The following is a 70,895-nucleotide window of genomic DNA, read 5'->3' as shown; positions in this document are numbered from 1 at the left end:
GAAGGCTTCCTGGAGGAGACGGAGTGAGCCCAAGGATAGGAGCAGTTATCAGGGAGAAAGAGGTGGAGAGGAGAGGGGTAAGTGTGAGAGCATGCCATCAGAAGGTGTGAGCAGAGGCCTGAAGAAAAGCCCATGAGTGCCGGCAGCATGGGATTCGGATTATCGGAGCATGACGTGTGGGGTCATCTCGGGCTGCTGGATCCAAGCAATGAAGCCCAAGGAAGAAAGGCGGAGAGAGAAGACCTTGGGAACCAGACAGAAGAGGCTCCTCAGCCTCGAGGAGGACAGAGAGAGAGCCAATGAAGGGGGTTAAGCAGGAAGGGGCAGGGCTTGGTTTGCGCATTCAGAAGAGCAGGCTGGCGTCCACACAGAGCAGAGAGAGGAAGGCAGAGGGGAGACAAGGAGATCCAGGAAAGTTCTTTGCTCTCCCAGGTCAGTCTCACACACATTCTCATGGCTTCCACCGCCCCCTCCAAATTGACGAGCCCTGGTGCGGAGTACAGAGTGCATCCTTGGATTCTGGAGGACCGCTATGGAGATCTCCAGCACCTCAGCTCTCTGCTGCCCCCAACTGTCTCTAAGAGGCAAACACACCCTCCCTTTGGACCTTACTGGGTTTCGCTTAACCCCTCACATCCTGGCACAGGAGTAGCAGACTTTTTCTGTATGGCAGAGCAAAATATTTAAGATTTGCAGAACGTATGATCTCTGTCGCAAATACTCACCTCTGCCTCGGTAGCTCGAAGGCAACTCTAGGCAAAATGTGGACAAATGAGTGTAGCTGTGTTCCAATAAAACATACTTACGGACATTAACATCTGAATTGCATACAATTTTCACGAGTCATGAAACATCCTTTTGTTTTCTTTTTCTTTTTTTATCTTAGCGAGAGATTGAGAGAGCCATGTGGGCAGAAGGAGAGGGGCAGAGGGGGAGGGAGGGAGAGAGAGAGAAAGAGAGAGAGAGAGAGAGAGAGAGAGAGAGAGAGAGAGAGAATCTCAAGCAGGTTCCATGTTCAGCATAGAGCTAGATATAGGGCTCGATCCAACGACCCTGGCATCATGACCCGAGCCGAAATCAAGAGTCGGAAGTTCAACTGACTCAGCCACCCAGGTGCCCCTTCTTTTGTCTCCTTTAGCCACTTAACACTGTAACATTCTCGAAACATAAATTAAGGAAAAACGTAAAGTTCTCAACAACAACAACAACAACAACAGAATCCAGTTTCAAAATGGGCAAAGGACTCAAGGCATTCTTTTTAGAAACGAGACGCAGATGGCCAGTGCGCACATGAAAAGATGCTCGACAACTCTAACCATGAAGGAAGTGCAAATCGAAACACGATGAGATGGCAGCTCACATCCGTTAGAATAGGTACCATCCAAAAATAAAAAAAAAACCCAAAAAAGGCAACAAATAACAAGTGTTGATGGGGACGTGCAGAGATTGAAATCCCCCTTCCCTGCTGGTGGGAATACACAATGGTCCAGCCACCATTTCCAAAATGGCGGAAAGCAGTGTGGAGGTTCCTCAAAAGATTGGAACTGGGATTTTGATTGGGTCCAGCAATTCCGTTTCTGGGTATGTACCCCAAAGATTGGCAAGCAGGGTCTCAGAGAGTTCTCTTCACACTCATACTTCAAAGCAGCACTATTCGCAATAGCCAAGAAGTGGGAGCAGTTCAAGGGTCACCGGTAGACGAAGAGCTAAGCAAAATGTGGTCCAGCCACACAACGGAATCGCACTCTGGCCTTAAAGAGAAAGGAAATTCTGACAAACGCAACGCTATGGACTGACCTGAGGACGTCACGCTAAGTGAAATAAGCCAGTCACAAGAAGACAAACACCATGTGATTCCATTTATATATAAAGCGTCTAGAGTAGTCAAACTCAGAGAAACAAAAGGTACAACTGGGGTCTCCCGAGGGTGAGGGGAGGGGAATGGGCACTTCTTTCATGGGTATAGAGTTTCAACATTGCAAGGTACGAAGGTTCTGGAGATAGGCGACCCAACAATGTGAACACGCTTAACACCAGAGAACGCTGCCCTTAAAATGGTTAAGATGATACATTTCATGCATTTTACCACAATTAAAAAAAAAACTGTATAAACCATTCTTGGCTCGAGGGCTGTATGAAAACAGGCCACAGGCTGGACTTGGTCTTGGGGCCATAGTCTGCTGACTCCTGTTCTAACAGAATAGAATCCGCCGAATTCTCGAATGCTTCCTTAAGACCATACAGGACGCCTTCGGAAGTCCTTAGGATGAACAGCATTTCCCAGTTTCCTACAGGGCTGGCGGGGGGACACCTTTCCCAGCTCTTAAGCCGATGTGGCTTGTGAACTCTACAGCAGGATCGAGCGCGCAGAAACAGGTCCGGGTCTGGGCCTCAGGCGGAGTCACAGAGGCCTGAAGTGAACCCTGACGTAGTGTAGCTGAGAGGGTTACAGACGGGACTCCACCAACACCCCCCAAGGATTAAATAAGCTGGTGGATAGAGGGCTCAGAGCGGTTCCTGGCACGCAGTTAGCACTCGGTTCACATTAGCTGCTATGATTATTATCCAGGCTTGTGGCTTTAAATCCAAAACTCCGTTGAGTCTATTCATTCTATCGATTTACTGAATCACGTGTAAGACACCCTATTACACTACGTGCCATTTAGAAAGAACACATGTGAGGCTTCTGCCAGTTAAACTATGCGGTAGTGAGTTTTTTTCTTGCATTTGGAGTTTTTATGGCTGATGCACGAGAGAGCTTTTTAGACTTATTTTGGCGTGGATATTTACCCACATCTCACTCTCATGCACACATTTCGTGAGTATATAAGTCAGACTGGTTAAGACATTCTTAAAATCTTTTTGCATCCAAAGCCCAACGTTTTGGGAAAACCTTTCGGCTCAGAATCGTCTGTGTCCCCTTTGTGTGCGTAGAATCATTCTCTGGTGCTCTGGGGAGATAGAATGTGTGAAGAGTGTCCGCTGTGCTCACTGGGACTTTCTCTCTAGGCCCGGACACCCACACGTAGGCAAGGGCAGCTGTGTCCCAAATGCCACTTGCCTCAAAGTGATTGTGTACAGTGTGGTACTGAAATACGAAAATTGGTGCATTTTTGAGCAGGCAACACAGGAGGCCATCGTATGCCAGATGTACGCCTCCAGCCCCGATGCCTCCACTGAGCCCCCAAAATTGCCCAACTTGGCATCTCCACCGGGATATGCCTAACAGGGTTCTCAGGGAGCATTCAGTTCCTCGCGCCCCTCCACACACACACACACACACACACACACACACACTGCTCCTCCTCCAGGTTACTAAGTGGCATCATCAACTACCTGCTTGGGTAGGTCGAAGATTTAGGACCTGTCTTGAATTGCTTTCTTCTCTCCACTGCACCTGCAAGGTTGACTCCTTAGCAAATGCATTCCAGAACTTCCTCTTTTCCTCCATCGCCACGGCCTCTGTCCCTACCTGAGTCATCGTGCCCAGAGCAGTCCTATTAACACATAGATCAATCCTTACCACTGTCTGTTGTTCAACTCCCTCCCATCATGCTTGAAAAGAAAGCCAAGCCCCTTACCCCACCCTGGGAGGCAATGTGATCTGATCTCACCCGTCTGACTTCATCTCCCCCAACCCACCTGTTTTCTTGTTCCCTTATCCTGTTCCAGGTGCGCCGATCTTTCTGCTGCCTACAAACACCAACACTTATTTCTGCCTCAGTGCCTTTGCACTGTTTCCCTGCCCAGAATTCTCTGCCTCTTACTCTGCCCTTGACTGACTCCTTCTCTTCCTTCCACTCTTACCTAAAATGCCATCTCCTCAGAGAGCATTTCTTGACCACTCCATCTAAGTTTGCCTTTCCACGAACACACACAGATGCACACGTGCACATGGGGCCCGGCCTTATAAACCTTGAGATCATGACCTGAGCTGAAACCAAGAGTCAGACACTTAACCAACCGAGCCACCCAGGTGCCACTGGATTTCCATTCTTGATCAACTCCTTTTGAGTCCTGACACCACTACTTTTCGCTTCACAGTGTTTTGTGATATATTCTAGAACTGTCCTTCTATCAAAATCAAGCTGATTGGGTTATAATTGGAAAAACATACATTTTTCTTTTCTTTTCTGAGAAGCAGTGCCCCACCCCCCCCCCCCATCTTCAGAGATTCCTCTTTTGTCAAACATGTGTCAACAGAGGCAACATTATCTGCATTTTCTTCAGGTCCCAGGAGAATATTCATTCAGGACAAGAAACTCATATTCTTGAACACCTGCCACATGCTCTTTATAATCTCCATCCCCAGCTTCTTTCTAGATGATTCCCAAGGTCCTTTGACATTTTTTTTAATGTTTATTTATTTTTGAGAGAGAGAGCGAGAGAGAGCACATGAGCAGGGAAGGGGCAGAGAGAAAGGGAGAGACAGAATCCGAAACAGGCTCCAGGCTCCGAGCTGGCAGCACAGAGCCCGACGTGGGGCTCGAACCCACAAACTGCGAGATCATGACCTGAGCCAAAGTCTGACGCCCAACAGACTCAATCACCCAGGTGCCCCAGTCCTTTGGCAGTTCTTTCTAGAATTCTACTGGTCTTGATTCAAGTTACTTGGTGTATGATGTGGGAGAATTAGAACATGCTGGGCCTCAATCTGGGTTCCTCACTGGACCAGGTACAAATCAGTCTCCCCGCCCCTCACACACACACACACACACACACACACACTCACACTCACACAGGCACGTGCACACACATGCCCACAAATGCATGCATGCACACATTCTAGGTTATTGTAAAGTCAAACGAGATAACAACGTAAAGAGCTTTATGCAAGATGGGTATAAAGCAGCTACTGTAGATAAGTTATTCTTCTTCTAAGAGATTGCATTTGCTTGCGTGTCATATACCTAGACTTGTCTAGGAAATCATCTATGATTAAAGCCGAGCAGTTTTAAAGAAAACTTTCAACAGAGACAGCTAGAGAGGAAGGGAGCGGAACGTGACACATCCTGAGCATCTAGTCTGTGCCCAGCATTTTACAAGCATCGCTTCACTGACCCCTAACACAAGCGGACCCCCACCACACATACGGGGAAACCGAGGCATGGGCCGCACTGCTGCTCAGAGGCAGAACCAGCGTCTGAGATCAGGTCTGCCTCCTACGCCCAGGGGCTCTTTTTTCTTTATAACGCAAGCATCCGTTTCTACGGTGTGTTGAAACCTTGCCGTGTCCCTGATGTTTACGAATTTGGGCCAAGTGCGGGGTATGGTTACAGAAGCTGTGAGGTGGTGAGGACAGACACGAGGGGGAGGTGGCTGATGGTGCGCTGGCCCTGTGCCAAGGTCGCGGCAACTTGGAAATTCACTTTGAAGCCCTCCCTTCTGGTCCCCCCCTCACCCTCTGCCGGCCTCTGCAGGAGAAGGTCTCTTGACGCAGAACAGGGGCCTGGGGGCCCCACCGCTTCCCATCTTGCCCCCGGCACTTCCTAGCGTGTGACCCGACCAGTCACTGAGGCCAGGATGGCCCGTCCCGTTGTGCTTTCCCGCAGATGTAATGAGATTGTGCGTGGGGGGTACCTGACACAGCAGGTGCCAGAGTGGTGAGAATACAGCATCCCAGGCTCTGATCTGGGCGACAGACTGCAGGTGCACAAGTCAGTCCTCCCGCCCCACCCCTGCATCCCCTCAGACACGCACACATGCACGTACACACGCGTGCACACTCATACATGTATGCACAAACACACATAAGACACATGCTCACACATACACACGCTCATACATATAGACATACACACTCGCACACGCACACTCACACATACACACACTCACGCACATACGCACACACTCTCATGCCACGGCCACTAACTCCCTGTGAAACCCAGACCGGCACCTGCCAATGGACACGGAATGCGAGCCACACGCCCCACATTAGGAAAAGGAAACAGAAACAATATTTTTAAAATATTTATTTAAGATATTTATATTTTAATATATTCAAAAGAGCATTCCAACAGGCCATCAATCACGTCATCACGGCTTGCCTGGGTCCGGACTCCCCGCGTTTCCACTGCTCACCAGCCGCGTGGGCCCCTGGCCGCCCTGCAGCACGTGCGTCCCGTGCCGGGGGACCCACACGGCCTCCTCCTGACCCGACCGGCCGACCCCGGGTCACGGCCACCTCACCACGTTGCCTGCTCCTGACTGATTAGCAGGGAGTCCCCGCTGTGGCCGTTGCTGGGACTTAATGAAGCAGAGCGCACCAGGCTATAAAAATGTCGTTAGGCAGCCCTCCAGCCACGGGGTTAACCATGGAAATATCGAAAGAGAGCATTAGGGAGATAATCGGCTCCTAATTGCCGGAGAAACGAAGGGACGGTCTTGAAAGCGGACAAAAGCACAGGGCAGTCATTCTGGGCTGCCACCGCCCGAAAGAGGAACGCACGACACAGGAATTGTACCTACAAGTCTGATTTGAAAAAGCAGAAGAGGAGACAGCTCACCAACGGCCAGTAAATACCACCCCCCAAAAAGAGTCAATCTCTGGAACAGTCAAAGAAATGCAAATCGAACCCCACGCCTGCCCCTTTTCACATATCAAGTTTGCAAATGCCTTTTAGAATCATACCCAGTGCTGGGGAAGATGGAGTGAAATGAACAGTCTCGTATATTGCCAGGGGATATATAAATGGATACGGGCTTTCTAAAAAGTGATTTGGCCGTATGTACTAAGTAACTTCAATCTCCCCAGATATCAACCATTAGGGAACGATCAGAGACTTTATCAGTTGTCTTGTGCGGTGAAATACGCCATCCCAAAACTTGGTGGCTTAAGAGTTATAGGTAGCACATGAGTCTGTGAGTTGGCCAGGCAGTTTTTCCGATCCTGGCGGCTTAGCTGATCTTTCCCGTGTATCTACGGGCAGCTGGAGGGTGGGCTGATACAGGAGAGACACTTCATGGATCTCCAGCTACAGGAAGCGGAACTCACCAGGAGCCCGGCAGCCGTGCCCTGAGTGCACAGTCGCACTGAGGCCACCTTGCCCGTGTGCTGCATTCTTCAACGCATCCCCACGGCGTGGACACGACGCCAGGCCACCATCACCGGGAACCACGGGGCTGTTCTGACATCCATGCCTGGCTTGGCACAATCTCACGACGGTCTCTGTGATCCCCGGGGCTAACACTTGCATATTTTCCACTGTGTCATCTCCCACATCCAGAATCAGGGTGGAAGAAGCCTACTCCGGGGCACGGAGACTGGCCGGAGAACGATTGTAACACAGACAATATGCCACGGAGGCTTTCCGAGGTGCATTTGCAAGGGCGCTCATCATGTTAGTCATTGATTCATTCAACACGCATCTCCTGGATGCCCACCATAGGCCAGGCACGGTTCAAGGCACTGGGAATTCAGTCGTACACAAATTGGCAGGCTCTGTGTTTTCACGGAAACTGTATTCTGGTGCAGAGGGGCAAAGAAACATATAAGCAAGCAAGAGAAAAGATCCGAGTAATAATCATCATACGGAGGACGCAGAGAATCAAAATGTGGTCATGTGATAGTGAGCCGAGGCAAAGGAGCGTGAGCATTCCAGACAAAAGGAACAGACGAGGCAGAGGCCTGGAGGCGGGAAAGAACACCACAGGAGAGAGGCGGAGAAATAAAAGCAGAAAGGGGCCCCTGGGTGGCTCAGTGGGTTGAGCGTCTGACTTCGGCTCAGGTCATGATCTCACGGTTCGTGAGTTCGAGCCCCGCGTCGGGCTCTGTGCTGACAGCTCGGAGCCTGGAACCTGCTTCGGATTCTGTGTTTCCCTCTCTGTCTGTCCCACACTTGCACTCTGTCTCTCTCTCTCTCTCAATCGCCAAAACAAATAAACATTAAAAATTAAAAAAAGAAAGAAAAGCAGAGAGCTCCAGGGAGGCGGGTGACGAGGCACGTGTGTGTGTGTGTGTGTGTGTGTGTGTGTGTGTGAGATGAGGGCACAGAGGTAAGCCAGTCTCAGACCACGAAGGAATGCAGTTGGAAATTTCCAGAATGTTTTAAATGGGGGTGGGGGAGGCGATGGCGTTGTGACGTGGTCTAGTTTACATTTCTGGGAAGTCTCTCTGGCCACTGGGTGGGTGGGGTTGTACTGGGGACAAGAGTGGAAACAACGGGTCGCAGGCTGCGGTGGTAACCCAGCGAGAGCGCGCACGGGCTTGGAGTACGCACCCAGGGGAGGAAATGGAGGCAGACTGGTTTTGTTAGGGATACATTTTGAAGACAGAGTCTCTAAGACTTTCTCAGCCTTGGATTTGAGGGAAAGAGAAGAGTAAAAGTAACTCTCAGTGTCGCCTTCATCCACCGGGTGGCGGATGGTGGCTGGCTCGGGAAGGACGGACGAGGAGCTGGCCTGGCCACGGGAACCCGAAGTTTTGTTTGAGGCTCGTGGCATTTGAGGTGTTGTGGGACTTCCGTGTGCAGCCGTCACGTGCACGATTGCTGGTGCAGGTGTGAGGTTCGATAGCGAGGTCAAGGGCAGGAGACAGAGCTTGGAGGCTCCTGGCCTACCGGAGGGGGTGTAACACCATGGGCGTGGCTGGGCTGGCCGGGGAGAGTGCGGAAGAGAGCGCGGAGCGAGGGTTGAGTCCCGGGGACCCCGCCACAGGAAGTCAGGCAGGGCAGGGGCGACCCGAGGAGCCGACAGTGAGGACAGGAGACCAGGAAAATGGGGAAGCCGAGAGAAGGCAGAAATTCAAGGAGGGAGAAGGGGCCGTTCACAGTGCCAGATGCTGCTAAGACACAGCACATCCTAAAGACAGAAGTTCTTGTCGGATTTGGCACCCCAGGAGTCATTGCTGCCCTGGTCAAGAGCACATCAGGGGATTCTGGCAACTGGAGACACGTGGGCGTCAGCTGAAGGTATAGAGAAGGGCAGGTGGACACAGCAACCCCAGGCCATTCGTTCGAGAAGCCCTACGGTGAGCGGGAGCAGAGAAGGGAGAGAGTCGCTGGCGGACGACGTGGTGTCAAAGGAGGGTTCGTTTCATTTAAATGATGTCGAGCTGGTCTCCAACCTCCAGGGATCCATCAAGTGAGGAGGCGAAGTTCAGTGTCCGGGGAGATACGGGCGCCTGTAAGAAGCCGGTCCCTGAAGAGGCCGGGGGGGCACGATCCCCAGCAGGCGCCGAGGGTGTGGACTCAGAGCGGGAAGCGCCGTCCACGGGGGTGGGGGCCACGCGCGACGGCCGCTGCTGCATTTGTCAGCACACCCGACGATTCCGTTTCATGTGGCCCTCCCGCTAGACCGTGAATGCACAGCACGGTGAGGGTGTTTCACTGCACCCCCAGAAGCTATCCCAGCGCGGGGCACCTGTCCACAGGGTGTTTGAGGAAGGAGTGATTCTCACATCAGTCTCCAAAGGTGATGTTAAAAAGGCAGGGAAACTCTGCTGTACCTGTAAAGCCAGCAGCACTGGGTGCACAGGTGATTCTGTTTCCTCCAGGACCTTGGCCTTCACCGCCTCCCGTCTCTGCCTTCAAAGTCTCTCCAGGCCCACGGCCAAGGCCACCCTCCTCCAGGAGGCTTTTGACTCTTCCAGCTTCAGGAGCCCGCTCCCTTCCTCCAGCCTGCGCCAGAGCGTTTCTTTGTCTCCTCTGGCAATTCTCCCACTTGACCTGGAATTACACCCACTGTACTTTTCTCTTGACTGCGTCCTAACCTGATGTTAGTGAATGAGCGGACGGTGGGGTCCCTGGGGGTGGGGTCGTGTCCTGGGGCTTCGTTTGCAGGCCCCAACACGTATTCACCGAATCGAGCTGGATGCCTTCGATTCAGCCCCGAGTCCTCCTTCTGCCTCGTACAGCGCTTGAAGTTTCACGCTTGCTCTGCAGAAAGGGAAGGTGACTTCATGATCGGCTTTGTGCAAACGGCAAGGGGACAGCTGCTCTGTTTTCAGTGCGGCTCTAACGGGGAGGTGGGGCTAAACTGGGCCGTGCTCTAAACCCGGCCAACAGAGGTAGGTGTTCTTTCTCGGCGAGCCTCGAGGTGCTTGGGGACCAGGGCCAACCCAAAAGCCTGCTGTCCTTGCATCCCTGGTACCTGGCATAGAGCCTGGCCCAGGCTGGGTCCTCCACAGATGGCCGAGGAATTGAATTTCGGAGCCTGGAGGGCCCCCTGTCTTTCCACCACTGAATTACTTAGACTTTCAGTAATTGATAAGTAGTTTCTGAAAGATACACTTTAAACGGCCATTTAGGGGCGCCTGGGTGGCTCAGTCAGTTGGGCGTCTGACTTCAGCTCAGGTCATGATCTCGCGGTTGACAAGTTCAAGCCCCACGTCCAGCTCTGTGCTGACAGCTCAGAGCCTGGAGCCTGCTTGGGTTTCTGTGTCTCCCCCCCCCGCCTCTCTCTCTGCCCCTCCCCTGCTCGTACTCTGTCTCTCTGTGTCTCAAAAATAAATATAAACATTAAAAAACATTTTAAGGCCATTTTAAAGGTCTGACATGAGCTCAATTCTATTCCGAATTGAACCGGCTAACGCGGCTGATTTGAGGGAGACCCATGGGGACACAGCTTGGATCTGTTCCATGTGGTTCCAGAAGGCAGAGTCGAGACCAAAGGGCAGAGAGAGAACGCACTCCAAGGCAGAGTTTGGCTCTGACCTGGGACGAACTGCTTGGATCGACGCTGTTCCGGATGGGAGCTGACCGCCTCACCAAGGACCATCCTCCCTCCCGGCCCTCCAGCAGAGCCCGCAACAAGTGGTTCCATGGGGGCACCTGGGTGGCTCGGTCGGTCGAGCATCTGACTTCGGCTCAGGTCACGATCTCGCGGTTCGTGAGTTCAAGCCCCACGTGGGGCTCACTGCTGTCAGTCAGTGCAGCGTCCACTTCAGATCCTCTGTCCTCCTCTTTCTGCCCTTCCCCCGCTTGTGCCTTCCCCCAAATAAATAAATACATTGTTTTAAGGTGGTTCCATGAATCGTTTTGCCTTTGGAGAGGAAGAGAGGGCACCTGCAAAGTCGGCAGGTGCTCTGGGGTGGCCGGCAGGCCTCACGCTGAGGGGATCTGAGGCCTCCCCTACCCCCGGTACCCTCGTCAGCACTCTTGTACCGAGGGAGCTCGTACAGAATTGCTTCCCACGCTCTGTGATGTCATCGCACGTCAGGGAACTCTGACAGCCTCACCCTTGAAATGCCAGGCCACAGGTCACGACAACGGGAGAGCAGAGAAAAAAGAGGCAGGGCCCCTGGCCTCTAGGGAGCTCACTGACTAGCATGGGTGAAGAAGGGGGTGGGGAAAGGGCATTTTGAAGGCCGGGGGGCACTAAGTAAGAATGTTCTGCTTTCTCCTCTTGCCTTCAAAACCAACTGTGAAAAGGGAAACAGGAGACAGAGAAGATTGAACTATCAGCTTGATTGACCCAGGTGACCTAGTGCCAGATGTAATCTGCTGTCCAGACCCAACTGACCACCGGCTCGCCATCTGCGGGCCTCTCCTCCTCCCGAGACTCAGGGCTCCTCGTGCCCAGCACACAGCGGAGATCCGAGTGGGGTTCCTCTGCGGAGCAGCGACACTCGCTCTGTCCCTCCTCCCAGCTCACTGACCTGAGCGGCCTCCCTTCCCCTCCTGCAGGAGTGACCGAGAAGCCGGAGAGCCGGGCAGTGTCCCCACCCCCCCCCCAGCTTTCTCTCCTGGGAGTGGGGTCCACGCTCGCTCCCCTCGAGGAAGCACGAGGAGGGAGGGATCAAGGCTCCTGCAACAAACACAAGCAACAAGCCAGGGCAGAGCGTGTCCTGCATGCAGATCACTTAGGGCCGCTCGGGGAGGAGGTGACCACGGGTTGTGCCCATCCAGGAGGACTGTGGGGAGGGTCGGGCAACCCGTGGGTGACCCTGGCACCTGGGCAGCTCACCGAGCAAACGTGCCGTCCCTCTGGTGCTCCCACGCGTCACGGACTGCACCGACTCTGCTCCAGTGGGTCACTCGTCATCCCCGGTCGAGGGAGATGCCCTTTCTCGTGAAGCACCTTTCAACGTGTCACTGCAGGGCTCCCAGGGCTGGGGAGGTGAGAGCAGGGGTCGGGAGGGGCTTCTCACTGCACCTGCTGGAAGTGGCACGTGTCCCGTCAATCACAGGCCATCAGCCAGAGCCGGTCCCCGGCCCCCTGACGGTGAGCAGGCGAGAGCGAGCGTAAGCACCGGCCGGGGTCCACACAGCCAGCGCCACGGACGGCTGCGGTCACCTTGCAGAGAAAGACTGTTCTGTGGCTCTGCAGAGATCACGAGCGCTGGCAACTGGGAGCAGGGCTCCCCGAAACAAGCCCGATTAATGCTTCTGCCTACCAGAGGGACACTGAATGAGCTTCGACGCCAAACTGCTCAGAATCCCGCCTACACTTGGGAAAACGTCTGAGGGGCTACACAGGCTCGGATGCCAGGGTTTGAACCTGGAGTCCTTAGACCCTGCATGGGTCTAAGTTTGCTTATTATCATTATTATTATATAATATTATTATTATATATTATATTATTATATTATATATTATATAATTTATATTATATTATTATATTATAATATATTAATAATTATATTATTATGTTATTAATATATATCATATTATTATAATATATAATATAATATTACATATTATATATTATATATAATATATTATTATATATAATAACATTATATTATATTATATTATATTATATTATATTATTATATAATATTATAATATATTATTATAATATTATGATATTATTATATTATAATATATTATATATATAATTATATATAATTATATAATATTATTTAATATTAATTATTATATTATATTATATATTATATAATATTAATTATTATATAATATTAATATTATACTATTAATTATATATAATTATATATTATAATAAATTATTATATTATATTATATATTAATATTATATATATTAACTAATATATTATTATATATTAGTTTGCTTTTTAAAAGGCTGAGTGGACAGAATTCAGGGTTGCCTGTGAACTTGATGGAGAAACATTACACGTTTATTTTCTCTAATCCCTCATGGAAATTTAGCAATTTTTTTTTATTATTAATACAGGCAGCAAACTGCAACAGTATGATCAAGGACCGAATTTGTCATGAGTGGAAGTCACAGATGTGTTCGTGTCGGGTTACAGTGGTTGCTGGTCTCTCTAAATATCATGCCTGCAAAGCTCGACTTGGAAATTACAATAGTTACGAGATTCGTCGCTAGAGCTAAGAAGCACATATTAGTGACTGTGTCACATACTTTTATACTTTGATAACTTTATCTCGGTATAATGGCTTTCTGTTAGAATTCAACGCTGTTTATATTATGCACGTAAAACTTTGATTCTGAGGAGAGGCTGAAGTTTCAGCCCTGGGGTCCACAGCATAGATCAGGCTAGAACTCCGGGTTTACTCAATCCGAGAGACAGAGATAACCCAGAAAAGCTCTAAAAGATCAGTAATGTGCAAGGATGCAAAAAGGCATTGGATGCTGCTGGGATGCTAATATTTCTTTAAATCTTTCATTGTTTTATTTGTAAGCAGCGATTAGAAGTCATCTTCTTTGATGGGTGGGGGTGGGGAAGGAGGGAGTGGAATCGTAGGAGGGGCAGAGAGAGAGGGAGAGAAAGAATCTCAAGGAGGCTCCACACTCAGCCCAGAGCCTGATGTGGGGCTCGATCCCACAACCATGGGATCGTGACCCAAGCCAAAATCAAGAGTCGGATGCTTAATCGACGGAGCCACCCAGGTGCCCCTAGCAGTCATCTTAAATGTTTCCTTTCTAACATTTGAATAGAAAGCACATCAATGTCTAGGAATATATGCTACCCTCCTTCCTCTCGGCATACCTTTATAAACAGTGGTGTTGATAAATGGCGTGCGGAGGAAGAAAAAACATTGATTTCTTTGTCAATATTTGTGGGGTACACATGCCCAGCACAACCGATTTCAGGCAGGCAACGTGACATCCTGAACACTGAGTTGGGAAGAGAGACACAGGTACCCCCTCTCGTATCGTATTTCTACCCTACGGATACATTCGACGTACGTCACCTCGAGAACCCAGGAAAGAGTAAAGTGAAGTGAAATGATGAGAAAAGCAATGAGTTTTGAATGTATATTAGTTTGCTTTTTAAAATAATCAATTGTGGGGAGCCTGGGTGGCTCAGTCGGTTGAGCGACTGACTGCAGCTCAGGTCACGATCTCACGGTTTGTGAGTTTGAGCCCCGCGTCGGGCTGTGTGCTGACAGCTCAGAGCCTGGAGCCTGCTTCCGATTCTGTGTCTCCCTCTGTCTCTGCCCCTCCCCTACTCATGCTCTGTCTCTCTCTGTCTCAGAAATAAATAAACATTAAAAAAAATTTTAAAAAAATCAATTGTAAGCTTATGTGATTTAATTACTTAAGAATAAAATATGGAATTCATGTTTTAATAATTCAATAATTGAGTGCACAGAAATTCAAGTAATCATTTGAAAAACCAGTTTGCAAAATCCCCCCGAATCCGGCCACGAGCTCCCGTAGGTTGGTCGGGAGGGCTTAGCACACCTCTGTCTGTTCCTGAATCTTCCTTAGAGCAGTTTGGACTTGGAAGGTGGACTCAGCTGAGACAGGTCCGAGCAGACACGTGTGCTCTGCTAATCGGAGGAGAACGGAGCATAAATAATGGGCAGGGACTGGATGCCTCAGCTGTCTTCTGGGGGTCCTGTTGCTGGGATCCTTCCACAGTCCCTCAAGGCCACTAGGGTCTGACTTTGCCTAAATCAAAGTCCTACTGACAGGGGTCGCCCTGGGGCTGGGTCTTCTGAACAGACAGCCCCTTGGGTGGGATGTCAAGGGAGCTCGAAGGGCTGGCCCCCTGCTCCCGTCTCCCTACTGAGTTCACCCCTCACCTGTTTACCTGGTCATTGGCCCTCACGCAGGACTTACTCCTTTTATTGAACGCTTGGCCCTCTGTTAAACTACAAATGCCCAAGAAGGAGGGTCCACTGTATGTCCTTGGTCCATGTCTTGGGATCCTCTTGGCTCTGTCCTGGGATGCTTCCCCCTTGCTTCTCACGCACTCTCCTTGGTGGCCCCATCCAGTGGCCCATTACCCACATCTCCTGGACCCCAGGAGGCCCACCTGCCCGCTGGACAGTGCCACACCTCAAACGTGTCCCAAACCAAGCTCACCGCCTCTCTCCACGTCCTCCTCCCCGCCTGTCTGCTCAGCCCCTGGAGCCCCCAACCTTAGTGAATGACAGAAGACCCGCTGCCGAAACTGATCCAGAAACCCCCACTTGTCCTGCCCCCTCGTTCTGTCCCCTCCCTGCCCACAGTGTCCTTTCCTTCCTCTCCCTGACCTTGGCTGACACTTCTCCCTCACAGACCGCTCAGATCCACCCACCGGTCCCCAGGCGCCAGCACCCCAGCTCTGGGCTGGACCCTACGGGTGCCTTCCTACCTCGCCCGGCCCCCACCCTGCACCGTCTGTGCTCTTCCCTCCTTCGCTCCCCCTTCTCACGCCTCCAGCTCCGTCCCCTCCCCCTCCCTACCCTCACCCACCCGCCTCCACACACAGCACGTTTCACAGAACTAGAACAGGCAATCCTAAAACTTGTATGGCACCACAAACGGCTCCGAATCGCTAAAGCAATCTTGAAAAAGAAAAAAACAAAACCGGAGGCATCACAATTCCAGACTTCAGGTTACATTACAAAGTTGTAGTGGTCAAAACAGCATGATACTGGCACAAAAATAGACACATAACAGATCAATAGAACGGAACAGAAAACCACAATGATGTGATCGGCGAGTCTTCAGCAAAGGAGGAAAGAATACGCAGTGGGAAAAAGGCTCTTCAGCAAATGGTGTTGGGAAAACCGGAGAGCAGCATGCAAAGGAGTGACACTGGACCCCTTTTTTACACCAGACACAAAAATAAACTCAAAATGGGTTAAAGAGCTAAATGTGAGACCCGAAACCATAAAAATCCTAGGAGAGAGCACAGGCAGTAATTTCTCTGACGTCGGCCATAGCAACATTTTTCTAGACATGGCTCCTGAAAAAAATAAATAAATAAAAGCAAACATAAACTCTTGGGACCGCATCAAAATAAAAAGCTTCTGCACAGCAAAGGAAACAATCAGCAAAACTAAAAGGCAACCTACTTAACGGGAGAAGAGATTTGCAAGTGACATATCTGATAAAGGGTTAGTATCCAAAATACTGAAAGAACTGATACAACTCAACACCCAAAAAACAAATAATCCAGTTAACAATGGGCTGAGGTCATGAACATACATTTCTCCAAAGAAGACGTCCAGAGGGCCAACAGACACACGAAAAGGTGCTCAACATCACTCACCCTCAGGGAAAGGCAAATAAAAACTACAATGAGATATCACCTTGCACCTGTCAGAACGGCTAAAATCAGGAACACAAGAAACAACAAATGTTGGCGAGGATGTGGAGAAAAAGGAACCGTCGTGCACTGCTGGTGGGAACGCAAACTGGTGCAGCAGCCACTCTGGAAAACTGTACGGAGGTTCGTCAAAAAGTTAAAAATAGAACTACCCTACGACCCAGCAATTGCACTACTGGGTATTCCCCCCCCCCCGCCCAAAATACAAAAACATTAATTCAAAGGCATACATGCATCTCTATGTTTATTGCAGCATTATTTATAATAGCCGAATTATGGAAGTGGCCCAAGTGTCCACGGAGAGATGAATGGATACAGAAGATGCGGTGTATATACGCAATGGAATATTACTCAGCCATGACAAAGAATGAAACCTTGCCGTTTGCAATGACATGGGTGGAGCTAGACAGTATTACGCTAAGCGAAATAAATCAGTCAGAGAAAGACAAATACCGTGTGATTTCACTCATGCGGAATTTAAGAAACAAAACAAACGAGCAAAGGAGCAAAGAGAGACACACACACACACACACACCAAGAAACAGACTCTTAACTATAGAGAACAAACTGATGGTTAGAACGGAGGTGGGTGGGGGATGGGGGACACAGGGAAGGGGATAAAGAGCCCACTTCCCACCATGATGAGCGCTGAGTCACGTACGGAATTGTTGAATCACTGTCTTATTGTCCACCTGAAACTAATATAACACTGTATGTGAACTATACTGGAATTAAAATTTTAAACTTAGTAACAAGAAAAAGAAAAAAAAAAAAAGAATGAAGCCTTGTTGATAGAAACCCAAGTTTTGGTAACAGTCAAAGGTAGAACTCTCGAAGTTGTGACTACGTCCCGGGTACCTCTCTAGGCACCTGTATAGAACAAGCCACCCACGCTCACTGCAGCCCGCGGGAGAGGCCCTGCTCTTGCCGCGCGTCACAGGAGACTGAGGCACAGAGCAGTTAAGCGACGCACCCCCGGGCTGCGAATCAAAGCATCCGGATCCCAGCCTCCATGCCGGTAACCGCCGTGCTGCCTGGTCTGTGGGGTGGGAAATCAGGAAGGTTGGGGCACTTGTCGGCTAAGGAGACAGAGCTCTGATAAGGAGGCACCGGATCCCACAATCAGAAGGAGGAGCAGGGGGGCGCCTGGGTGGCTCAGTCAGTTAAGCGGCTGACTTCGGCTCAGGTCACGATCTTGTGGTCCGTGAGTTCGAGCCCCGCGTCGGGCTCTGTGCTGACCGCTCAGAGCCTGGAGCCTGTTTCCGATTCTGTGTCTCCCTCTCTCTCTGCCCCTCCCCCGTTCATGCTCTGTCTCTCTCTGTCCCAAAAATAAATAAACGTTAAAAAAAAAAAAAAGTTTAAAAAAAAAAAAAAGAAGGAGGACCAGGGATGAAAACCACTGACAGGTGGAATTTACAGACTTGCAAATTCCTGATAGCAACCTCAGTCTCCCCACAGCTCCAGGGCGTGGACGGAGCACTCCTATTTTCCCTTTCTTTCCCCAGAGGGGTTTGAGGAACAGAGAGGCTGAGTTACCTCCACAAAGTAACACAGCTGCTAAGTTCCAGGGCTGAGCTTCCAATTCCAAGGCTAGTACTCATTCCAGAGTATCAGGAAACCCCCAGATCTACCCTAAGTTTGGGGTGGGGGGCAGCGCAGGCCCGGCCCCACCCGCAGCCTTCTGGGCGTAAGCAAGCAGGAAACTAGATTGCGAGGATGACACTTTAAATTGGACCGAGCTGGAAAATAAAACAAAATGAAAAAATCAACTGGACCCGTCTGGGCTTAATAAACAAAGTCATGGGGTTTGCTGAGAGGTCGTCGGGAGAGAGACGAGGAGATTGGAGCGAGGGTGGCTGAGGGAAGCGCTGGAGGGAAGGAAAGGCCTTGGTCCGGCTCCAAAGGGCCACAGAGAAGTCAGGCCCCCTTGGGCTCGTTCAGCATCCCTCGGTGGCCCCCCAGACCGCACTCAGCCTCGAGGGGGCGCTCCACCCACGTTTGCTCAGGTGGTTCTGGGAACGGATGGATCGGCTATGAAACTCCCTTAGGCTGCCTGCGGGTTTATGCGGCTTGGGGTTCCGTGTCCAGGATGCAATTACAGAACCGTAATTGGTTTCTCAGAGGCGGTTTATTCCTCTAGTTAGCAGGCTAGGGTAGTTGAGGGTTTCAGTTGACCCACATTGAGATTGCCTTGGGAGACGAGCCAGCTCTTTTTTGTAGCCCCAGATTTTAAATGCCTGCGGCCGTGTGGTTCCAGGCGGAAGGCTAGCCGCATGGGCCTCCCATCCCCGACGACATTAGCCCTGGGGTGAGAGCCCCAGACTCGGCGCCCTTCCAGAGAAAGCCCGACGCCCGCTTCATTCCGAGAGGCCGATCCCATCGCTCTCAATCCGGAGCTCGTTCGCTCGACTTTTGAAACCATCATTTGGGCAAAGTGCCCCTGGCCTCTGTGAGTGGCTGGACATCACCACCACCTCCTTGCTCTGGTCGGAGACGTCATTCTCGAAAGCAGGCTTCCCTCGAAAACCACACTGGTGCAGTCCCAGCCGATGACCGTCAGGTCTGAGCCAAAGGCTCCTGGTCCCCTCTGCCTTTGCTTTGTGCCTTTTTTAAGGCACTGGGCTCCCGTGTCTTCTCTAAGACCTGCCAGCTCACTCCCCCACCCCCCCCCACCCCCCCCACCCCCCGCCATGTCAAGCCCTACTCATCTTGTTGTCTTTCCTGCCTCACCCTCTGACTTCCCACCCTGAGCAAGGGCAGGACGTATTTCATTTTATTTACTGATATTTAAAATTTTTTTTTTAACATTTATTTATTTTTGAGACAGAGAGAGACAGAGCATGAACAGGGGAGGGTCAGAGAGAGAGGGAGACACAGAATCGGAAACAGGCTCCAGGCTCTGAGCCATCAGCCCAGAGCCTGACGCGGGGCTCGAACTCACAGACCGCGAGATCGTGACCTGGCTGAAGTCAGACGCTTAACCGACTGCGCCACCCAGGCGCCCCTTACTCTGATATTTTAAATGCATCGTGGAGTTTGTCACCCGGTAGGCTCTGGAGATCTGGGGGAGTGACTGTATATATCCGCACCTTAGACTTCCCCACTTTGTGGCAAGTGACAAAATGAATGGGCTCCTGTGGGCTTAAGTGAGAAAGACACTGTCATCACCACGTCACGTGCTATCCCAGGATAACCAAACCTGTTGGTATTCTCATTTCCGCATCCTTCTGCAAGTTCCAGATACATAGACACCCCCAAAATGCAATGGAGTGTCCAAAGGAAACTCTAGAAGAATTTTTACAGCAGGATATACCATCCTTCTAGAACTTGGAAACAGTGTTTGGAGTGGAGGCTGGGCCTGGGTCCTGGCTCCGGGAGGGAAACGAGGCACCGAGCCTCCTCACTTGCATCTAAGATGAGCTGGCCCCACTGGTCTAGGACGCACCTGAAGGGACAGAGCCCAGCGGCAGCTGCTTCTAACAGAGAGGACGGTTCTGGTTCGTTTCTAGCAGAAATGCTTTCCAACGTACCTGTGCGTGAACTTGGGGTTGCCGAACTACCCATATGTGAGACGTGAGAGGGCACTCCTGGGGCTATGGAGGCAGATCTCATCCTAGAGGTGGGCAGAGGACCTTCCTTGAAGGAAGCAGTATTCCCAGGGAGGGGCTGAGGGGGCTCCGGACTGGGAGGGGAGCAGCCCTAGGATGTAGGATGGAACTGGGCTGTTAGAGATGCCAGGGGCCCGGTGTTGGGGAGAGGGGCTGACCCGGCTGTGAGGAGACATCGAGGGCCGGGATAATAGTCTCTGAGGTCAGATCTGAGCCGTGACTTCCAGGAATAGACTCTCTGGCAGCAACTATAATACCCTGTGTTGAATCTCTGATAATTCCGTGTCTTCCCGTGGGTCCCGTTTGGATCCCTATTTAACATACAGCATAGTACGGGCTTCAGGAGAAGAACCCAGTGATTCATCGGTTACATATAACGCCCAGTGCTCGTCGCCACAAGCGCTCTCCCTAATGCCCAGCTGTTTAAACTGGGATTTGGGGGCGCCTGGGTGGCTCAGTCGGCTGAGCGACTTCAGCTCAGATCATGATCTCTCACGGTTCTTGAGTTCGAGCCCCGCGTCGGGCTCTGTGCTGACAGCTCCGAGCCTGGAGCCTGCTTCGGATTCTGTGTCTCCCTCTCTCTCTCTGCCCCTCCCCTGCTCATTCTCTGTTTCTGTCTCTCAAAAATAAATAAATGTTTAAAAAAAAAAATTTAAACTGGATTTGAACACTGGCCTCTCTGGGGCTACCCTGACTCTTCCCACCTGTCCAGAGATGCACAGAGCCCCTCCCAGGTGAGCACCCCCCACCCCAGCCCAATAAGGAAATTTGATGTCCATTCTTCCCAGGCCACCGCTCTTTGCTGACTCACTTTTAATTGGACTTTTGTCTTTGTCTCTCTCAGTGGGGGACAGACAGACCCCCTACCTCCCGCAAGGGCAGAGGCTGTGTGTCTCATCTCTGCACACTCAACAGACAGGACAATTGTTGGCAACTGGGAGGTGCTCAGACACACTGGTGAAAGTTTAACAAACCCCGGCCTTCGAGATATCCATGGCAGACAGACTCACAGCACCCTCAGTGCATGGCCCGGGCACCATGTTTACATTTTAATATCTCTGAGATCAAGATGCATCTTATAATCACCGTGGCCAGTGGCATTTGCCATCCCTGCTTGTGAAAGTCAGAGCTTGAAGAATGTGGGTGAGCTGCTCAGAAGCAAATCCCTTAGACAACAGCGAAGCCCTCTTAAGAAACTGTGACATACGGGAGGCAGAGTGATGCACTCCCCCCGCAAAGATGTCCACATGTGAGTCTCTGGAACCTGAGAATATGCTACCTTCCATGGCAAAAGGCACTTTGCAGATGGGATTAAGCTGAAGATCTCGAGACGGGAAGGTCGTCTGGCTTGTCTGGGCGAGCGCGACGTAATCACAAGAGTCCTTGTGAAAGGGGGGCAGGAGGGCCAGAATGAGAGAAGTAGCTGTAACCACAGAAACAGAGATCGGGGGGGGATGTGGCCATGAGTCAAGGAATATGGCCAGTCTCTAGAACTGGAAGAAGCAAGGAAATAGACTCCCCCCTGGAGCTGCCAGAAGGAACCCAGCCCTGCTGACACCTTCCTGCTGGCCCAGTGAGACTGTTTTTAGACTTCCGACTTCCAGAACTATAAGATAATACATTCATTTTGTTTGGCCACTGAGTTTGTGGTCGTTTGCCATAGCATCTTAGGAAACCAATATGGCGCGTCTCCCCATTTACCATCCGTTACAGTTACAGCGGATTCAGGGGAGACTCGTCAATGAAGGATAAAACTAAGGGGCGAACAGTTAATGAAAAACAGGATATTTACACAGTCTCCAAGTACCTGCCCACAAGATGTTTATTAATTACAGAGGGGAAAAAATGCCTATTTTTTTAAAGAAATATTTTATATTATATATAGCATTTTTTCCTTTTGTGGTAAAAGCCTTTATTGATAAAATGGGGGCATTTGAATAAGGTCTGTAGGCTAGGTAATAGAATTGTATACCTGGTATAGAGTATTGTATACCTGGTATTTATTTTTGAGAGACAGAAACAGAGAATGAGCAGGGGAGGGGCAGAGAGAGAGAGGGAGACACAGAATCCGAAGCAGGCTCCAGGTGCACGCGCACATGTACTTTAATGATAAATAGAGGGGCACCTGGGTGGCTCAGTCGGTTGAGCGGCCGACTTCGGCTCAGGTCACAATCTCGAGGTCCGTGAGTTCGAGCCCCGCGTCGGGCTCTGGGCTGATGGCTCGGAGCCTGGAGCCTGTTTCCGATTCTGTGTCTCCCTCTCTCTCTGCCCCTCCCCCATTCATGCTCTATCTCTCTCTGCCTCAAAAATAAATAAACATTAAAAAAAAAAAGAAAAAAAAGATACACAGAATGTGAATAAAATAAATAAACCTTCGGGGATCTGAGCGAAACACATAAAGGAACTCTTTGTATTATTCTGGAACCTTTTCTCTAAGTTTGACATTATTCCGAAATACAAAGTTCTGTAGAAAAAGAAAATGTCCCGTCACAACACACTTTGCACAAAGGAGATCCAACACTCTGAGTTGAAAAGTGACTTAAAGAATTGGAGCCTGAGTGTGAAGACATTTCAGGAACGCTTCACCAATTTATTTCACGTACGTTTTCTTTCCTGGGTCTGCAAAACGGTAACAAATGGTCAGTCTGTGTCTAAACAAGTTTAAAAGAGTTCTTATGGTAAGTTTACCAAAAAATTCTAAATGGTACAGGAATCCTGTGCCACGGTTCAATTGCTAGCTGTTTCTCTTTCTTAGCGGTACGTGAAATAAGGGTATGTCTTTGAATTGGAAAAAACTAAGGTAAATGAATGTTTTTAACCCAGACTTTGATGAGAACAGGTGACCTTGGGTAAAGTCACTTGGACTATATTTTCCTCCTCAATAAAACCAAGTGACAACATTTACGTGCAGAGCCGTCGGGAGGATGAAAGCATCATTATACGGATACTGATGATGTCAGTAACAGTGACATTTAAGCCAAAATGTCCACCTGCCAGTCACTACACCAACCAATGAATACTGGTACAGAGACCGGCAAAAAACAGACGCTCAGTAAACGGTAGGGTTGGGTAGGAAAGATCATTTCCCCTCTACGTTTTTAATTTCTTGACTGAAACCTCTTGTAATAAAAAACAGAACAAAACAAAAACCCAGATTAATGAGAGAATAAACAGAAGTTAATTAGCACGTCTACCTTGCGAATCTATGGGAGATGCCCAGGGAAACTAAGTCCAGGGAAACTAAGGGAAACTAAGTCCCCAAGATGGCCCAAGCCGCCACCTTAAACACCATCTGCAGTTAAAGACAAAAGGTAGAGGTGAGGGGGCTGGACTGGGGTGGGGGGCAGTTGCAGGAGGTGAAAAAGCCTGGTAAACAAGGGCGAGGTTGTGGTGGCGTTCAGGTCGGTACCTTCTCCACTGGTAAGTTTCTCAGGATTTAGAGTCCTTCTCCTCTTCCTGGTACAGCGAGGGAGACACCCTGACCGTCGGAAATGTCAGGTTTTCTTTATAGGTACAAATGCCCCTTACAAGAGGGTAATGTCCATCTGGTTTTCAGAGCTGCTTCTAAAATAATCAAAATAAATCCGCTCAAAACTGATCAGCTCAAAAAATTCCTTACGCCAAAGAAGCATATTTGGAGGGTGGGGATCCTGCTACCGAATCAGCATTACAAATTTAACTTGTACTAAGATCAGGCTGTCCAGAGAAAAAAAAACAAAACTGCTTTTACTCACTTAATGTGGAATGAATTGAGTTTTTCTCCCGAGCTCTCCCCACGCCCTGGTGAGCAGGCAACAATATTATCGGGATCTGATCTGGAGTTTTCAGAGTTCTGAGCTTGCAACTAACGTCTCAGTCTTTCCGAAATACCTGTTTTCTCAGCTGGCCTATTTCTGCCTCTGCAGTCTCCCTAAGGTGACATCTGGTGAGTGGGGGAGAGACGCGTACCATCCCTGAGGTGTCGGGGGAGCTGTAGACTGGATGCTCCCGTCCCCTCAAATTTGCATGCCGAAACGTCATCCCCAATGTGATGGGTCTGGGAGGTGGAGTCTTCGTGGGAGTGATTAGGTCATGAGAGTGGATCTCTCAAAAATGGGATCAGTGGGGCGCCTGGGTGGCGCAGTCGGTTAAGCGTCCGACTTCAGCTCAGGTCACGATCTCGCGGTCCGTGAGTTCGAGCCCCGCGTCCGGCTCTGGGCTGATGGCTCAGAGCCTGGAGCCTGTTTCCGATTCTGTGTCTCCCTCTCTCTCTGCCCCTCCCCTGTTCATGCTCTGTCTCTCTCTGTCCCAAAAAAATAAATAAACGTTGAAAAAAAAAAAAATGGGATCGGTGCCCTTATAAAAGGACCCCAGAGGGCGCCTGGGTGGCTCAGTTGCTTGGGCATCTGACTCGGCTCAGGTGATGATCTCGCCGTTCGCGGGTTCGAGCCCCTCGTTGAGCTCTGTGCTGACAGCTCAGAGCCTGGAACCTGCTTCAGGTTCCGTGTCTCCCTCTCTGCTCCTCCCCTGCTCACCCTGTCTCTTTCTCAAAGATAAAGGAACATTAAAAAAAAAAATTTTTTTTTTAATAAAAGGGACCCCAGAGAGATCTCTGGCCACCTCTGCCATGTGAGGACAAGGCAGGAGGACAGTAGACTATGAACCAGGAAGTGAGCTCTCTCTGAACTCCCAATCTGCCGCCCCCTTGATCTCTGAGAAACAAAGTCTCTTGTTTAGAACCCCCCCCCAATACTCTGAGCAGCCTGAGTGGACTGAGATGGGGGTAGAGGCCCTGACCTGTCCTGAGCTCAAGGATGAGCCCCTGGCGTTGGTGGACCTCCTCTGAGCTCTAGCATCAAAGCTGCTGGAGGGCAGGGTTTGTTCAAGGTCCTGGGTTGCTCCGGCATCACCCGTGGCTCCCATCCTCCGGCCAGCCCACTGACTCGAGCGTCACCTCGCCCTGCCCAGGACAAGCTCTCTGGTGGTGCTAAAACTCGGGGTGCCCCTCAACGGAGCCTCTTGGCATCTTTCGGAGGGTGGGCACCAGGGGCTCAGCGGTCAGCCTCCTCTTCGCCTTTCTGACGTCCTCACTGACCCAACACCTGCCAGGGTCCGCCAGCCTCGGGCCCTCCACCCACTGGCTCACACCCCGTTCCTTCACTGCCACAGTCCTCCAGGGCCCGCAGCCTTCTGTGTCCTGCTTCACCCATCCTCCAACCTGCATTCTCCGTGAGGGCCTGACCCCGCCCACACAGACCGCTGGGGCCCTGGACAGTCTCCAGGCTTTGCCCTTGATATGCTAATGAGGGAGATAAAGGAATCCTAGCACATCCTCCCTCCTTGGGAGCTTTCCAAACCGGGTTGCAAAGCCTCTCCTGCCTGGGAGCAATAAACCTTCTGGCTCCCCTGGAGGAAGCAGCTACAGGGCAACTTGCCTGAAAGAGGGACGTGAAAATGCATTGGTTTAACTTTACAAAGAGATTATCCTTGGGACACTCTTATGGCAATTATGGCCCTTGGGAGGCCGAGGTGAGGTCTCCAGAGGTCCACAATGAACTTCAGGCAGAGCATGTGCAAATTCATGGTAAAAACCACTAGGACAGCAAGATGTGAAGGAAAGCAGGCAGAATTCTGCAGCTGGGGGCCTGCCTTGAACTCTCCAGAGCTCACGCACCTCCTCTGATTTTGAAATTCAGGCTTTGGAAGAGGTCATTTCCAGGGGCTTTAAACTCAGGGGTTCTCTGACCAAAGGTTCTAATTCCACGCGTTTCACATTTCTGATCGAAGCTGCCAAGACACAATAAAAATTCAAGCGATTGAAAAATTTCAGGGTGTGAGAAATAAGCCCACCGACCCAATCAGAGGAGGGATGTGGAGACTTGGAGCACAGTGAAGGGAGGATTTAATCAACATTCTTGCAAGACAGGCACACTCAGGGCAGGTTACAGCAGACAATTTATCTCCTAGCGTGAAGCCCCTCCCCTGACTCCTCATTGGCTGCGCACTACAGAGGTAAGCCCTCCCCTGGTTCCTCATTGGCTGAGTACTACAGAGGTCACAGCCTTACCCGGAAGTCTCCTATGCCCATGTAAGGCAAAAAGTAGTCTGATTGGAACCAATGCACATTCCTTGAGGTGACTCAGGGACTTCAGGTCTCTGGTGCATGCTCATTGCAAAGCCCGTGAAAAATAAGCCCATGAAATGGAGAGGGGAAGAGGAACCAGGAAGTGACGTATCTAAGGGTTTGGGACTCCAGTGTGTGTGCGCTTGGGGGGCGGGGGAGTTGTACATATCTCTAATAGTTTGTAAACCTACTGTTAACTAGGCAGCACAGCTTTTATTTAGTATTTCTTTTTAATGCTTTTTTTATTTTTTATTTTTGAGACAGAGAGAGACGGAGCACGAACGGGGGAGGGGCAGAGAGAGAGGGAGACACGGAATCGGAAGCAGGCTCCAGGCTCTGAGCCATCAGCCCAGAGCCCGACGCGGGGCTCGAACTCACGGACCAGGATATCGTCACCTGAGCTGAAGTCGGGCGCTTAACCGACTGAGCCACCCAGGCGCCCCTATTTGGTATTTCTAATAATGAATCATCTCGCTTACTTTGCACATGGGGTCCGTTAGGAGTTGGGCTCCCAGGTTCTGCCAAAGTTAGCTCCTACAGGGCCTTGGGGCAAACCAGGAGGAGGAGGGGTGGGCTTAGATGCTGGAGGCTGTCAGGGCAGGTGGACACGAGTCCAGAGAGCCCAGCTGCAAGGGAAAATGGACCAGGATGAGGGGACATGAAGAAGCGAGCGAGGGTGTTCAGAAAACGTAGCCCAAGTACTGAACCACCGACTCTTGTCTGTTCCTACTGCTGGCCGGCCAGGAGCTGGGCGGTCCTCCCCGATCTGTCGCACTGCCCACTCTGGGTACCCCTCCTCCCCGACTCAGCATCAGGGAGCCCCCCGCCCTCCCTATTCCCTCTCATCAAGATGGAGACCCGGGCCCTGCCTGGTCTGGCGCACTGGCTCTAACCCCTGATTGCTGTGAAACTGTATCAAGTCTCTGGACATGACAGACTCCATTTCTGAGAAAAGCTCCACCTTCCTTTCTAAAACCAATGGTTCAGGAACTCTTGGACTGGCCACAAAGACCTTCGGACTGGGCCAGAAGCGGCAACTGTTTCACAAGTCAGCTGCTCCTAAGCCAACGGGACAGCTGGCACCCTGACCATAAAACGGTTGCTGTGAACTTTCTGAGGGCAGCCTAGTTCACTCATGCGCGACGGGAATATTTGCAACACCCCTAGATCAGATGGTTGATGTGCAGCCAACGTGGCTCATCTCCTTAATACTAATTGACCTTGTTTGCCCTTTTGCCCAAGTCATGTAGTCGTACCCCCATTGTCCTTCTCATAAACACCCCTTGCTTCCACCCCGCAGGCCCGACGCTATTTGAGTTTCCAGCTGAATCTGTGCTCCCTGGGTTGCAATTCTTTGATCCCAAATAAACGCTGGCTTGCCGCTCACTGTGGCTCTTTATTTTCAGGTCGACACTGCAGGTGAGAATCCTGCTGGCCCTATCCCAAGAGACTCTGATTGCGTTAAGCTGGGGTGGGGTGATTCGAATGTTCGGCAAGGATGGAGAAGCCCTGGTTTGGCCGCGTTTCCAGCACCACTCATCAGTGCTCGCCTTCCCCTTGGACCGACCGCTTGTGCTTGTTCATCTCTGATGCCCAGAAACCCCCCTCACTCATCAGACCTTGGCTGGACCCGTCCTTCCCCAGGGAAGCCTGCCCAACCTGTGAGGCTGGATCACATCGTCCTCCTTCCTGCTGTACTCCTCAAGGTCCACTTAGGGAAGCAGAGAGCACTCTAGGTGTTTCAAAAAGAAGGGATTCAAATATGAGCCTTGACTACACAGGTCATGGAAATACTGAGAAGCCAGAGGACGGTGTAGCAACAGCGGGGAGCCGCTACCGTACTTGGGGCCAGAGGGCTAACAGATGCGCCCCAGAAGCCAGAAGCCAGGGCAGGCTGGCAGGAGCTAGAAGGCATCCAGGACCACGGAGGGAGGGTCTCTCTGACAAGAGACAGAGGCAAGGAGAGAATGCTGCCATCGCAGGAGATGCCACCCATATCCCAGAGAAAGGGAAAGAAAATACCCTGGCTCCTCCCCTCCTCCCACCTTCCAGTCTCCCACCAGTGCCTCCCATTGGCCCAAACTACCAGGAACCCAAATGGCAAGTGAGCCTAGGAAATTTAACTCTACATGATACCAAGCAAAGCAGACATTCTAGTTACCTATTGCCATATCAAACCACCGTAAAACTCAATGATTTACAACTATTATTATCACTCATGATTTGGGGGGTGAATGGGGCTCAGCTGAGAAGTGGTCACTTGGGCTCTCTCATGCAGTTTCAGTCAGACGGTAGCTGGGCTGCAGTTACCTAAAGGCTGGATCAGGCTAGGTGTCCCAGATGGCGCAGTCATGGGGCCCCCAGCTGATGCTGGCTGTCAGCTAAGCACTCAGCTGGAGCCATCAACCAGAACTCCTCCATAGGGCCTTTCCATGGCCTTGGGGCCGGCTCACAGCCTAAGGGATGGGTTCCCAAAAGGATTTCCCAGTAGGCTTCTCATGACTAAACCCTGGACCCTTATCTCTACCGTATCTATTAGTCAAAGCGCGAATAGGATTCAAGGTGTGAGAAGAATAGGCTCTACTTACCGATGGGAAAACAGCACGTACGCACAGGGAAAAAGAGAATTAATGGTGACCATCTTTGGAGGCAAGCTATCACCATCCAGTTTGTAGTCACGACAGTTCACATCCCTTCACAAGCAAAACTTATTCCTCCCCTGCCAAGACATGCAAACTTTCATCCTGTTATGGAATCAGATTGAGGCTCAAGGTCTAGAACGCCACCATATAAATCAGGCTGTGGTCTGAATGTTGGTGTCCCCCCAGTTCATGTGTTGAAATCTTACCCCCTAAAGGGGATAATACGTGGAGGTGGGGCCTTCGGGAAGTGTCTAAGTCATGAAGGTAGAACCCTCATGAATGGGATTAGTGCCTTTATAAGAGGTCCCAGACAGACCCCTCCACCATGTGATGACACAGAGAGAAGTTATCAGCTTTCAGTTATCAGTTATCAGCCTTCCCCAGAATGTGACCCTGCTGGTGCCTTGATCTTGGACTTGCCAACCTCCAGAACTGTAAGCAATACATGTCTGTTGTTTTTAAGCAACACCCCCCCCCCCCCCAGTCTGTGGTATTTTGTTAAAGCAACCTGAGCAGATTGACAAGGCTCTTCTGGTCCAGCTGCTCAAGTAATGTTCCTTGCAATCTAAAGACCGGAAGATTACAGAGACAATTATGTGGCCCCTTCATATTCCCATTCCCAGCAGACAATGGTTAGACAGGCAGAAAATATGTGCAGTGACACTCCCAATCCAGAGGGGTGGGGAAATAAGGCTTTGGGGGAGTGGGAAATACACAGGGGTCCCTGGTCCATAGCAATTCTGAAATGCAGCTGGGTACACATCACCAATTCCCTGATGAAAGCCTAGTCCTGCTCCCTGAGAGTGCTCCCCCATGACTCTGGATTCTTGGCTCTGCTCTCTGGTTCATCTTGCCTTTTCCATCGAAAACAGCCCCATGTGTACAGCTTTCTCAGGCTTCCTCCTGCCTAGACTATTTTCAGGGCCAAAAGGTGTCTTGTCATTTTGAACTGTCCATCCCTCCATCCAAGCTGATACACTTCCTCTAAAATTTATACGGGTTTCCTATTATCATATTATAAACTACACATTTCTTTCTAGGATATACCCTTCTATATCATGGGCTGTTCATGGGAATGCTGTATTCTTAAAGACCTTGTTGTCTAGCAGAGATGATATCATGGAACCCCCTAAGATTCTTAAAGTTTTCCTGTCTAGCAGAGGTCTACATATCCTCAAATCTTTCTGATATCTTTTTTAAAAATTTTTAATGTTTTTATTTATTTTTGAGACAGAGCATGAGCAGGGGAGGGGCAGAGAGAGAGGGAGACACAGAATCCAAAGCAGGCTCCAGGCTCTGAGCTGTCAGCACAGAGCCCGACACGGGGCTCGAACTCACGGACTGTGAGATCATGACCTGAGCCGAAGTCAGACGCTTAACTGACTGAGCCACCCAGGCGCCCCAAATCTTTCTGATATCCTAAGAAAGGGTCTTTTGCTTGCACCCCGGACTTCATTTCACCTTGACACACCACCTGTCACTGACATCTTCCTGATTTGATCTTGGCCGTGGGGCCATTTCTTACTTTGACAACATCTGGTCCTTTGGACAGATTGCCCTGAGCTCTCTCTACTTCCTCTAAATTCTGTCTGAAAACTGAACAGTTCCTTTTCACGTTGAGCTCATTTTTCCGTATCCGTATCTTTTCACACGTGGCGAAAAGAAGCCAGTTGGCACTTTTAGCGTTCCACCTGCAAACCTCCTTAGCCAGATCTGTAAGTTCATTAAGTACTTTCTGTTGTTGCTGCTGTTGTTTTTAGAGAGATAGAGGGAGTGAGCGTGGGGTAGGGGAAGGGGGGGGGGAGAGAGAGAGAGAGAGAGAGAGAATCGTAGGCAGGCTCCATACTCATTGCAGAGCCCAATGTGGGGCTCGATCCCACAACTCTGGGATCATGACCTGAGCTGAAATCAAGAGCTGGATGCTCAACCGACTGAGCCACCCAGGTGCCCCCATTAATTATGGTTTTTATGTTCCAAGTTGGCACAGGCAACCACCTCACCAACCGTTCTGCCAGTAGGTAAACCACATCTCTTTTCCTCCCGGCTCCAGTTACAATTTCTTCACTTCCTTCAAGCCTTCAGGACAGTCTCTGGAATCCTTCCACGCCAGTCCCAAGCAGAGCAGCACCTCATTCCCCAGTTCTAATTCCTTTTCTGCTTACCTGTTCCTGTGTAAGAAACCAACCCGGAACTTAATGGCTTACAGTAAGCTCATTATCCTTCATCCTTCTGTGGCTTGGCTGGGCTCACCGGGGATCTCTTGTATGGTTACAGTCAAATGGCAGCTGGGGTGGTCAGCCATGTGGCCTCCCCCTATGCCTTGGGCTCTTCATGGTGTAATGGCTGGATTCCAAGAGGGAGTGTCCAAAATGCAAACGATTTTTTAAAAACTCGGAGGAAGGTTTAAGACTTCTTATGGTCTAGTCTTAAACATCATTTCCACTGTATTCTTCGATTTCCAGATCATCGCATTCAACCAGATAGAGAATCACCTGGAGAAATGTACCCCGCCCCCCAGTGGGGGAGTGTCATGTAAGTCCAGGGAAGAAAGGAACTGACAGAGGCCATCCTTGGAGGCAAGTTACCACAACATGGGGGGACAGGCAATGGTTCCAAGAACAGGGAACTGGCACCCTTACCCTCACCGTTCCCTGTCTCCATAGCACTTAGTACCATTTCTAATTAAATATTCGTTTGACTCTGATTATCCTGTCTTCGTCAATAGAATATAGACTGTGTGAAGGCAGGGATCACGTCTGTTTTCATGCACTATTGCATAGCCATACGTAGCCCAACGCTTGGTCCTTACTGAGCTCAAAATGGGCAGCATTTGTTGAGGAAATGAATGAAGTGGGCATCCAGCTGCCCAGCCATTCCTTGGGAGTTTTCAGGAGAATTAGGGGCCATATATCCACTGGCACATTTAGGTGCCTGTCCTTGGATGGAGTGGCAGGACTCATTCATTCTTCATGGTGCTTAACGACCGTCAGCATTTCTTAAAGCTTGCTCCACAGACGCCGGATATTAGCATTTCTTGGTTTTGAATATGTATGGCGGGGGAGCGGGCATCAGGTGGCTCATGAGTCAGGCAGGTGCAGGGGTCCACACCAGCCCTAGCGAGTCGGAATCCACGGGAATGGGCCTCAGGAAGCTGTACCAGGACCAGTTCCAGGTGGCTTTATGCCCAGGAAAGTGTAAAAACCTCCATGTGGGCGATACTGAGATCAGGCAAGGCGACCTGGGGACAAGGGGTGGGACCATGCGAGAGCTAAGGCCAGAATTCCAGGGAAGCAGCCTTTCTTCCAGTCACTGGTGAACTCCCACTGTGTGCTCCAGGGTAGAACAGTGCGCAAAACAGGCCGGCCCCTGCCCTCAAAGGCTCTCTTTCCACAACAAGGGCAAGGGAAGGGGAGAAGCACTGGGAGACCAGAGATTCGAGCACGGGCTTTGGACTTGGTGGGTCCTGGAGTCGAATCCTGACTGTGGCATTCATTGCAGTGGAGTGTCTAAGATGTGATACACGGCCAGCCTCCTTGCCTCTAAATGTGCCCATAGAACTACAAAGTGGCTAATGAGAAGTAGGCAGAGGGTACAGTGTGACCCTCGTCAAGTCTTTTACAACAAGCAGGTGCGCCCTTCTGGGTACCTTTCCTCCATTGGAAAGTGGATGTGATGATGGGAGCACTGGCAGCCACTTTGAAACATGAGGAACTGGGTTATTCCCAAGAGACTGGAGATCAGACAACACAGAGAACTTTGAGGACCCGCCACACCAGCCCTAGGCTTTTTTGCACAAGGAAAAAATATTCTTCCATCTTGCTTACACCACTAACTGTGTATTTCTCTTAAAAGCAGCTGAATATAATCCTGACCGTCATATTTAACCTCCCTGAACCTCAGTTGCCTATCCGGAGCAGGTGGGTTGTAGAGCTACATCACAGAGTCACATGTGGGTTAAATAGCAACTAACACTTATTAAGCACTTACGACTTACCAAACACCTTTCTATGCATTTTACATGCGCTGGCACACTGATTCCTCAAAACAAACCCTCTGGGGAGGGGATTATTATTATTATTATTATTAATTATTATTATTATTTACATACAGGATACCAGGGCTCAAGAGCATTAGTTAAAGCACGTTCAGCTGTGAGTGACACAAAGCGTCACCAAGTGAAGGGTGACAGTGGTGTTTCTGTCCTGTCACAGGGCAGAGCTCAGCAGACCAGCTCATGTATGGAGGCCCTGCTCCAGGAGCCCTCGCAGCTCACCACACTGTTGTCCCCGGACGGCGGCCTCACCCTCGGGGTCCACACTGGCGGCACCACGGCACAGGTAGGACAATGGAAGGGAGTTTCAAAAAACGAGAGAGAGGGGCTGTCTTTTTAGGAAGACTTCCCAGGAACTAACATATGACATTTGGGCTTAGATCGCATTGGCCAGAATACCGGCACGTGGCCGCGTGTAGCTACAGGAGGTCTGGGGAATGTCTGTTTATGCTGGAATGCCATCTTCCCAGCTGAAAACTCACCTCTGTGAAAATGCGGGAGGATGGATATTGGGGGGCTGTGTTCGTCAAGATTGTCCGAAATACCACCAGTAGAATAGATAGATGGACGGATAGGAGATAGCTAAGGAGAAATTTGTTACGGGAATTGGCTCATGTGGTTACGGCTGACAAGCCCCATGATCTGCCATCGGCAAGCTAGAGACCCAAAGAGCAGGTGATGTGAGTTGGAGTCAGAAGGCCTGAGGACCAGCGGGGAGACCAGCTGGCTGGCAAAGCCGAAATTATCTACCTTGTACAAAAAAAGTGTCCCACCCCCGTACTGTGTCGATTACCTTAAACAAGATAAAGTAGAAGAAATGACAGGCATAGTTGCCGACCAAGAATACCCAGACACCAGTAACTGTGTTGCCCTTGTGGCTACAAGTGAGAATGTCAGGATTGGTACCGGGATCTGCATCGGCATCAGGGCAGAGTCAGTACCTGAATTTCACCAGGCTGCCTTCCAAAGGAGAAGCAGAAATCCCAGGGCGGGTGCGGGTGTGGGTCTGGCAGGGAGATGGCGGGCAGGCAGTGCGCCTCTGCCAGCAGAGGTGAGGTCCTGACCACGGGCTCTCAGAAGGTGGGAGAGGAAACGTCTCCTGCCACACGGAGCCCGTGCTCTGCCGGGCCGGGGACGGGCTGAGATCACGGCTATTTTTCAATGCCCCGAATGTGCGTAGGTGAGCAGAAGTTAAAAAGAGAATCTGTTGACAAAATGATTCTCAAGTGCACGAGGAAGGGGAAGCTAGAAAAATATCCAAGAAAAGTTTGGAAAACTACCTCCCTTCATCTTCACACAGCTCCCTGAGGGGGAGACTGTGCTTAGCCCCTTTTGGGGGGTGAGAAGGCTGAGTTCAGAGGTGACAAAGGACCTCCCAGGATGAGAGATTTACGTGCAACTATATCTGTACCCATAGCTCTACCCGTGCCGGTGCCCCTATAAATAGGCAGAGCAGGCCTTTAAATGTAAGTTCTTTCTACAAGATCCTAGACCCCCTGCAACCCCCTGATGTCTCCAAAGCTGTCACAAAAACCCCAGTCCCCTGGGGACTGCTACAAGAGGGGTTACTGAGTATCCCAGACGGCTGAGAACACCTTTCTCACTGCTGGCATTGCTGTGATCTCTATCAAAAATGTTTGGGGTGCCCGGGTGGCTCAGTCAGTCAAACGTCTGACTTCGGCTCAGCTCACGATCTCATGGTTCGTGAGTTCGAGCCCCGCGTCGGGCTCTGTGCTGACAGCCCAGAGCCTGGAGCCTGCTTCGGATTCTGCGTCTCCCTCTCTCTCTCTCTCTCTGCCCCTCCCCTGCTCACGTTCTGTCTCTCCCTCTTTCAAAAAATAAATAAATAAATGAACATTAAAAAAATATACTTAAAAAAATGTTTCATGCGTTGTCTGGGAAATGCTGCCATTTAAAATACCCCTCTCTTCCAGGTCGAAAATAGTTACGCACACACATACGCCCAGGCTGTTTAATACCGAGAGCCTAGAAGACCTGCACAAATTCTGCAAGAAAGGTATGATCCCATACCTGAGCCGTGACTTGTAACTTCTAAGCCTCGTCTTCCCCCGGCTGTTTATCACCCGGGCGTGGAGACTCTCAGAGTGTTGGGTCAGCCATCTGGTCCAAATGGCAAGACGGATCACAGACGTCAACGACACGGACACTGATTAAACCAACTTCACGCACCAGCGTCACTTGGAAGCCTGAGAGTCGGGCAGGCTACGTGGGCTTCCAAACCCCTCTCACGACCAGAGCTGGTGGGTAATCGAGAGCCCAAGCCGGCAGGTCTCAGGTCAAGTTTAAAGCTGCCAGGGTCTCCCTGTGTCGCCCCAGCCCCCCACCGCCCCGGGACGCTCATCCATCTGTGTGCTGTTGGTAGCGTCTGCCATCCGGTGAAGGAAGCCGTGGACAACAGAAAAGTCTGGAGTCCACCCTAGCCAGTTCCCGGGCCAGGGTGCAGAAGTCTGGGCTTTAAACTCAGCTCCTGCTTCGCCTTTATGCCAACATCTCCAATTCCCCCTTCTGATCTCTCTCAAATCCTCCCTTTCTCTCCATCACCACGGTCCCCATTAGAGACGAAATCCACTCACATAACCTGAAGACACAACAGAGCGGGAGACGGGACGTCTTGGGCAGGCAGTGTCCTTGGAACCCCCTAGGCACAAAGTACCGTGCCCAGTGCGGTCTTCGCCAGCCCTCTTCAATACCTGCCACGACCCTTTAGGTGGGTATTCCTGCCCCCATGTGACAGATGTGGAAACTGAGCCCAGAGACGTTAAATAATTTCCGTTACTAGATGAATAAATCCTGGGGATCAGATGCGCAGCATGGTGACTGTGGTTAATAATACTGTGTTGTATACTTGGAATTTGCCAAGAGAGTAGATCTTAAGGGGCGCCTGGCTGGCTGAGTCGGTTGAGCCCCCGACTTCGGCTCAGGTCATGATCTGGCGGTTCGTGGGTTCGAGCCCCGCGTCGGGCTCTGTGCTGACAGCTCGGAGCCTGGAACCTGCTTCGGATTCTGTGTCTCCTCTCTCTCTGCCCCTCCCCTGCTCGTGCTCTGCTCTCACAAACTGCGAGATCATGACCCGAGCCGATGTCAGACGCTTAACCGACCGAGCCACGCAGGCGCCCCTAAAATGGGCGTATTATTAAGAAACTGTTGTCACCAAGCGAAAGTCACGATTTGCGGTGATTTTCTTCTCGTTCTTTTCTTCATTCATTGATTTTCTGAGTGCCTACGCCAGGCCTGACACCCGTTTACTGTCCGAATAAGGGAAAACGGCGTGTGTGGAACACAAAGTGCTGGACGTGTTTATCTACTGTGTCTTTGGTGTTCCCGACAGAGAGTATGAGCTCGTTCATACCATAACGAAGCTCCGATGGCTGAATTAACTTGCCTTGGGGTCACGCAGCTGCTGAGTAGGGGTGTCAGGATTCGAACCCGGGCACGTGGCCCTGGAGTCCATTCTCCTCGTGCGGTGGTGACCCGGGGGACTGGGTCCCTTCCTGAAGGCCCTACGGCGAGTCGTGTCGACCACACGCACACAGTGAAGCCTAGCACGGGGCTGCTTATACAGAGGCCCAGGCTTCCAGAGTGGGGAGGCAGCATTGTTACATGGATGAGTCCGGGAAGACTTCTTGGAGGAAGCGACATGGAGTTCAGTTTGCCGGCAGTGCAGAAGAGAGGTCCTCCACCCCCACCCCCTGCCCCAATCCATGCTGCTCTGGTCCAGGTCTCCAGTGACCTCCATGTGGCTAAGTCCCATGGCCGGCTCTCCACCCTAAGCTCACCTGAGCCCTCCGTTCATGTGCCCCAGTTCACCTCTCCCTCCTGCTGCAGACCCTCAGGAAGCACGGCTTCATCCCTGCTCACTGTCCCTTTACCCTCCTTTGCAGGTTTCTCCTGCTCTCCTCTCCCTGCCAACATCGGAGAGCCCCGGGGCTCAGGCACGCATCTTCCCCATCCGGACCCCGACTCACTCCCTGCTCTCCCCACTCCCCGGTGTTCTGGGGCATGAATCGCCACCCCCAGAGGTCCTCTCGACCGCGGACCTGTTTCCCCAGCTCCCCCAACGTGACATCTCTACTTGGGAGCGGCGTTTGCTCCCTGGGCCGCCCTCCCCCAGAACCACAACCTTACTGTCTCGTAGCTCTGAGGCTAGAGGCCCGAGATCAGCGTGTCGATAGCACTGTGCCCCTCGGAAGCCTCTACACAAGAGCCCTTCCCTGCCTCCCTCTGAGCTTCCGGTGATGGCCGGCCACCCTTGACTTTCGGCCGCCTCACCGCGGCCTCTGCCTGTGTCGTCGCAAGGCCTGCATCTCTGTGTCTGTGCCTCTTCCTTCTTCTTAGCAAGACGCCAGGCATATGAGACGTAGGGCCCCCCCTACTCCAGGATGACGTCCTCTTAACGAACCATGTCTGCAAACACCCCGCTTCCAAATAAGGTCACAGTCTGGGTCCCAACTGTCCCTTCCTGGAACGTATGGCACGTAAGTAACCACGCGATTGGTACAAACAATGGGATATTCGCACAAATGTCCCCTCTCATCAGGCACCAGGGCCCTGCGTTGAGGCCACATGGGGATGAACCACCTGGTGTGTCCCTCAGGGCCTCCAAGAACATTCCAGAAGAAACCTGAATGCAGAAGATATTGCTGGTTGGCCTTCACAGGGCCAGCCAGCCCTGGTCAGGCCTAAGAGGAATTATACACGTCTGTGGCATCTCTCTGCCCACAGCCCCCTCCTACGGTGTTCTAGAACTTACCACTCCCCGATGACATAGGACACATCTGCTCTTGCTTTCTTTGCCCCCCTTAAAGCGAGGGCCCTAATTCATCCTCCAAACCCCTCCCGGAGATCCAGACCCCATCCTGCACCCCTATCCGCCTTGTTGGCCCGCCCCTGCACCACAGTCCAGAAGGCCCTATCAGCTCGGACAGTCCAGAACAGGGGTCTGACACTGTGGCCCAGGGACCGAAGCCAGCCCACCACCTCTTTCCGTATGCCTGGTGAGCTGACACTGGGTTTTACATTGTTTAAAGAGCTGGGAAAAAAAAAAAGAAAGACGAGAGAGAGAACAAAATAAAAACAGTATGTCACGGCATGCGAACGTTATATAAAATTCTAATTTTAGTGTTTGTAAGTAAAGTCTGGAACGCGGTCACGCGTATTTGTTTACATCTTATGGACGGCTTCTTCAAGCTACCCAGGCAGACGTGAAGAGCTGTGGCAGAGACAGTATGGCCTGCCAAGCCTAAAATATTTACTGACTCGGCCTTTGCGAAATAAGTTTGCTGATTCCTGGTCTAGAAAGCAATGATCTACCAGTGGGGGGCCAGGGAACCGACAAGCTAATCCAGCCGGGTCCCCCGTGAGCAAATCCAATGCGTGCGAGTCCAGAGTGGTGAGAGCAAACTTGAGAGCTGTCTCCTCACTTGGCAGGTGCCCCTGTCACAGCCGGCCCGTCCGCTTCAGACTTGGACTTATGCCATCTGAGGTCAGTGAGCTTGACTTTGGAGCTGTATCACCATTTCCAACTGGCCTCCCACCCAGCACCTTTCTAACTTAGCCAGATTGTTCCTCGATTCACAAATGTCCACGGTTCTGAGAAAGAGTGGCCCTCATCTAAGGAAGTGCAGTGCAGAGGAGGAGTCTCCCACTAAAATTGGCGTTTATTGAGTACCTACTACGTTCTAGGCACCGTGCTGGGTACTAGATGGGATACAGGAAGAAGGGAGACATGGGCCCGCCCCCTGGGAGCTTACATGGAGTGGCAGAGGCAGGTGAGGGCTGGCACGGAGGGCCCCAGGAGACACCAGCTGGGACTGGGGGGCTGCGACTTCCTCGAGGAAGAAGAAGGGGTATTTTCAGCTGAGGTCAGCGGGGCGAGCATTTTCTCCAACTTCCGAGGGGGCAGCATCTCTCAGACCGTGGGAAGAGAGTGAATGGAGGCATGGCCAGAGGGCACCAGAGCCAGGAGGACCCAGAAGTCCTTGCGAGGGGCCTTCTGGATGTTCTGGGCAGTGGGAATCATTGAGCACTCTGACACGGGGTGAGTTCCACGTGGTGTTCTCAGCAGGGAGAATGGACAGGCAGGGTGAGTCAGCCAGTGGGGCACGGTCGGGGGCGGCGGGGGTAAAGGACGAGCACGGATTCAAGAGGTATCTGGGACAGACACCAACATGCCTGTCCGGACGGGGCAGAGACAGAGAGTGTCTGGTTGACGCAGCTGGCTGGCACGTGGATTCCGACGACATCATAGCGTGCAACACGCGTGTGCCACTCACATTTTGCAGCACAGCATCACATCCATCCTTCCGGCCTCACGGCCCCCCGATAAGGGAATGGAACGTGGAACACGGGAGACTGGGGCGCTATCCAATGGCCCCGATGGACAGATGCAGGGACAGCCTGTCCTGAATGTGGCAGAGTTAAAACCCCAGGTGTTTTGGAGCTCCACGGACAACTCCAACTGCTTCCCTCGGTGACCCCCCCGCAGGGCCGGGGCAGAACACCCAGCCTGGCCCTCTGCAATGCCACCCACTGAGCGCCTCACCCAAAGACAGCTCCTATCTGTGCCTTTGCTGCATGGACATCCATTCTTTGCTGGTTTCCCTCGTGGAGAAGCAGGATAACCTGCTGAGTGTTGCCTGCGCCCGCTTTATTCTTTGACAGGAGGCACTGTGATGAGGCAACTGAGGCACGGAGAGCTGAGGAGGCGCGTCCGAGTTCAGGGGGAGCCCAGATTCCCATCCCGGTCTTCGGTCCCCAAACTCCTTCCTCGCCATCCCCTCCCTCCCGGCCCCGGATGACTCTCAGCCTGAGGACCCGGGACCACCCAGTTCTGCCTGTTCCGGGAGGCATTTCCGGGGGGGAAAGGATGGACTCGAAACTCACCAGGCTCCTCTCTATATGGTTGGGCTGCCGGTGCCAGCATATACTCGCTCACACCCGCGAAGCGTCAGGGAAGGGTGCGAGACCCCTTCCGAGGAAGTGAGGGCTGTGGGGGAAGCGGGGGCTGTACCTGGGGACACGTATACATCTGCCTGATTTGCTTCCCACGTGGAGGATCCTTCAGGAAGGGCAGAAGACGCCTCAGCGTGGCTAAGCGGGGGACAGACCCCCAGCCGGGCCTCACCACCCCCGCCAAGTGGAGGGCTCAGCGCCGGGGAAGCGGCGCCACCTGCTGGACCTCTGGAGCGTGACGCTGTCCGAGACAGAAGAGAACAAAACCACTGAGCAAATAGCATCTCAGACCCATAAAAATCTAACTTGGTATTTTACTGTTTGCAGTGGAATTTGGGGTTATGCCACGGTTTTATCCACTTAACATTTAAAACGAAACCCAAGTGAGTGTCAACTGTGCCCTAAATCTGTGTTGAGCACCTAATAGAATAAGACAGACGTGGTTTCTGCCCTTCTTGGAAGTTGTGTTTGGTAAAGGGTAGCCACACCTTCACATGCACACACATGTACATACAGACCTACCTACATACATACCTGTGCACACATGCATACGTACACACAGAAGCTCGGTTTAGGCACTGACGGATGCCATGATTAAGACAGGATATTTATATAGATACTGATACTGATATTGATTTTTTAAAATTTTTTTGATGTTTATTTATTTTTGAGAGAGAGAGACAGAGTGCAAGAGTGGGAGGGGCAGAGCGAGAGGGAGACACAGAATCCGAAGCAGGCTCCAGGCTCCGAGCCGTGAGCGCAGAGCCCGACGCGGGGCTCCAACCCACAAACCGCAAGATTGTAACCTGAGCCGAAGTCAGACCTTAACCGACTGAGCCACCAGGCGCCCCTCGATATTGCTATTGATACAGATATTGACCAGGGTTCTGGGGGGTGTAGGGTTTGCCCCCCCAGCCGGGGTGCTAGACATGGCCTCTCTGAATAGAACTGAATCACAAGAAGGCAGCAACCCCGCGGGAAGGAAGAACTTTTTAAGCCGAAGGAAGGGTGACTGCAGGCGGGGACAAGCCCGACAAGTGTGAGGGACAGAAGGAAACCACCACGATCGGGGCACAGCTGAGTTCTGTAAGCAAAAGACCTGAACTGGTGAGACTGATTTTTCTCGAAATTATCTCTTGAAAAAGAAGACACTTCTTATAATTGATCCTTTGCAAAATCACACGCTACAGGGCATTTTTTCACCTACGTTAGTTGAAATAACTACCTTCCATCTGGGAAAGCCTGAAATGTCCTCACTGGGAGCTGGTTTGGCCAAAGAATTTAAACAGGATGCAATCGATAGCCCCCGATGGAGTGTTGAACGTCATTATAAACAAATCTTTTAAAGATAACTTTAAAAAGCAGAACAGAGGGGCGCCTGGGTGGCTCGGTCAGTTGAGCGTCCCGAGTCTTGATTTCAGCTCAGGTCGTCATGCCAGGGTGGTGGGATTGAGCCCTGCGTAGGGCTCTGCACAGAGCATGCAGCCTGCTTGAGATTCTCTCTTTCCGTCTGCCTCTCTCCCCCACTCACACACACACTCTCTCTCTCTCTCAAAAAAAAAAAAAAAAAAAAAAGGTAAAAATTAAGAAACAAAACAAAACAGTAGGTGGTTATACCATGGAGACTGCGGGGAAACACCTATAGGAAAACAAGAAGAATTCAAGTGTCCTAATATGCATAAGATAAGATTCCCATGCAAGTGGTCATACCGAGACTCAAAGCTGCTCCTTCTCAGGCAACTTAAATAAAAGCCAAAGGTATGTGCTCCTGGAACCTGCTTCTCACCCCACGGTCTTCAGACCAGCAGCAGCAGCGGCATGGGCCTGGGAGCTGGTTAGAAATTCAGAACTGGAAACTGCATTTAAACAGGATCCCTCCATGAGTGGTTTGTATGCACCACAGGGTTTGAGAACCACTGCTCTAGAGAGCCCATTACAGATCTCAAAACGCGCTCTCGTTGTGACAAGGACATCGCTGTTGAAAACGCAAATGGAGCGTCTCGATAGTGTTTCGTAAACAGGGGGAGGGGGGAAGCAATACTCCTTAAGAAATATGTTTCATAATACATTGTATGTAACTGAACTGATAGCACAGCAGTTACGATTATGGGCCCTGGAGCCACTTGTTTGGGTTTATTATCCAGCTCTTTCACTTTTTTTTTTTTTTTTTTTTTTAGCTGTGTGTCCCTGGGCAGGTCGCTTGACTTCTCTATGCCTCAATGCTCTTGTTGGGAAATTTAAAATCAGTGTTAAAAGTGGGACGGTTGCGGCATATATTTAATATATTTGAGTGTTTGGAAACATGAAGTGGTTCTGTTTCAGCTGGAATTCAGCTAGCTGGTGGAGTTCCTTTCAGTTCTCCGTTCTTAGCTGGATTTGGCCCAAGTCCCGGCTTTCAGGCAATGTTTGTGTTGACCAACTCTGCTAACCTCAGTAAACACTAGGGTCAAGTCTTCAAAGGCAAACAATCTATTCAATGAATAGATGTGAATCCAGGGGACTTTGAAAAGCACAGGAAAGTTGCAGCTTGCCCAATGTCATTCTGTAGGACGATCCCCCTAAGTGCCCTTGACCGTGGGTGGATAACGGCCAGCTTACCGCCCGGCACCGGGGCCAGAGGTCTCTCCCAGAGACACTGACATACAAAGGAGGCTGGGACCCAGATGGGAAATCCCAGCTCAGAGACTGGCTCTGGGTAGGTGACAGTGAGGGCTTAGAACCGTTTGTCTCTTGGCTTGGGCCTTGAACAGTGCGGAGTCCCAGTGTGACTGTTTGGGGGCAGGGGAGATCAGGGGTCTGATCCAGGATGGAAGGTCGCAGCAGACAAGTCCAGGTGCAGAGGCTGCATCTATAAGCCGGCTTCTCTACTCTGAGCGTGCTGGTTCCCCAAGTCTTTAGAAAAGACTTTGGCCACGTGTCCCAGTCTTGACCCGGCTATGCTAAAGGGCACCATGGGAAGGGGCATGGGTCCCTGAGTCTGAGGTCAGCCTGGGAACGGTGGAGGTAGTTTTGTAAGGAGTTAACGAGATACGGTCACTCTTCGAGAAGAGTGTAGGGGATTCCGAGCCTAGCCGGTTGGAGATCCTCCCCATTGTCAGGGTCCCCAAGAGCACCTGATAGGACTCATGGGATTCAGAAAGGCTACTACATGGCTTATACAGTGAAGGGATATAGATACATTTTTTTAAGTTTATTTATTTATTTGGAGAGAGAGAGTGTGTGTGTGCAGGAGGGACAGAGAGAGAGAGAGAGAGAGAGAGAGAGAGAGAGAGAGGGAGAGAGAATCCCAAGCAGGATCTGCACCATCAACATGGAGTTCAATGCTGGGCTTGAACCCACAAACCGTGAGATCATGACCTGAGCTGACATTAAGAGTCAGACGTTGGGGCGCCTGGGTGGCTCAGTCGGTTGGGCATCCGACTTCGGCTCAGGTCATGATCTCTCGGTCCGTGAGTTCGAGCCCCGCGTCGGGCTCTGTGCTGACAGCTCAGAGCCTGGAGCCTGTTTCAGATTCTGTGTCTCCCTCTCTCTCTGACCTTCCCCCATTCATGCTCTGTCTCTCTCTGTCTCAAAAATGAATAAACGTTAAAAAAAAATTAAAAAAAAAAAAGAGTCAGACGCTTAACCAGTTGAGCCACTCAGGCACCCGGGATAGAGCTAATTTTTAAAGCAAAGGTAAAAGGTACACGGGCAGAGTCCATGCAGGACCAGGCAGAGCTCCCCGGTGCCCTCCCCGGGGTGGCCGCAGGGACAGCACCTGATTCTTCCAGCATAGGACATGTATGCTGTGTGTGACCGAGCAGGGGAGCTCACCCGAGCTGGGGGCCCGGGGTTTTTCCTGGAGGTCAGTGGTGCACATGCTACTCTTGAGCCACTCAGTCTCCAGTCCCCGGGGCCCCCGGCCACGCAGACACTCCCAGCAGGCAGGATGTCCCAAGGGCCAGGGGCTGTCACCCAGGAGCCAAAGGCCAGTCCTTTCTCTGAAACGTGCAGGGTATTGAGCACTCCGAGCCTTTCTTACACCCTCCCACGTGCCACACTCCTAGGTTCCCCTTTCGTTTCATGCAGGAAGGTGACAGATCAGCATACACAGGCCCACACTATGGTGGCTTGTGGGAGGCGGAGAAGAGACGCTGGCCAGTGTGGCCAACACCAGACGGGGGCCCCAGCCCCGAGGTCGGCCCGCGGAAACCTGCAGATGCACGCACACACGTGGGGCCGGTGGGCCCGTCCTGTGCGGCCCGTGCCCCTCCTGGAGCCCCGGGGCAGCGCTCATCAGCGGTGAGCCTCGTTCTTGGCACAGGACCACCAGAAGAGCGAACGTCCAGCGTCGGAGCAGAAAGAAAGCCTGCAGCTCCACCCAGAGTGTTCCAAGCCAGTGGCTCCCACCTCTTGGTGGGTTCCTCTCAGTTAGTCTTCAATCCAAACTGAGCTAAGCTCCTGCCAGTACCTTCCTCAGAAACACAGAGAAGAATCCCAAGGTAGGAAGTAAAAACAAATGTGAAGGGGCGCCTCAGTCAGTTAAGCATCTGATTCCGGCTCAGGTCATGATCTCGCGGATCATGAGTTCAAGCCCCGTGTTGGGCTCTGTGCTGACAGCTCAGAGCCTGGAGTCTGCTTTGGATTCTGTGTCTCCCTCTCTCTCTCTGCCCCGCCCCTGCTTGCACCCTGACTCTCTGACCCTCAAAAATAAATAAACATTTAGAAAAAGTTTTTAAAACAAATGTGCAAAAGGGGCAAGAGACAACCCAGGTCACATCCCTCAGCAGGTGCAGGAGGCGCACGTCTGTTTCCTCAAGGAGCCTGCACGGAACCACAGGACCCATGGCAGTGTGAGAAGGGAAAGCCAAAAGCAGGTCTCTGGAGGTCCTGGGGGCAGCTGGACACCTGCAGGAACCCAAGAGAGCCCCAGCAGGAAGTGGGGTGAGGTCCTGGGCTCTAACAGCAAGGGAGGGGTGGCAGGTGGGGGGCCCAGCCCTCCTCGGCCAGATGGCCCCCCTCGCTGCTATTCACCACACACGGCTTCCTCATTCCTAGAATGTTCTCGGCCACGGAACGGCTACACTGGCTTCCAGGCGAGCATTTCCAGCTCAGGTGGCAGCCTCTACTTCGGTCTCCCCAGAGCTCCCTTCTGCTCCCCCCACGAAAAGTCATCAGGCATGTGTGGCATGAAGGCTGCTCCAGGCTCGTGTCCCACTACTCCCGGCTTCACCCCTGCCTCTCCCCCTCCCCTCGATCTTCGCTGTCCACCCACCAATCACCAGTTGGCCCCCACCCGCCGTGGCCGTGCCGCAGGCTGCTTTCTGTGCCGGGATGCACCCCCCCCCCCTTGCCTGGGGAGGCCCTGGGGAGACCTGAGACGCCTGGACGGTCGTCCTTCCTACGTAGGTGCAGCCAGAAGATCCTGGATGAGACAGAGACAAGCCCCATCTGGTAGGAAGCTACATCTAGAACCCCCAAATGGCCTGCTAAATGTTGCTATGCACGGGGCAATTCGGGCCATCTCTGACAGGTGCGACTCTACGCACCTGTCAGAGTTGCCCTTGGGACTCGCCCTTGGTCCTCCCGTTCTCCGTCCAGTGACTTCATCCAGCCCCCGGGTGGGGGTGGGCAGCTGAATGTGGACACTGAGCTCTGTGTCCAGGCTCTATCCCCAACTGCCCATGAACTCTTGGGCAGAAGGTCTATCCACTGGTATGACGGCACTGTCCTCCCCCAAGAACACGGACTAAGAAGCTTTCGGGCCCTTGAAGCAGATGCTGGGCACCGAGGCGGAGAGTTCCCAGATCTCAGTTACCTGCAGGACGGTCTCGGGGAGGAAGAGAACAGGGTTCCAGGTAGGCACGGCCCTTTGGCCCCACTAACTGTCCTGCAGGAAGGGAAGCAACTAGGAGGGGCCAGGGTGGCCGCAGAGGAGGGGCCCTGATGCAGGGTCCAAGGGTGGCTGTCTGCAACTCAGTGCAGTCTCTGGCCAGCCAGCAACTCGACCTGTGCACGCGTACACACGCACGCACGCGCCTGCGTGGCAACCCAGCGGGACCACGCACACCCTGGGGCCGACGCACAGATCCTGCCGACGCGATCCCTACCGAGCAGGACGCAAAACTCCACGGGGACCCTGGCCACTCAGACGGGCGCACCTCCATCACCTGCAAACCAACCTGGCCCCTCATCACCAAGATCTGGCCATGATGGGACTCGGGTGACACAGCTGTCTGCTGTGGCCTGGTGGCCCCCTGGGTCGTTGCCCTGCAAGCCCAGCAGAGGGTCCACCTCTTCAGTGACCTCAGCCCAGGAGGCCGCCTGCTCTGTGCCTCCCTGGCCACCCAAGCAAGCTCTACTGTCGCGTTAGAATTTTCTGTGCACTCACACTCAGCCACAGCCCGCACTAGACTGCTGTGAGGAGCATGGGTCTTACTCAGAATCGGGCCCCTGTCACCTGTCTATCCGTCCGTAAGTAGATATGGAGTGTCTGCCCCGTGGGAGTGTCTCAGAAGACAGGCTCACGCCCCCTGGATGTGTGGCCTTAGAAGAGGGATGTCCAAATGCTCCCAGACCTGACAGTGGATGGCCGGGGTGGGGGGGGGGGTGTCCCCCCAAAGATCCAGCCTCCCTAGCTGCGGGCTCCTATGGGAGGTGAAGACCGAATTCAGTGGCAGGAGCGGTTCTTGCCCTCAGGCCTGTGCCCCCAGGCCCGGCCATGACCACGGAGGGTGCAATTACTTGGCTGGGCCTCCCGTGAAGTGTGATATAGCATGAGGACTACAGCTCAACCCTCGGCCGTGCTACACACAAGGCAGTGACCTTGGACAAGTGCCCCAGCCTCTCTGAGTCTGCTTGGTCATCTGAGGCAGAGATAATATCCCACATGTGCAGACCTTTGGTGGCAAGTGTGTTAGGGATCTGAACGCCTGGCACGGGGCAGGGGCTCAGTAAGCGTTTGTCCCCTGACCCCTGTCCACTCCTACCAAGTGGTGCCTACCATAAACATCCGGGTAGCCAGTGGTAGGAGATTTCTGTCGCCGTTGTAGCAAATAACCCCACACTTGGGGGCCTACGACAAGCTGAATTTTTTTCTCTTACAGTTCTGGAGGTCAGACGTCTGAAATCAGTCTCCCTGGGCCAACGGCAAGGCTGGGAGTCCTTATGGAGGCTCCAGGGGAGAAGCCGTTTTCCTTGCCTTCCGCAGCTTCTGGAGGCCCCGTGCATCCTTGGCTCGTGGCTGCCTCCCCACCTGCAAAGCCCACCTCTCCACGCTCTGCCTCTTGACGCCCCACCTCCTCTCTGACCGTGGTCGTGGCTCCCCCCGGTAGGACACGTGTGACCGCACCGGGCCCGCCGGACCATCCTGAACTTGACCACGTCTGCGACGTCTCCAGTAACACAGTCTCGAGTGCCAGGATCAGGACGCGGGCACCTTCGCAGCTCCTTGTTCAGACTGCCAAACCAGACCCTTTGGGAGTCTACCCGAGGCGTAGTGATTTGGACGGGTGAGACGGCGACCAATCCCTGCGATCGTCTCCATAATAGGGTTCCGCTCTGCCAAAGATCATTCTAAGGAGACTTTCCTAAGTGGGGAAAAGCTAAAAAAAAAATCAAAATTAAAAACGCCAGTGGCATTGCCAGGTTCCCAGGATTCCAGCTTCCTTGTCAAAGTACTGAGTCAATGCAAAGTCCTCCCCCAGATTCCAAGGGTTCTGACACCTGTATCGGACCCTGGCCCTGCCTCAGCTGACCTCCAGCGGGAAGGCTCGCCCCGACCAGCCTGGGTCCGGGGCAGGAAGAGGCAGGCCCCAAGCAGAGTCGGGGGTTCAGCGCAGACCCTCCCCTCCCACCCAGGGGGACTGGTGCATCCATGGCTGCTGATTAATTAATAAAGCCCCTGCCTGCTCGGGACTAGTGACAGACACCAATAATCTGGAAATGCTTTCTACACTTCATCCCCCAGCTTCCTATGAACCAGGAGACATTTCTACTTTTTTTTTTTTTTTTTTTCCTGGCAAAACGCATCCCTGTGAAAACTGTTAATTAGGTAAGTAGAACCCAGTACCACCATCCTGGCTACTGATAAACTGGAATTAACTAGTTTGATTGTGTTTATTCAAGCCTGACTCCGCACACTAAACGCGTAACCTATCCGTTCGCTAAAGAGTTCCCTCTGTAGGACATAAAAGTAATATTAAAAAAAATAATAAAATTCCATGGCAGTCAGTGAGATTATAATCTTAGGAAGGTAATTTACGGGGAAGTCTTTGTCCAAGGCCCTCCTGTCGCCAAGAGCAGTGGGGTGATGCGCTCCACTGAGAAGACTGTCACAAATTCTTGTCATTCACCTTCAAAGAGGAGTCTCCATGCTTCTGGGGTGACCAACTATTAACAAGGGTCTGTCAATAAATAGGGACTTAGCTCTGCTCCTTTATGTCTTAGAGTGCTGGTGAAGAACATAGCACAAAACAGTCTAGATGTGGTCCGAGGGAACTGCAGGGGCTCTCTTTCCTCGGAGCTCCCTGCGGGCCGAGCTCTCCATGGGATTCTCACATCTCAGCCTTTTGACAAGCGTGACGTAGGTGACATTGGCCACCTTCCTGATGAGTCGAGTGGGAAAGGGAGGTTATTAGCGTCTGAAGTGTTACACGCCTGGGAAGAGTTGGGATGAGAATCCAGGAGGTGTGATCTTAGCTTCTGCCCAGTGCTTTGGCTGGTAAACCAATAACCTAACACTTCTTGTGACCAGTCCAAAAGGAATGGAGAAAGGGAATCCTTTGCTCATGATTTATATATTGCTTTTGGGCATTACATCTGCCAGACGTAGGGGGTCCCTGAGCAAAGTTAAGAAGGCGGCCATTAGAACCCGGTATGATGGACAAAGGGGCTGGGAGGGAAGAGGGGGATCCGGGAGGGCTTTCGGGGCAGCGACCCAGGGAGGGTCACAGGTAGGGGAGTGACGTGGCCCGTGAGGTGTTTGTGGAACGCCACTCTGGCTGAAGCTGGGACAAGGTCTTTGAAGCTGGGTGGACTTTCTGTACCAGCTCCTGCCTTAGACCCAGGCCAGACCTGCTCTCGGCCCAACTGCCCTTGGCCCACAGCCACAAAGAGACTATTCTCAGAAAGTAGGACCGGGTTCCCTCGGTCACCTTGTGTGTCTGCGCCTGGGCTTGAAAGCAGCTCTTCTCCCTTCCCCCCGCCCCCACTCGCTCTCGCTCAAGGTGGCTGTCATAGCCTTCTTAGGTATAACTTAAAGCTGTTTGGGGGTTTACTAGACAATTCATAAGCAGAATATAAAATCTTTTTTTTTTTTAATCTATCGATTCAGCTACTTTTTTGACCGTCTACCAAGATCTTTTTTTTTTTTTTTTTCCTGTCAGTGACTCTCAGGAACAAAGTTGGAAGCTTCCTCACCTCTGGTTTAAATTTACTTCAACCAAACCTTGCCAACACAAAGTTTATTCCCATGAACCCTGAGCACAATCTCCCCTGTCCGGGTAACAAGGGACTTGACCTCTCAAGAAACACTTTCTCCCTAAATATCAAAATAAGCTATTTAACAAAGTTACAAGAATTCTCTCTCAAGCTAGGTGCTGTGGCTTTATTAATTACAGGAAAGCTGAATGTCCCGGATTCTGCACATGTCAGTTCACTAGGGCCAGTGACAACAAACCCGAGAGACTTCTTAAAATCTACTGTCTGTCCTCAAGAATCTCCAACACTCACTGCTCAAATGAAGTGCGATGACATTTATGTAACCAGCTTAGGAAACAAAAACTACCTGAAATCATGCAAAGGTCTAAGCTTCTAAAACAACGTCAGCTACCTCTAAAGGGTCCATTAACACAGTACTTTGAAGCTGTGACAATAAGCCAATAAATCACAACGACACAAGCCAAATGTACTCTACTGGAAAGCTATGAAGCGGACCTTGCATTTCAAAATAGATGATGTGTGATATTGCTGTTTGTACAAGGAACTCTGGTGTCACTGTTGTAATTATCACAGTGAATTCTAATTATGCAGATCATTAAAATTATTCCCACTGACATAAGATAGCATCTTCAATTTTCTACTTGGTAAAGACTCGTTAAGCATATAGGGAAAAAAAAGTGTTAATTAACTTCTGGAAAGAACGTTTCTGCTTCTGTAGCGCTTAGCGATTTCCTTAAACATCGAAGCTCTTGTGAAATTATTCAGTTGGGAACCCTTCCCCTGGTCCTCAGATTCCGGGGGGCGGCGAGGGGGGGAAGTTCTCCCCACTGTTTCCATGCTAATCTTATCATTTCATTTTTCAGACAGACTCAAAGGGCATATAGGCAGATCTAAGGAAAAGCCAAAACAGGTAGGTTAAGGTACTGGCTACACAGCAGATCTGAAGGCGAGGAACAATTGCCATGTGTGGGCCCCACGGGCCCGGGGCTCATCCAGGGACAGTATGGAGCAATTTGTCGATGATCTTCTCTCCAAAGGTCAAGGTTGCAACCTTGGCTCTGCCGCCTCGTAGCAGCAGCACAGGGGAGACCTAGAGCCTTCCTCGTGTCCACACTTTGATTTGTAGAACAGGAAGGGTCACGTGGCTGAGCTCCAACCCCCTCTAGGGGGGTCTACGTAAACTCATTTTGAGCAGACACCAAGGCAGTGATGGGGTGGAGTGCCCAACTCATGTAATAAAAAACCTTGTGACAACAATCTTGCTTTTCTCTCTCTGAAGCCCTGAGCTCAGAGACCGGCCAGGAGCCGCCCTCTAACCCGACTGGGCACTCTGGTCTCCAGTGCAGTGGGGGTGGGGCTCCCGCTTTCCTTTCCTTTCTTTTGGGATCCCCAACACCTCTGCGGGAGGGATGGTGGCAGGAACTCAGCAGGTCCCACTTACGTCAGTCTGTTTTCAGAGCTTTTTTTCAAGAGGCGCTCGAGCGGACTAAATACACAGAACAAGCTTCGAGACCGGCTCTGGGGAATGAGCCACACCGTCCTCATCACTCCTGCCCTTTTCACAAAAACCTGCATTCTTTGTCCTTCCTCTGCCACCGGGAAAGGTGCAATTCCAAGAGATGTTCTGTTTAAGGCCCTGGAGATGAATGAAGGCCTCTGGGGACACAAAGGCGCTTGGTGACAGGATGGGCTTTCTTCCCAGGAGCCACGGTAGAGCTCACCTCCAGCTCCGCCTCCAGCCTCAGGACAGAGACACATTGAGAGTCTTATAAAAAGATACCATACACTGGAGGCATCTCTGCTAGGATTCCAATTAATCCCTTTTGTATAGAGACCTTTTTTCTTTTTTCATGTGCTAAAGCTTTTTTTTTTTAATTCCAGTATAGCCAACGCAGTGTTAACATTAGTTTCAGGTGTACAATATTCAACAGCCCTGTATATTACTCGGTGCTCATCAAGGTTAAGTATACTCTTCATCCCCCACCCCCACCCCATTTCACCCATCCCCCCACCCACCTCCCCTCTGGAAACCATCAGTTTGTTCTCTATAGTTAAGAGTTGGGTTTGTTTGGTTTTTTGGGGGAGGGGGAGGAGGTCTTTTTTTTTTTTTTTAACCCCTTTGTTCCTTGGTTTCTTAAATTCTCACATAATAGTGAGATCAAATGGTATGTCTTTCTCTGACTTACTTCGCTTAGCATTTACTCTCTAGGTCCATCCACGTTGCTGCCAATGGCACGATTTCATTCTTTTTTATGACTAATATTCCATTGTATATCTATACATCTCCTTTATCCATTCATCTATAAATGGACACCTGGGTTGCTTCCATAATTTGGCTATTATACATAATGCTGCAATGAACACAGGGATGTATATATCCTTCCAAATTAGTGTTTTAGTATACTTTAGGTAAATACTCAGTAGCACAATTACTGGGTCCTATGGTAGTTCTATTTTTTACTTAAGGAAACTCCATACTGTGTTCCAGAGTGGCTGCACCAGTTTGCATTCCCACCATCGGCACAGGACGGTGCCCTTTCTCCACGTCCTCCCCAACACCTCCTGTTGCTTCCTGCCTTGTTGATTTTAGCCATTGTGAGGTGGTATCTCGTGGTTTTGATTTGCATTTCTCTGAGGAGGTGATGTTGAGCATCTTTTCATGTGTCTGTTGATCATCTGGATGCCTTCTTTGGAAAAATGTCTGTTCATCTCTTCTGCCCATTTTTAATTGGATTTGTTTTTTTAGGTGTTGAGTTGTATCAGTTCTTTGTGCATTCTGGATACCAACCCCTTATCAGAAGTCATTTGCAAATCTCTTCCCCTATTCAGTAGGCTGCCATTTTGTTTTGTTGTTTCCCCTGTGCAGAATTTGATGTAATCCCAATGGTTTATTTTCACTTTTACTTCCCTTGCCTCAGGAGACATATCTCGAAAAACATTGCTATGGCTGATATTAGAGAAATTGCTGCCTGCGGCCTCTTCCAGGATTTTTACGGTTTCGCATCTCACATTTAGGTCTTTAATCCATTTTGAGTTTATTTTTGGTACCGTGTAGGTGGTCCAGTTTCATTCTTTTGCATGTAGCTGTCTAGTTTTCCCAACATCATTTGTTGAAAGGCTTTTTCCCATTGCCTATTCTTGCATTCCTTGTTGGAGATTAATTGATCATATAATTGTGGGTTTATTTCTGGGTTTTCTATTCTGTTCCATTGATCTATGTGTCTATTTTTATGCCAGTACCATACTGTTGGTTACTATAGCTTTGTAACATAACTTGAAACCTGGAATTGTGATGCCTCCGGTTTTGTTCTACTTTTAAAAGATTGCTTTGGCTGTTCGGGGCCTTCTGTGGCTCTATATAAATTTTACGATTGTCCGTTCCGAATCTGTGAAAATTGTGTTGGCATTTTGGTAGGGATTGCATTGAATGTATAGATTGCTTGGTTAGCGTTAGTGAGTTAGTTATTTTTGGTGCAATTATAGGTGAGATTGTTTTCGTAACTTCCCTTTCTGCTGCTTCATTATTAGTGCATAGGAATGAAACGGATTTTAAATCCTACTTTTCTGAATTCCTTTATCAGTTCTGGTAGATCTTTGGTGGAGCGTTCAGGGTGTTCTCTATGTAACATCGTGTATAGACCGTATTTTTTAAGAAAACACAATGGGGGCGCCTGGGTGGCGCAGTCGGTTAAGCGTCCGACTTCAGCCAGGTCACGATCTCGCGGTCCGTGAGTTCGAGCCCCGCGTCGGGCTCTGGGCTGATGGCTCAGAGCCTGGAGCCTGTTTCCGATTCTGTGTCTCCCTCTCTCTCTGCCCCTCCCCCGTTCATGCTCTGTCTCTCTCTGTCCCAAAAATAAATAAATGTTGAAAAAAAATTTAAAAAAAAAAAAAAAAAAAGAAAACACAATGTTCAGTGGATTCCTGTCTTTGGAAGACCGCTGGTGATGTCCCCCTGACGGTAGCGCAGCTACCAGATCTCAGGGGCGGGCGAGCGGGGCTGCCTCCTCCAGCCTCAGCCACCTCCCTTCTCCGCACGCCACCCGGGCGCCCAACTCGGCCAGTCAACACCACCCGGCACTCACAAGGCTTACCTTCCATCAAGAAATTAGACCATCGGTTGATGGCAATTTTTATGTCAAATTTAACAGAAGAGTATGAGAATCACTCCGCATTTCTAAAAACGGAAGATCACGGGCACTCATAATCCACACTGCTACGGACTGAATGCCTCCCCTCAACATTCCTATGTTGACCCCAAACCCCCAGAATGGTGGTGTTGGCGGCGGGGGGGCTTTGGGAGGTGACCGAGGGCAGGGTCCTCACTAATGGGATTTGTGCCCATTTAAGAGGGACCCCAGAGGGCTTCCTCATGAGGACACGATGAGAAGATGCCGTCAATGAACCAGGCACAGCCCTCACCTCACAGCTGGTGTGCTAGAGCCTTCATCCTGGACTTGCAGCTTCCGGAACCAAAAGACGTAAACATCCGTTGTTCACAAGCCCGCCCCGACTGTGGTGTTTTGTTACAGCGGGCCCGGGCAGAGGAAGGTGCAGTGTTCCTGCTATTCGGAATGAACGACTCACACACAGGATCCCTGGGTTGGCAGTTTATTTAAAAAAAACAACACCCCAGTTATCACATCTTCCTCCCTGCCCATCATTTTTCTTAACAGAAGCAGCTACGAAAAACTTGGGGAGATATAATTATCTTTGCAGAGGACTCATGAAGAAGGACTCAAAAGCTCCTCGTTTTGCTCCTGAATCAGGCAAAGAGCAAATGACAACCTAAGAGCAGATTTTGTTGACAGCAATATCGTAACACAACATCGAATCATTACAGTGCAGTGGTTCTAACGAAGTTCACAATAGAATATCCGCAGCCCCAACACCAGACACACCAAAATCGCCCAACTGCTCACAGACTGGAGAAATCCGTGCAAGCAGCTGCCGTCTGAAGAGTCAAGACCGGAATCGGTAAGGCTCGGCCGTCGGGGAGTCTGGGCACCAACAGCCCCTGCTGCTCAGGGAGGCCCCGGGCCGCCCTCACTTGGAGTCTTGGTCTTTCTTTTCATCCAGAAGGGCAGAGCGGATCCCCAGCTTTTTCAGTTCCTCCACCAGGTCCCCATTCTGGTGCATCTGCAACAGAATGTCACAGCCCCCCACGAACTCGCCGTTGAGGTACACTTGCGGGATGGTGGGCCAGTTGGAATAGTCTTTGATGCCTACGGGGAGAGAACATTTCAGTGTCATTTAAATAGTCAGAGCTGAACTTCTCGTGGCAAAATCTGTTTTCCACGCGCTCCCAGCAGGACATCCGGTGCTGTTCCCTTCTTGCTTCCCCCATCCCTGGGGGACGTGTTTGCCACAGACTCGGAGCTGCAGAGTCAACTGGGTCACGGTTCAAACCCCACCTCCTCCAATTACGAGCTGTGAGGCCTCGGCCAAGTCTTTCCACCATCCGCCTGTTTCCACCCCCATCTCGCAAGGCTTTCACGACGGGACAATCAGGTAGGCAAGGCTGTCGTAGAATGTCTCACACACACACACACACACACACACACACACACACACACAATCGGCAGGGATTGATGGCAGAGAACCGACCGGTTCATGTAAGTCACACAACACGTACAGAGCCACATTCTCCATTCATCTGCCAGTCATGGTTTCAGTAAGACCAAACGTTAAAGAAATGCCAGGACTTCATTTCCAAGCAGACTACTTAATATGGGTCTATCATGGACCCACGGGTCCAACTCTGCCAAATGAGGCAGTCCCCGCCTCACGGTTTTTATGCCTATCTGGGTTGGTCATGGATTTTGCCTTTACTTCTTTGACCCAGAGAAAAATCTCTTTCCTAGGGCAGACTGCAGCCCTCGCCCTACTCAGCCCCTCGGATGGGCTCTCCACAGGGCAGGTGGATTCGGCTCAGCACAGAACTCGCAGCGACCAAGTCAAAGCAAGGAGAAGCCCGAAGCTCGCCTACGGCCCATGTCCTGGGCCAGGAGCGGTGCCAGAGGGTGAGGGGGCCCCCCCTCCTCGTTCTCAAGCGCTCACGGAGGACAAGAAACCAACCAGCATGCGCGGGATCAGTCCCGTGTGTGAGCGGTGTGGAGGACACACAGAGATGAGGCACATCCTAGGACAGTGAAGCCGTGTGGTTCTTCTGTTCAGCTCTGGGCCATGAGGCCGATGGTCTTGACAACAAGGTAGGGAAAAAGTGTGGTTTCGATCTCAAGACAGAAGGCTGCTCTTTCCTCACATTCTTCCAACCATTCTACTTCCTTCCTACTTGTGAGTTGAGATGAGAAAACACTTTCAAAAACATGGCCTTCCAGCAAAACGTGTGTTGGCTCTATGAAAAACGGACGATGGTCAAAACCATGGCACATGACCATCAATCACTATATATCTGCCATGTTTACACTTCCATAGATATTTTCAAATGGCCAAAACGAGCAAACAAACAAAACAGCAACGTCAACAGGCCGTTCAAACAAAACACAATACCGTGCAAATTAAAAGTCGTTCACGTGGGGGTTTTCATGCAAACCAACGAAAAATACTGGTGCTAAAAAGCTGGTCCTGGATACCCTATCATTTACCCAGCATTTATTTCCCAAATAAAAACACCAACTTGAGTGATGACCCAAATCCTAAGAGGCAATGCGTTTTTCTCTTTTAAATAAGTCACTGCCTTCTAAAAAACGGTAACTTCGCTCCTAACCACAGCACTAAAGACAGCCCCTAGCTGAGAGCTTTATCTTTCTTCCCCAGACTTCTAGGGAGATAACGGGTCCAGCGTTACAGGCCCCAGAAAGCACAGTTTTGTTTTTTTTTTTGAGGTATAATTGACATATGACATATTATTTCAGGCATACAATATAATGATTTGATATATGTATATATTACAAAATGATCACCACAATAAGTCTAGTTAACAGCTGTCACCCTATAAGGTTACAGAGGTTTTGTCCTGTGATGAGAACTTTCGAGATTACCTTAAAAGCTTACAAATGTGCAATACAGGATTGTCAGCTATAGTCACCATGTTGTACGTTATATCCCCAGAAAAGCACAGTTCTAAGCCACTGTGAGTGTCTTAAAAAAAAAAAAAAAAAAAAAAAAAAAAAAAAAAAAAAAATCAGCTAGAGGTAGGGGGGTTACTAATAAAAGGAAAATTTCATTTAGCCTTCAGAATGTCTTCAGAATACCAAATATCTAGATATGTTAGAGTATCTTGATGAATTAAAGTTTTTCATCATTCTGCTACTTGATGCCACAGAGATGACTTAGCATGAGTTGTATTTAAAAAAAAAAAAAGCTCTGTCCTTAAATAGTCTGTTAGAACGTATTTCACAAAGAAGCCAGTGATCCATCTTTTTTTACTTTCATGTGACCGAGTGGGTGTGGGAATTAAGAAATGTTTGTTTGTTTGTTTGTTTGTTTGTTTATTTATTTATTTTTAATTTTTTTTTCAACGTTTTTATTTATTTTTGGGACAGAGAGAGACAGAGCATGAACGGGGGAGGGGCAGAGAGAGAGGGAGACACAGAATCGGAAACAGGCTCCAGGCTCCGAGCCATCAGCCCAGAGCCCGACGCGGGGCTCGAACTCACGGACTGACCGCGAGATCGTGACCTGGCTGAAGTCGGACGCTCAACCGACTGCGCCACCCAGGCGCCCCAAGAAATGTTTAAAGTCAACACGAATCTCTTGCAATTCTTTGAAAGCTTCTTAAGAACCTTCTGTATTGTGTGCATGTGCCATTTATGTGCATGCTTTTACATCTGGGTCTTTTTCAATTGGTAATACATTGTGTGAAGCTTTCCAAGACAATGAATATCTACTGATTCTTTCGGTGAGTCCCTACAATTTTTGAAGCGCACCATAAATAAGAGTAAACTTGCCATCTGAGGTCGCCCGAAAACCACACGCATCTGATCCTAAAAAGTAGTTTTTTTACATAAGATCTTTGCTAAGTAAAAGAATGATTTGCTTCCATCAATCGTATTTATAGCACCACACTCAATCAAAGCTTTAGGCTCGATTCCTTCATTAATTTCATGCTGCTGCAGATCACATGTCCAGACAAGACAGAAGAGGCAGACACGCCACCTTTAAAACTACCCAGCAAGTGGGCTTTCCAACCTTCCTGAACATCCCCCCCCCCCCCTCCGCCAGTCACGTGCGAGGGAGCTGGGACTCCTTCCAAACCCCAGAGTCACACTATCTTGCCCAATAACTTACATTTCAGGAACTCAGAAGCACCGCGCCTCGGAGCCCATGATGGCATTGTGACAGTGGCCAACGGGCCTACTAGCTGACAGTTGATCAAAACGAAACCTACCTGCTTCTTTGGCTTTTAGAGTAACAGAGGTTACAGGCAGCTGATAGCAAGGCAAAGCTTCAGCGTCTTAAAAAACATACTATGTTCCTTTTTTTAGAAGTCTGATTATAAGTTTAAATATTTAACGAGACAACCAGTGGATTCCTATAGCACGAAGCGAGTAACTTCTGAGACTAAGAGACTGCGGCTCACAAGTTGAAAATTAAAATGAATCCCATCGGTCCACCATTAATTGTTTAAACATGGCTAATTTCTCACACTTTTTAATTCTCAAAACCTGCAATATACAGTGGTAGTTAACTTTCACTCCAAATAACTCAGGATCGGAGAAACTCGTGAAATTGAGAAAATCGTATCCAAGAGTGGATTTTAATGACAATGGTATTTTAAAGACGATAGATGACAATGATTCAGTTTGGGACAAAAGTACTGACTGCGAAGTTCTACATAGGGTGACACTAGGAATTTGGAGTGACGAAGGAGGTGGTCTTACAAAACCGGTTCTACCTCTACCTACTGCCCCACCAAAAAAATTAATATTCCAAAGCATCAAACCAGAGTGGAAAAAAAGTACTTCCAGAACTTTCGAAAGGGACTTTTCAAAATTCATCCCATTTCGGAACATTAGACTTCGTTCCCGGTTTGGACAACAAACAAATGATAAGAGTTTCCTTTTTTTTTTTTTCCTGGTAGATTTTCACCATAGGAGCTTCAGAGTCTGATGCAGGTTAACTCTGCCTGGGGCAAGTCACGTCACCTTCTCCTGAAGTCCTCCTAGGAAACAATGATGTCAGCACCCCCATGAGATCACCTGAGCAGAGAGACCCTCAACAGGGGAAAAGCAAAGGCTGGGGACAGAGTAAACAAAGCAATGGCTTTAAGGGCAGCCGACTGTGGCTTGCTAGCTTGCAGATGTAGCTTCAGATAAATTTGCTCATGTCTTAGCCTCAGTCTCCCTACCCGGGAAGTGGGAAGAAATCCATGCCTCACGGATTTATTATAAAGATGAATTGAGACCTAATTGGTGAAAGGATTGAGCTTGCACATTCCAGGTGCAAGGCGGATACGCTCTCCTCTCCACCAATGCCCCCTACTCCACCCTTCAAGTCCTGCCTCTCTAGAAATACGTGCAACAGAGGACGCCCAGGGAAGAATGCTGGAAAAATACCAATCAGGTGTGCCAGGCACTTGCTGATAGGGTTACTGAATTTCACATTCTTTTTTTTTTTTTTTTCAACGTTTTTATTTATTTTTGGGACAGAGAGAGACAGAGCATGAACGGGGGAGGGGCAGAGAGAGGGAGACACAGAATCGGAAACAGGCTCCAGGCTCCGAGCCATCACCCCAGAGCCCGACGCGGGGCTCGAACTCACGGACCGCGAGATCGTGACCTGGCTGAAGTCGGAGGCTTAACCGACTGCGCCACCCAGGCGCCCCTGAATTTCACATTCTTTAAGTGTTTTCAATACATACCCTCACTTAACCTTTGTAAGAGTCCTTCCGGGAAGGCATAATTAGTCCCTATTTATCAGAGGAAGAAACTGAGGCTCAGAGAAGTTCTTTAACCAAAGTCACAGTGCTGGCAAACGGCCGGGCCTGGATTTCCAGCCGGGTTTCTAGGAATCCAAAGGACAGGTTCTAGACCTCCGCAGGTGGCCTCTGGCTGGCACGTCCCACCCCTGCCCACGAACCATACTTACAACTGACATGTGTCCGCAACACGTCGGGCCGTTTCACACCGGTAACGTCTGTATACACGAACGGCATTATGCCATGACTACCTTTTTTGCAACTTACTTCGTGACTGCACCCTGTAATTTTTGAGATTCAGTTACATGAGATACATCTAGAACTAGATCACTCTACCACAACTTAGTTTTCTATCGCCTGACTAAACCACAGTCTGTTTATCCAGTCTGCTAATAGGCCAAGATCCTCTGTTGCCAAGTTTTCATTATTACAAGCAGTGCTTCAGGGAATATCATTACATGCATCTTCTAACTCAAACACAGGGGTCTTCCTCGGTGGAGAAAGAGGTGGCAAACTACGGCCTTTGGGCCAAATATGGTCCACTTCCTATTTTTTGCAAATCAAGTTTTATTAGAACTTGGCCACACCTACCTGTCTAGGTACCATCCGACTGCCTTCAGGCCCCCAATAGCAGAGTGGAAGGGTCCACAAAGACTGAAGTACTTACTCCCTGGCCCTTTACAAAGGTCGCCTGTCAACCCCACTTTATTTGTTTGTTAACGTTTGTTTATCTTTTGAGAGAGAGAGAAAGAGCGTGAGTGGGGAGGGGCTCCAGGCTCTGAGCTGTCAGCACAGAGACCAATGCGGGGCTTCAACTCACAGACCACGAGATCATGACCTGAGCCGAAGTCGGACGCTTGACCGACGGAGCCACGCAGGAACCCCTGGCAACCCTCACTGTAGACTGTATACCCAGGAGGGAAGCAGCTGGTCACCTTCAACTTGACCCGGCACCGACAGTTACTCCTCCGAGGTGTTGGTGCGACTGGATTCTCTCATCCACAGCATGTATCACATCCATCACAACAAAGACCCAGAAACACCACCCCCTCATCTTTTAACATTTGCCAAGGTCCCAGATTTGTTACTGTTGCCCGAATTCCCTGATAGTGAAAAGGCCGTGCATATCTTCAAAGGCTTAATAAGCATTCAACAATAAGATAATGGCTATTCATTCAACAGACACTGCTCCTCGTGAAAGCAAAAAACAATGGGGATCTGAACAGGCAGACATTTAAGAGGGTTTGTTTTTAAAGAGCATGGAAGACGGTTTCCGATATGATAAATAAGAGAAGTATTTACTTATTCATTAAAATCATCACCGAAAGCTCGCGCTGCATAAGCAATATACAGGGTACTCAGGTAATGCGGTCAGACATGGTCCCTGCTCTCCAGAGGGCAAAATGCTAAGCATGGACACGTGTGATCTCAAATGCATTTAAAAACAAAACAAACAAACAAAAACCCAACTAGAAACTAGATACAAATGTTAATGGTGTATGCAGAATTACAGGTAGTTTCCGTTTATTACTTTCGGCATTTCCAAGTTTCCTCGGTGAGCATGTTACTTTTACAAAGGAAAATAAAAGACAGGCTTTGTTCAAAGGAGGATTTGGATATGCTGACATCTGTCTGCGGGGACCCACCCGACCCCTTTGTGGCTCCCTTCTGTGTGTATTCCAGATAAACAGGAGGAAGAAAAGACCGGAGGAGGACCTCACAGTCGTCTTTGTTCCCTGGGTCACAGGTTGAGACCTCTCTGCATCACACCTTGGGAACCGGGCAGCAGGAACGAGACAGAGTCTGTGGGTGTTCTTCAGGCTCTGAGCCCTTCGCAAAGCTGTGGCACAGGGAGAAAGGAAAGGAGTTTGGCAGCTGCCCCTCTCCAGTTACTAGCGGTGACCTTGGGTCTAGGAAGGGTGCACAGAGGTAGCTCTGACTAGCAAAAGCAACCATCAGACAGCGTGGCAGCTTCTCTTGGTAAAGTCAAAAGTGTAGAGAATAAAGAGATGAAAAGTCTGAATGTTTTATAAAGTCTTACCCTGGCTAAATGAGTCCCCACTGCAGGAACATGCACACACTACCCTGCTCCGATCTGCAGGTTAACAGTTGCACGTGAGTTTACTTTTCTAAGCAACACAAAAGGTGGATGTTATGTTCAACATATATGCAACACATTTATTGACCAAGATGACAATCTGGTATGAAACAAAATGGGAATGGAAATGTTGAAACGCTACGGTCAAGAAATTTAAAGGCTGGGGCGCCTGGGTGGCTCAGTTGGTTAAGCCTCTGACTCTTGGTTTCAGCTCAGGTCATGATCTCACGGTTTGTGAGTTCAAGCCCCACGTCGGGCTCCGCAGGGCTCTGCAGGGCTCCACACTGCGCGGAATCTGCTTGGGATTCTCTCTCTCCCTCTCCCTGCCCCTCCCAGGCTCATGCTCTCTCTCTCATATACACACACACAAAATAAACAAATAAAGCTTAAAAAAAAATAAATTTAAGGGCTAAATTCCTGTAGCTGTTGTCTGAACACTTAAGAAAGTGAGACTTAGGACACCTGGGTGGCTCAGTCAGTTAAGTGACCAACTCTTGGTTTCAGTTCAGGTCATGATCCCTGGGTCATGGGATCAAGCTCCGTGTTGGGCTCTGCACAGACACCGTGGAGCCTGCTTGGAATCCTCTCTCTCTCTGCCTCTATCCTGCTCATGTACATGCACTCTCTCTCTCTCTCAAAAAAGAAAAATAAATAAACTTAAGAGAGAGAGAGAGAGAGAGAGAGAGAGAGGGAGAGAGAGAGAGAGAGAATGTGAGAGACTGGAAGCCAGACAGGTGAAACGGAAGCCAGGAATCCAAGTGCTATGAGTCAGCCTTCTTATTTCTGCTCCTACTTTGTTCTTACATTCCAGCATAGCCTATCTCCAGTTGTATTCCACAGGAGAACAGAAACCACAAACCAAAGAGCTTCAAAACTTCGTACTAAACAAGCTGTTAACAACGCAACTTTTTATGAACGGCCGTCCTAGCGATTTGCAGGGGACCTGTGGCGACGTCCCCACGGAAAGATTACAGAGTAGTTTCTCCTATCTTATCTTTTAAGTAGAGCAGCCACTGCTGGGTGAAGTCCGCAGATACTCCCCGTGCATAAAAAAACGAAAAACCAAAAACACCCCAAGGCCTAGCGACCGGTGGCATCCTAGCAGGAAAACAAACAGGGATCACGAGCATAGTACACGGTAAGATCACATAAAGCTGGTCATGTTAACCTGCCTTCACTCCTCCTAGTTTCCACCCACAGAAACCAACAGTGTCCCAGGGATTAATTTGGGGGGGGGGGGGGCAAATCCTTGGAAAACCAAATATCCCAATAATAAAATAGCTACCACTTAGTGGGTGCCTTCTGTGTGCCGGATAAAATGAGGGGCACTTTTCTAAAAAGTTTTACTTTCTCTTTCTTCCTCATCGAAACTTTGTCAAGTCTGCTCTCCTCGTATCTTCATACGACTGAAAAAGAAAATGCAGGGATGGGATTTAAGGCTGCACAGCCGACGGGCTGCAGAGGGATTACAACCCCAAACCTTTCCACCACAAGTGCCTGTCTCATCAAGCAGAAAGGACTACGACTGATCATTTCAACTGGAGAATAACAGTCGTAACAACTGGAGAATAACAGTCGTAAATATGTAATGACAAAATGGGAGAATTTTAGGCTTGGGATAACAGAGAAGCTGGCCCCGTAAGACTGTTTCTGGAACACTGTCACTAAAGAACAGCACTAGGCTCAGGGAGGTGCCAGGATTGAGCCACTGGGAGTCTCTAACGGGAAGGCAGGACACCAAGCCACCCTCTAGGAGGTACATACAGCCTCCCCACTGCTCCACTAACTCTGACCCAGGACCTTAGCCAAGGGGCAGGTCAACACACTCCTCTGTCCTCTTCCTCCTCCCCCACAAAATAGGAGAAAGCATGTCAATAAGGTTCCTGGCACGGTGCTTATTAGGAGAAGTACCAATCGGGGCGCCTGGGTGGCTCAGTCGGTTAAGCGTCCGACTTCAGCTCAGGTCGCGATCTCGCGATCTCGCGGTCCGTGAGTTCGAGCCCCGCGTCGGGCTCTGGGCTGATGGCTCAGACCCTGGAGCCTCCTTCTGATTCTGTGTCTCCCTCTCTCTCTGCCCCTCCCCCGTTCATGCTCTGTCTCTGTCTCAAAAATAAATAAACATTAAAAAAAAAAATTAAAAAAAAAAAAAAAGAAGTACCAATTAGCTGTCCGGGCACTCCCGCCTCTACCTACCTGCTGCATCTGGCCCCAGACCCTAACTGGTCCCTGGTTCCTTCAGCTCCAAGCTTCAGTTACCTAGGGCACGGGGTTCATTCCTTATCTCTCTGTCCACAGGCCTCTCCATGCCCCAGCACGCCCCCCAATCCCAACCTGTCCTTGAGTAGCTAAAAACAAATTTCATGACTTTTTCTCCCACACCAAGTGATCCCAAGTAAGACTAGTCTAAAAGCAGTGTCAACCCCCTCCTTGTGGCAACAACAAAGGATGGTTCCGGACAGCCCGAGCCTTGAAGCACCAGCCAGCCTCAGACAAAGGCAACCCCGGCCCTTCCTCCACCATCAACAGCACCGGCTCCTTATTCGTGAGGCAGGCCGACCTTCTCAACGTGTCCCCCAAAGTGCCTACCTCCCAGTGGTTCTTACTGTATTCCTTCTTGCCTCCCTTCCCCATCACTCTCCCCCCGACTGAGCCTGAGAGATTTGGCTCCGAAACGCCTCCCTGGGCTCAGCGTGGGGACCAGCGAACAGCTGGGACTTACCCAATGCCCAAGTTGGCCAGAGAACCGGATGCCCAGATCCTCAAGATCCACTTCAAGCCAACCATGCCCCCCACTCGACCCCGAATACAGTGCAGGAACCCGCGCCCTTAGCCCCGCTCGAACCACCCCCCCCCCCCGACCTCTTGCGCGACACACCCAAGCCCCGCGGAGCGGCCCCGGCCCTTCGCCCCTCACCCGGCGGGCCCCGCCTGACCTTGCCGGAGCTGGGGGTCGTCCAGCACATTGTAGGCCGCGTAGTCGCGGACGCCGTGCAGCCGCAGGATCTGCACCACTGCGTTGCTGAAGCCGCACTGGGGCTGCTCCGGAGTCCCCTTGAGGAAGACCACCACCTTGTCCTTCTTCACCAGCGCGTCCAGTTGCTCGGCTGAGCCGCCCCCGCCGCCGCCCGAACCCGCCGCCCGCACGCCTGGGCCCCAAAGGCCGCCGCCGCCGGAGCCGCGCCCCCAGCGGAGCAGAGCCACCGCCACCCGGCCCAGGGACCCGCTCATCCCCGCACGCTGGCCGGAGCCCTCGACGGCTCGGGACCTCGGCTCACCCCCGGGAGCCTTCCCCGGGCCCGCGGCAGCCCGGCCCGCCCCCCGGAGGCTCTCATTGGGCCGGCTCCGAGCTCCTCCCCGTGATTGGGCAACGCTAGCCCGCACTTACTCGATTCTACCAATCGTATGACTCGCCCGGTCCCCGACAGGATGGAGGTGGTCCTTAAGCCCGCATCCTACAGCCCTTACTATTGGCCGCTGGCAATCGCTTTGTCAGTTGATTGGAGAGAGTGAATGTCCATCAGGGTCACGCTCCAAGGCGAGGAGAGGCGAAACCAGAGGGAAAACGACTTCCCTCCGGAGGGTAGACGGGCCTGCTGGGATACTCCCGGATGACTGCGAAAGGCAGTGGGCGGGCTCTGCCGTTCCGCGGCACGCCGGGAAGAGGTCACTTCCAAGGGAAGGTTCCGGTTCCGGCGTAGGCGGTGGTTGAGTTGCCGTGGCAACGCGGTAACCCGGCTCCGGGTTTCCGCGTTAGGGGCGGCGGCGGGGCTGGAGCCGGCCTGTGCCCGCCTTTCGCAGCCTGGGTGAGCGACGCCGATACCTCCGTGCGGCCGCGGCGGAAAGCCGCCGTTCGTGGTGGGAGCGGGGCCGGGGCCGGGGCCGGGCGCTGGGGGCCGGGGCGCCCGCGTCGAAGCGGGCGGCCACGTGTCCCGGCTGTGCCTTGGCCGCGCTGCCCGCGTGGGAGCCGAGGCCCGGACCCGGCCCGGCGGCGCCCGCCTCCGGCGTTCAATTATATCTCGAAAATAACTTTTAAAATTGTGTAACGTGCTCTCGTGTGCATATCCCTTCCGGGTTTGGGGCTTCGTGGACTTTGCAGCCCGCCTCAGTCCTTTGTTGCCTAGGGAGCCACGAGGGAATTGGTTCCCTGGACAAACGTTTTCTGAGCGGGTGCTGCGTGCTAGGCACGGTGCCCGCGCGGGATGCCCGGACTTGGTGCCCAGAGCTCGTCAGCGGGAGAAGTGAGAAGCAGGTACAAAGCAGGGTGCGGGTGCAGAGAGGAGGGCAGAAAGCCTCCCGGGCTCGTTGCTTTCTCAGTTTTCCATTGTACTTAGTGCACCTTGAAATATATATTCGCTAGCTCGTTTGTTGACTCCCCCCTCCCCTTCCCGGCACAGGACTTTATTCACTACTGTAGCCTCAGTTCCTAGAACGGTGCTTGAGACGTGGCGGGTGCTCCTCTTGGTGGAATGAGCGATTCGGGGAGATCGGGACTCACGTGAAATCGAGACGTGATCTGTAGTCTTGGAGCCGCGCTGGGTTGGTGGTACCCTAGAGCACACCAGACTTGCAGAAAAAGCATACTCCAGAGGAAGCTGAGGCATGACTGCTCAAGAGCCAGCCGTTCTATGTGCAATTTTCCTCTGATAGTTCCTGGGTGCTGTTGCCACGGTGATAATGACCGCGCGCCGTGTCATTATCTATCGACGGACAGCAAGAGAAGCCTTGCAGTCGAGATATTGTTTAACAGACAGAGTGGTTTCTGTTGGACACTGAGTACTGCTACATTTTTTTTTAAATTTTTTTTTTCAACATTTATTTATTTTTGGGACAGAGAGAGACAGAGCATGAACGGGGGAGGGGCAGAGAGAGAGGGAGACACAGAATCGGAAACAGGCTCCAGGCTCCGAGCCATCAGCCCCAGAGCCCCACGCGGGGCTCGAACTCACGGACCACGAGATCGTGACCTGGCTGAAGTCGGATACTTAACCGACTGCGCCACCCAGGCGCCCCGTTTTTTTTAAACCTTACGTATTTTAAAAATGGTTTCGAGAGGTGACCTGTTTTGGAGGTTCTCAACTTCAAAATCAGAGAACGAGGCCGTGCTGGTAACAAGTAATCTTGCAACCATTCTGCCTGAAACTGGGACCCTGGTGAATTGAGAATAAACTCAAGATATTCCTCAGAAGTGCTCGTCCCTGACATATTTATTTCATCCTTATTGACGGTATGGATATGTGATAGTTTTCTGACATTGATCTGCTTCTTACAGAATCCTTTTTCCGCCCCCTCCCCAGCTTCATGGATTCCAGGTAAATCAGAGGAGCAAGCATCATGAACGGAAGTATGTACAGGAAATGCCGTGGTGCTGAAGCCTAAGCGATGTTGCAGAAGTTCAGGACCTGGTGCGCTTACCAGTTGGGAATGTATTATTTCCCAAATCACCTAATTTTTCCTCATGCTTATAGTAAGTTGGGTTTTTTAAATAAATAAACAGATAGATTAAAAATATAAAAATTTATATATATATAAACATATATATTTTTATATATTGGTATTGTTTTGGTATATATATTGGTATATATATGTATATGTGTGTGTGTGTGTGTGTGTGTGTGTGTGTATATTGGTAATTTGTTCCTGCAAAGCTAAAACTGTTCACTGCCTCCACGAAACTGACCTGTTTCTGTGTTGACTGGAATAGGGAGAAAAATTTGCAGACTTCTCTTCTGAGGATCCAGGGACGTAGAACAGTAACGCGAGGTGACACATCTCTTACCTAGTATGTAGCATCGGCTTGGAAGCTTAGTTGTCTTTCTTACTGTCAGACGTTTTATTGAGAACACAGCTGTCATCATGAGATTACAAGTAAACCCTGAGGAGGAAGAATACCCGGCCCGCGTTCTGGGAACTTACAGTAAGTCGAGTTGCTGTGGGCAGTAGAGCATAAGAACGCAGGTGAAACCTAAGGACATGAGAGAGCATGTCTGTGTTCATTCAGAACACTCGGTGGGGCGGCTTTGATAGCACGGTCAAGGGCAAGGTAAATCTAAACTTTTGGGTTAGGCATCGCAACCAAAGAAATGAAAACAATTTGAAGTTTTTAATAAAGCAGCCAAAAATACAAAATGTTATGGATGTTGAACATACTCCTTTCTGTCTTTGATTTAAAGCCACCCTTATACTCTGGTTTCTCTTCAGATCGAATAAATCTTTCGCCTTCTAAAACCACCATTGAGGGCGCTTGGGTGGCTCAGTCAGTTGAGCGTCTGACTTGATTTCAGCTCCTGTCACGATCTCTCGGTCCGTGGGTTCGAGCCCCACGTTGGGCTCTGCGCTGGCAGCACGGAACCTGCTTGGGATTTTCTGTCTCCGTCTCTCTCTGCCCCTCCCCTGCTCACGCTCTATCTCTCCTTCTAAATAAATAAACACTTAAAAAAATAAAAAATGAAACCACTCTTGGAGTATTGCCTCCAAACATTGTGATTTAAAGAAACGAAGAAGGTGGTATGCGAGATATTTCTTCCAAAGCATCAAACTCTCATGTATGATTTGGCATTTTAGTTTTGAGGTTTTTCTTTAGAAATCTGTTCTATTCATGCCTGAATCACTATATGGTACACCTGAACCTGATGTAAAACTATACATTGACTATACTGGAATTAAAAGCAAAACTGTTTTCTATAATGAAAACATGACAAAAACCGTTGTCAGAAATCTGCTTTTATGCTCCAATGTATTTTGGGCGTTTTGAGCACGTAAGTCAATTATCTTTATCAGTTCGTGATGTCTCCCATGTGAACATTAGTAGAAAGTAGAGGTGGGAAGTACACAGAAAGTTATTTAAATCCTGGGATTTTGGTCACAAAATGTAATTAGACCACAAACTAAATAATCGTGCCACGTATAAACATGCTGGCTCAGGCATCCTCAAAACGTTTTTCTCTCTGTGCTTATTTATAGATAAAGTTTTACTGTGTTTCGCACAATCTCTGCTTTCTACCCAGCCCTCCAAAAGCAAATTCAACATTGAACCTATGGTTACAAACCTTAACAAAGTTGAGCTAGTTTCTTCCCATATATCAGCCCTAAATGAAGAGTCCAGATTGTTGAACCTAAGACAATACGTTTTCTGAACGCTCAGCAGATCAGCGTTTCCAACTTCAGGTCTTAAGGTCCCTGCTTTATTCTTGCAAAGAGGGTGTGTTTCTATGCATAGGACAGGTGATACAGACATGTTGGTCCAAGCCGGCCAGAACATTCTGTAAGTGTCATTTTAAGAGAAAAGTGGCTGTTTGAGCCACCAGACATGCCTCAGCTAAAGTAAAATAGCATCTGAGACCCCGAGTTCCACAGTCATGAGCTGGAACCTGAACCCTTTCGCTGTGGGGCACGGAGCGAGTATCCAGTAAGTTTAGAGCATCAGTGTGACCATGGAATTAAGTGGTTTCCCCAGCCACCCTAAAAATAATGGAAAGTACGAGAAACCAAGACAATGCCCAGCCCTCTGAGAGAATTTTTGCTAATCCCTAATGCCAGACAGAAACGCCTTTGGGGATTCCTGACCTCTATTTGACAAGACAGCTGGTTTTATAAATACTTCTCTGGCCATGGGAGTGGCCTCAGTTTTTCTAATCTCTGTTTCCCACATCTCGTGGGCTCAGCCTGGAGTCAGGGAGGAAGGCCTCGTTAGGACCCCCCTCTACGGGTCCTGCTCTCCCCTGGGCGAAATGAAGAGAAACGGTGCGCTGTAAATTGGGTTGAGTTGGGTCCGGAACGGACGGGGAGACGCGTTCCCTGAAGAAGCATGCGTGGAAAGCTTGGATGCCACAGCAGAACCTGCTTCCCTCCTGGGATTTGGAATGTAGAGGTGTGACGTCACCGAGACGGGTTCCTTCTCGGCACTTTCCACCCCTTCCCGCCTTCCCCTTCCCGGGTTTGTGAAAATTACGTTTGCCGTGTCTGTGAAGGTTTACGCCGATTTCAAGATGTCTCTGTATGAGGGCTGCAGAGTTTTAAGGCCTCGATGTGTACTCCGTTCCTCTGCTTCAGAACATTCGCCGCCCCCACCCCCTGCCCCCAAATAATATCGTCTTGCATGTGTCGCGTACCGTTTTGTTCTTTCTGTGTACGTGAACTCATTTGATCTGTTCGTTATCCCTAGGCTAATGGTGCTCGGACGTTGTGGTCCCCAAATTACGTTCTCCAGTATTTGTTGATCACATCTTTTTGGCAGACTCCAGCACTTTGGGTTCCTCTATGTGTTTTGTTGCCTTGAAAGCCCTTTTTTTTTTTTTATTTTACTGCTGAATCATAGCCTCACAAGCAATTCCCGCAGAAAATCAAATATTCCTGAATTATCTTTGCTGCATGTGTATATATTGGATACAGATGTGATTTTTTAGGCGCCCTGAAACTAAAATGGCAACAGTTTCACTCCAAAAATCCGATGAAAGAAAATATCAACGTGGCTGTTCAGTTCAGAAGCTCTGTGCTCCTTTGTCCTCATGCTGCTGTTACACAGTGAGGACCGAACTTGGGAGTAGCCCTTTAAAATGACACATATTTAAAAAAAAAAAAAAAAGGGACACATATGCTGGACTTTGTTGAGAACCTCATTTTATTCAGAGGCAAAGAACCCAAATCATAACCTCCTATAAGGTAATAATAAGAATAAAGTGATGGGGCGCCTGGGTGGCTCAGTCAGTTAAGCATCTGACTTTTGATTTTGGCTCAGGTCATGATCTCATGGTTTGTGGGCTCGAGCCCCATGCCAATAGCGCGGAGCCTGCTTGGGATTCCCTCTCCCTGCCCCTCCTCTGCGCCCTCTCTCTCTCTCAAAATAAACATTAAAGAAAAAAAAGAAGTAATCAGGAACCGTGTTAAGACGAGATTAAAAGTGATAAAACGGGCACTTGGGTGGCTCCGTTGAGCGTCCAACCCATGATTTCATCTCAGATCATGATCCCAGGGTCATGGGATCAAGGCCCTCGTCAGGCTGCGTGCTGAGCGTGGGGCCTGTTTAAGATTCCCTCTCTCTCCGCCCCCCTCCACCCCATCCCCTGGTCACTCTCTAAAATATATTTTTGAAAAGTGATAAAAAAAATCTTGATTAATCTTGAGATAAAAGAATCTCAACCGTTTAATGAAATTTTTCATCTTTTGCATTATGTGCTTTTTTTTTTTTTTTTTTTTTTTTTTTTTTTTTTTTTTGCCAGCAGATATTTTCCATAAGCTCAAACTGCTAACTATATTCCAACAGCTTCCAAGGAGCCAGTGCTGTTGTGTGTCAGACCTGCTACGAGGGTTTATCCGTTAGCAGAAGGTTATGTCTCCCTCTGATGATCACTGAGGTTGAGGCCAGATGAACATAGAGAAAATTTTCATTGTTTTCTCTTGAATGACTGCTAAGACGTTTTGCCAAGACCACAAATACTCTTTCCGATGAGTCAGAATTGCACTTTGTACTTCAGCCTTTGAGTCTGAACCCGTGCCCTCGAAATTAAATCTTGCCATCACAGCGATCCAGTTCCGGGCTTCTGCAACCATCCAGCCAGCCAAGGAAGGGAAATTCACCCAGGGTTTGACAGAGGAAGGGGGTGGGGTGGGAATGGGAGGAGACATTCATTAACTGTTCGATTTCCTTTATAGGGAAAAAGTGGAGGATTTTAAGTAATCCCCCCCCCCTTTTTTTT

At 50.4% G+C, this 70,895-nt stretch overlaps 1 protein-coding gene, 1 long non-coding RNA gene and 1 other non-coding gene across 5 annotated transcripts; 2 read left to right on the top strand and 1 right to left on the bottom strand.

The window, feature by feature from the left end:
- Positions 1-53,817: 53,817 nt before the first annotated feature.
- Positions 53,818-64,524, bottom strand: GLRX5 (glutaredoxin 5). 3 transcript variants are annotated; one of them, XR_006293493.1, is made up of 4 exons: positions 64,137-64,523; positions 59,276-59,386; positions 59,049-59,191; positions 57,926-58,386 (listed from the first exon to the last, which is right to left on the bottom strand). XR_006293493.1 is itself a non-coding variant. In XM_043556958.1 (2 exons), exons 1-2 carry the CDS (start codon positions 64,429-64,431, stop codon positions 54,269-54,271), a joined length of 474 nt encoding a protein of 157 aa, XP_043412893.1. In that variant the 5' UTR covers positions 64,432-64,509; the 3' UTR covers positions 53,818-54,268. The 3 variants fall into 3 exon arrangements, 1 of the variants encoding a protein (XP_043412893.1); XR_006293492.1 differs by having other exon boundaries at positions 59,049-59,386; positions 64,137-64,524; XM_043556958.1 differs by lacking the exons at positions 57,926-58,386; positions 59,049-59,191; positions 59,276-59,386 and adding an exon at positions 53,818-54,447 and having other exon boundaries at positions 64,137-64,509.
- A 249-nt stretch (positions 64,525-64,773) lies between these two features.
- On the top strand, positions 64,774-67,539 carry LOC122469505. The gene is made up of 4 exons (XR_006293494.1): positions 64,774-65,452; positions 66,498-66,667; positions 66,905-67,117; positions 67,402-67,539. It is a non-coding gene; the product is annotated as an uncharacterized LOC122469505 (long non-coding RNA).
- LOC122469862 lies at positions 65,714-65,990 on the top strand. The gene has a single exon (XR_006293742.1).
- Positions 67,540-70,895: the final 3,356 nt, after the last annotated feature.

Source organism: Prionailurus bengalensis, chromosome B3 (genome assembly GCF_016509475.1).
Source record: "Prionailurus bengalensis isolate Pbe53 chromosome B3, Fcat_Pben_1.1_paternal_pri, whole genome shotgun sequence".
In the NCBI taxonomy this organism is placed as follows: Eukaryota; Metazoa; Chordata; class Mammalia; order Carnivora; family Felidae; genus Prionailurus; species Prionailurus bengalensis.
The sequence above is the reverse complement of the archived record's forward strand: the minus strand, read 5'-3'. Positions and strand labels throughout refer to the sequence as shown.

What these genes read in the sequence shown, in the direction of transcription:
- GLRX5 (XM_043556958.1), bottom strand. Translation starts at nt 64,431, where the DNA reads ATGAGCGGGTCCCTGGGCCGGGTGGCGGTGGCTCTGCTCCGCTGGGGG. An exon ending in CGACCCCCAGCTCCGGCAAG is followed by an intron (nt 54,448 to 64,136) that starts GTCAGGCGGGGC and finishes CTCTCCCCGTAG; the next exon opens with GCATCAAAGACTATTCCAAC.